This window comes from Botryllus schlosseri, chromosome 3 (genome assembly GCF_051294905.1).
Source record: "Botryllus schlosseri isolate E-star chromosome 3, Bs_hap1, whole genome shotgun sequence".
NCBI lineage: Eukaryota > Metazoa > Chordata > Ascidiacea > Stolidobranchia > Styelidae > Botryllus > Botryllus schlosseri.
The window spans coordinates 27,553,361-27,614,308 of NC_137238.1; the positions used below are offsets into that span (position 1 = coordinate 27,553,361).

Below are 60,948 nucleotides of genomic sequence, written 5' to 3' on the forward strand. Positions count from 1 at the left end.
ACGACCCAGACAGAGACAAACTGTTCAAAATTCGGCCGGTAATAGATCATCTGCTTCCGAAATTTCAATGTTTGCCGATGGACCAAAGGTTATGCGTCGGTGAGCAAGCGGTAACCTTCGAAGGGTTTTCGTGTCGGAACCGGTATCTCACGAAAATGCAGAGCAAATCGGGATACAAGTTTGTATTCCTGTGTGACACGAAAGGTATCGTCTACAATTTTGAAATCTATACTGGAAGGACTCGACCATTGGCTGGGTGCGAAGATTTGGGATCTAGTTCAAATGTAGCTGTCAATTTGTTGCAAGTTGTAGAAAAGCACACCAATCATTTGATGTGCTTGAACAGTCAGTTCTCTTCTCTCAATCTACTGATTCAGCTTGCGAAAGACGGAATTTTTGCGATAGGAAGTGTAATGCCAAACAGATTGCCGGGTTGTCAATTCAGCGACGATGCAGACTTGAGAAAAAAGGGAAGAGGTAGCTTTGAAGAAAAGGAAGCCACACAGGATGGCATTACTGTTCGTGCGGTGAAGTGGTGCGACAACCGTAGTGTTATATATGCAGGTACTTTTGCCAAAGCCAGTCCTGTAGGCACAATACGAAGATGGGACCGAAACACAAAGAAACACATTGAAATTGACTGTCCTTCCATCGTGCGGCAGTATGATTTATGTGCTGGTGGCGTTGACCGTCTCGGCGGGTACTTGGCTCGCTACAGGATATATGTTCGAACGAAGAAACACTACCAGAGATTATTCTTCTATTTGGTCGATCTCGCGCTAGTAAACAGTTGGTTATTGTACAGGCGAGACTGCGATTCTTTGAGGGTGCCGCAGCGTGAGCGCAAAGATCTACTCGCCTTTAAATTATCAATCGCGGAACACTTGAGCAAACATGGAAAACCAGTGACTGTACAGAAGAAGCCGTTACTTGACATTCAGCTGCAATATGAGAACAAAAAGAAAAGAGGGCCGACCAAGCCAATACCAGCGGTGGATGTTCGACGGGACCAAGTTGGTCACATGCCCGTGGTTGATGCTAGGCAGAGGTGCAAGCGGCCGCGATGCAAAGGGCAATCGGTGTTCAGATGCGCCAAGTGTGATGTGCATTTGTGCTTGAATAAAAATGCAAACTGTTTTGCTGCATTTCATGAGTAAATACGATGGTCGCGTTGTAGGGTTTTCTTTGTCGATCTGGCTTGGTTTGGTTTCGATTTTAATTGTGAAATGCTGTTGGGAATATGCGATGAACGTAATAAATGAATTACGAGTGAAAGTTTTGTTAGCGTATGTATAAGCTGAAGCACAAGTGCAGATATGTACTGAAATATTTTCTGACCCCGTCAAAGAGATTTTGTTGATGAAAGGTTGAGGATTACACAATGTTTTGATAGGCCTGAGAAAAAAACAGACTAGATAGCGTGACAGTGGAGCGTCCAGTTTTATTTGGTAGGTCGTGGGCTCAGTCACTATCCGCTCAGACCAAAGACTGCAGGAGAATTGAGGAAATGATGACTAAATGATGTCAGTCGGTTATTTTCTCTGTCGGCAAAGTTATTATCCTGCCTAGTAAGGACTGAATGAATCGTGCTGCCAGCAGAACAATTGAAATAGTAGAAACCTATTTCGATTTGGTAATTTGTTTAGATATGCACCCGGTGATGCTTCTGAACCAACTCAAAACCGGACTGCAGTACGATGTCCAACCAAGCGGAGCTGGTTTCGAGGCGAAGGTCGCAATAGACGATGCGAAATTCTCCGGCCAAGGCAAAAATAAGGTGTTGTAGGAGTGTGTGATGTGTTTTACTCGTAGCAAGGAACAATTTTTATAGACAATACAGCTCTATTCACTATATTGCCATCATTTGACACTGAAACCTTCTAAAGTTTAATCTTGCTTGTCTACCATTAGTGCTACAATTTCACACCAACTCGTTAATGGGAGCTTACAAGTAACGTATGAATTCCATTGCAATTTATTACTGAGGTCCTAATTTTAGTAATAATAGTGCTTGCTAGTGCAGCTACCAAGGAATAATTTATAGGGTCAATTGAAAGCACATATATAATAAGTTTATATATTGTTGTAGTTGTCCTCACAAAAGATGCAGCCTACCCCAAATCTAAATTTCCGGCATGTTATTTTCCGTATTTTGCAATCAACCCATTTTTGGACTCAATCAAGTTAGACAATTCATGAAGTCACTCAGTTTATCGTAGTCACATGCTACATATCAGTCCCAATCTGTTTAGAAACTAGCCAAGTTTGCTTGCGCCGTGAAAGCGTTGAAAGGACACTTTGGGATCATCAGCAACTTGGGCGAAAACCTCGCTCCAGTTCCAAGCTCGGACATGCACGAGGAATATGTGAAAGAGGATGCTGGGGTTGGTATTTGCAAAGTGTTTCACCTTTGGAATTAAAATCAATTCTAAAATATGATGCCAAACACTATAGCAACTTGGTTAACAGAGGCACATTGTTACAGTAGATTCGACACATGGAAAACCAAATATTTTTCAGCCCAACGTAATGCCTTGGTAACTAGTAGTAAGGCTTGGCAAAACTGAGTAACTGAGTGATTCGATCCGGAATCGAATATTAGGCTTCGAACACTCGCTTGTCACTAATTATGTCGTCGCTGCAGTATGAATGATGTTGAAGGGGTGCGTTTCATACAGTGGAACAAGTCCAACGCATGGAATCCAAAACATTTTTCAACCCGACATAATATCTCCGTTACTAGGCACCAGGTGCGTAGCCAGCCGAAAATAAGGGTGGGTTACGATTTTTTTCGGATTTACTAATATAGCATCAATTTACTAGGGTTAAGTAGGCTACATGCGTAAATTTCTCATCTTTTACAACTCAAGCCTTGGCACACATCTTCCGATGGTTATGTTTAAGTGTTAGCGGGAATCAATTACGCATGTACGCACTTACATGTTTGCGGACACTCGATGTCATTCAGTTTGGCGATGGCACTCTTTAATCACAATCGCTGATCAGTATACCTTTTATGGCATTGTCGCCAAGCCGTCGATAGATAGGAGCCAAAGCATGCTAGGCCCGAGACGCGATAGTTAGGCCAGCGATGATATCGTGCGCACCAGGCCAATGCATATACAATCGTGAAGGCCAGTGATGGTATAGTGCGCACCGGGCCTATTGCAGATGCGAATCTTCAAACCAGCGAAACTAGGATTGTTGAAGACGCGATAAATCAGGCCAGCACCAATTGTTGACCTAATTTTGTAATCATATTAGCAGGAGTCTGTGCCGCGTTATATTGTGCACAGATGAATCTCGCTAATTGGCCGCAGCCTACGCTGATAATACGACTTATTGAATTGCAACTGAATATTAGCGTCAGAATGTTCATTTCGAAAGAACGGGGTTTTGCGTTTCAAAGGGGCTACGCGCTTGCTAGGCACATACTAGCAGATCAGAATGCTCAGATCGGGTCCGTCAAAATCCAACGCATTTTCGCATCGCAACGCATGGTCTACATTTCATTGACACGACACTGATATCATTTCCGGCTTGTTGTTTCAGACCCTGCCCGATTTCGTGTACGACAAGGTGAAATCGAAATTCGCGGAGCTCACCGACGGCGAAGAGAGACACGGGGTCTTCAAAGTGCTTGCCGGAATCGTTATGACGCGGACGTTAGGTTTGCATTTTGCTCATTGGCATTGTAGCTTGCAACGCAACAATCGTTATCACGGTCGAGTGTAAATAAATTGGTTACCAGTGAATCGGCACTAGGTATTGGCATTGGAAATGTAAAAACTATTATTATGAGAGCGTAACATCAAAATTGTTTAAAAAATGTTGAAAATAAGTGTTTTAGTAAATACGAATATGAATTGTGATACACTTGAATTCAGCCTAATACTCATTCAGAGTCCAATTACTCAGGTAGGATACTCTATTTTGCGTAGCCTTAATCGATGCTCTCTTGTAACGTTAATCTTGCATTCGTATTGCCTTCCGTGACTGTGTCCACACAAATTCGATGGAGGTTGGGACTGAAAGCTCAAATCTGTTCTGGTTTCGTTGTAATTCGACACCTCCCTTGTGTCTTTTTATTAGCATGCTTTTGTTTTGTCCAGATTTGAACGTTGACAAGGGCGACGTCATCTGCGTTGCTACTGGGACCAAATGCATCAACGGAGAGTACATTTCCTCGTCGGTAAGATAGTACGTGCAGTGTACCTGTCTGCTTACTCGCTTGTTGTTGACACCTCCTACCTTAACGTGGAAACAAGTACAGACAATTTGTTTACCGATAGGCCATATGCTTCGAAATACGGACTTTTAGTTATAGATTACTATACTAACCTACTGATAGGTATGTAGCTCCAGCAAAACCTGTCGTTACGCCCGGGCAAGCAGTCTCTTATTGCTGAGCAATCTAAAAGCAGCATAATGGTAGTGCTATAGCAGGCAACCCTAGCCCTACAAATTAATAAAACTGGTCTTAATCGAAAGCTAGTGTTGCACTAATTCCGACAAAACGGTTTGGTTTGTCAGGGCAATGGACCCACCTCAAAACAGCCCGCAACGTCTGAAAATCTGCATTGTTCCGAACAATAGCTAAACAAAATTGATGATTGTTATGTCCGTTGTGTTGCGGCGGTGTTATCGTTGCAGCAATGCAGTTTGTTGTTCCCATGTTGGAATGAAGGAACTCTGATTAAACATGAGCTGAGCTCCACACACGGTCTTCGATCATTCTTGTAATTCCACCAAGGCCTTGTGCCGAAGTTTGATGTTATGCTTGAGAATGTTATGTAAATTCTCGCTAATATTCTATATCTCAACGTGTCCACAGGGGACAGCTTTGAACGACTGTCACGCCGAGATCGTTTGCCGACGAGGCTTGCGCAGATTCCTGTGCCGACAGCTGTTGGACTTGGAGAGGTGAGTTGTCCGGACTTTTTTTCCCGGATAGTTGCGACGCGGTTTGTTACTTTCATCGATGACTCGCAGGGGAGAAGATTCCGTTTTCGAACGGCGTGGAGAAAACGTTCCGGGCTACAAGCTGAAAGGCGACGTGTTCTTTCATTTGTACATCAGCACTTCGCCTTGCGGAGACGGACGAGTGTTTTCGCCGCATGAAGCCAAAAGTACGTATGCGACGGTTTTTGATGTTACGGCGACTTATCGGTTGAAATATTTACTGCTTGCTACCAACAAGATAATTGTAGGCGTGTAGTTAAGACTAATTAGAACGAAATCTCTATAATCTAATTCTACTTCAATGTCTGGTTTTCGTGAAAATGCGTGTATGCTGTATGGTGCGAGACTGGCTAAGCTTGCTGTACAGTAGGGCTGTTCAAAAATATCTTTTTTTCCTGAATCTTACTGATTACTTGATTAAATCGTTAAGTTGCCTTAAAAATCGACGCACACCAAATTTGAATTCATTCCAACCAATATTCGCGGATTTCGTAGAGTTTGAAAATTTTGAATTTGCCTAAAAATGCAAAAAAATTTTTTTTCATTTGAATTTTTCTGCCAACCCCATGAAATTGTTGCGCTGTCTTCAAAAACGATGCGAAACAAATTTGACTCAATTCGAAGCCGTAGAAGTGGAGTTATTTCAGTTTTTCTTTGATAATTCTGGGATTATCCTTGATTAATGGATCATCCCAGAATTATCATCATGCATTTTTAGGCAAATTCAAAATTTCCAAACTCTACGAAATCCGCGAATATTGGTTTGAATGAATTCAAATTTGGTGTGTGTCGTTTTTTAAGGCAAAATAACGATTTAATCAAGTAATCAGCAAGATTCAGGAAAAAAGGTTATTTTTGAACAGCCCTACTGTACAGACATTTGCCATTCTTATGCTTGTGAGAATGCTTTTGATGTGTTTATGAACTCGATTCAATTTCCAAATTTTCGCGGATTCAATAATTCCAACTCGATGCTAATTCAGAAATATCGAGTGCTAATTCTAATCTAATTTGGAAAAAAATGTGCAGCTATGATTCTAATTATAGTGTAATTAGGAGGAAACTGTATTTATAACCTTAATTCATGGGTTGTCACCAAGTCGCAAGTCAATATCACTTTTATAGTTTTGACTCGAGTCAAGTCGAGTCGTTTTCAGTTCACCACCGAGTCAAGTCCGAGTCCAAGTCAGCGAGCAGAGGGTCGAGTCCGAGTCATTGTGTTGACTGCTCAGTTTCCAGTTGAAGTCTTGTTAAACCCACTTTTCATAACTCAGTTTTGTGATATCGGATGGTTCGCATTTATAATATACTGATTTTCCTCACTTTTAGCAGTTTCTGATCGCATTTTCAAGTAGGCGTACCAGAACCAATAGATGAAATCCCAATAGTGTGGTCACTTCACTATTCGAAATTACCATGAAAGGTCGGTGTTGGCCGTCTGATTCTCGAGTCATATGACTTGGTTCGAGTCATGCGCAATGACTCGAATCCAAGTTGAGTCAATTCGAGGCGAGTCATTTCCGTATTTTGAGAAAATGACTCAAGTCGAGTCAACGAAAACTTGTGACTTGAGTCATTACAACCCTGGTTATTACCCTACCACCCTGTTTCAGAGTACGTGGACGTCCACCCGAATCGCTTGTCCCGCGGTCAGCTACGCACCAAAATTGAGGCCGGCGAAGGCACCATACCCGTACAGCAGCACCATTCTCTGGCACCTGACGGTTCGCAGCCCTGGGACTCGGTTATAAGTGGCGAGCGCCTCTTGACCATGTCGTGCAGCGACAAGCTAGCAAGGTTTGTGTGGGTTAACGAGTTGTACACACCGTAAATTTTAACAGAAAACAGTACAGATCTGCTGGAAAACCTCAACGTGTGTGCCCACTGATTCTTAGGAGTAGCCAGCCGTGGTCAAAGTATTGATCTTTGGACGTTGGTAGCTTTTACTTGAGTGATTTTATTTCGAAAATTGAAAAAAAAAAATTAAAGTTACTCTTAGGGATAGTTAAAGTAGTCAGCATTGCTACTCAGAAATAATAGTGACTTTACGAATTTTACTCAATGACTAAAGCTTCTTCTTTCCGTAGGTAGATTCTTCGAAAATATAGTCGGTTATAGGTTATTTCAGTGTTCCCAACCTTTTTTGTCTTATCGCCCCCTTATCAAGCTCGACATATATGCTTTTATACAGCAAATACAAATTTATACAGCTAACTCTGATCGCTGATAAATTGACTAAAAAGGGGTCAATCTTAAGTGGTACTCCCGGTATCTGAAGATAGTCGATGGCGAGTTGACCTTTTTTTTGTTTTCTTTAATAAACTTTAGTTGCAGTTCCAGAATAACCAGTTTTTCGTGTGTATTTTGTGGCGGTTGCCGGGTAATTAAATATGTCTGACTGGACGTTCTTGCTCTATAATCATCGCCCCCTTCGTATGTTTTTGTCCCCCAATTGCGCCTTTGTTATTTTCGCCCCCCCTCCCGTTTCTCAAAATCGTCCACGTTGGAAGTTATTCAGTCTCAATATACCGGATATCAATTTACCGGATGAGGGTGATGTAAGCTTATCCCGAAACCAACTTTTACCTTCCAAAATCCAAATCGCGATAAGTGAGCAGTTTTGTCGAAAAAGTGTTGAAGTGGTTGTACTCTAAAAACTAATGCTTCCGTAAGTAGGCAAAACTTCTTTGGTATTATCTCAAAAAGCAATTCACACCAGATTCGGACGAGCGCTACCTTCCTAAAGTAGTTCGAAAGACCCAAACACAATCAGGGAAAAAATCGCGTTGACCAGTGATACGTTATTGGTTCAGATGGAACCTGCTTGGAGTCCAAGGGTCGTTGCTTGCGGTGTACGTCGAACCAGTGTACTATTCGAGCATAATCTTGGGCGCGCTGTTCCACGGCACGCACTTGTCGAGAGGCCTCTACGGCAGAATACAGGACGCGGTTTCCGCGGTTAGTCAGGACTGCGAAGGCGTGGAGCCTCCGTTCAAGATACACAGGCCCTTGCTTGCTCCTATCTCGACGACAAGTACGTATTTTATTACGATGATTTTGGTGCCGAATCTTGGTAACTTGACTGTTAATCGAAATGATGCTATGAAGCGCTGTTTTTTTTTCGGGTGACATTTTCCATATTTTGAATGGTCAGATTTCGGTGTCAAAGCCTTGTTTAGACTTCAGACTTCATTAATTTCATTTCAAAGAGATATTTTCCTATTTTTGAAAGCAACTCTTTGGTGCCGAAATCTAATTACTCTTAAGGGGCTAGGCTACCCCAGAAATTGAAAAAAATCATTTTTTTTTTATTGCTGATATTTGTTGTATTAGATGTCATCTTTCATGTACCAAAATATTATATTGATTGAATTCACCCAAGTGCCACAAATTGACTTTTTCTTGAGCCTATGTAGTCACCACCACCCCCCTCCCCCCCCCACAATTTGAACTCAGCTACAACCAGCACGAATATCCGAGCCCTTGGTCCCTACGCACGTCGCTGTCCATTTTCTTTGTTTTTGCGGATATCAATGGTGTAATCAACGAAGCGTTACAACAGATCAAAAACGGTATGCCGGTCGTAGCATTTTAGACTGTTAACTGTGTGAAATTTTGGATTTTTAGAGTGATCATGTGACTTCTACATGTTACAAAATTAAAGTGGCTTTTTCTCGAAATTTTCATTTTTTCGTACCTTGAAAGTGGTGAATCATTTTTGAGACAGAAAAAATCGTCCAATCAACATGAAAATTTGCAGGTATAGGTATCTTGGGATGCTTCTCCGGATGAAACTGTTTATTTTATTTTATAAGTGAAGTGTCCCTCCCTTTAAGTTGAGCTAACTCCAAAATTTGCAAAATTTTATTTTTTTTTTAATTTCAAATTTTTTTCCCAGAGAATAACCCTTGTTGAAAAAAAAGAGTTTCATCCGGAAATTTGGGGTAATTTGAATCTATTATGAGCACCCAGAAAAAATTTCACTCAAAAATTTTGCCAGAAAAAATTTCACAAAAAAATAGTTTGAAAAATCATAAAATCTAATTAAAGTCAAAAAAACGTTGACCATTTTTGACCAAATTTTCACCAAAGTTAGGATGTCCAACAAAGCACCATGTGTCCAAGATTGCTTTATTAGTTTCAAAGATTGCTTTATTAGTTTCAAAGTTATGGTTGTATGACTGATTTCCCAATTCGAGGGGTAGCCTAGCGGAATGTTCCTATAACCCGATTTTGGCACCAAAACCTTGTTTATGCTTTAGACTTCGTTAATTTCATTTCTGTGAGATGTTTTACCTATTTGGAAAGCAACTCTTTGGTGCCGAAATCTGATTTACTAGAACATTAACTCATCCGCTCAAGATTGATGCGGAACAATCAAAAGCCATAAATTCTGCAATTGGCAAACACTTGTTGGATAATCCCGCGTGTGCGAAAAATTATCGAGACGACAGATTTCGCGTACTCGAAAAGGGTCGTTCACACTTTCATTTGTGTGCCTTGGAGTCGACTTTTATCAAAATACACCAGCCAAGGCTGTGTCAACAAAAAGAGTTTGTGTATCATCGAAAAATAGTACATTGAACGCTCTCGTATTCGACATTTCATGCTGGTGACGTTATATTTTGTGCTGCGATTGTTGATATACGATGTTCTTTCCAATTCTCTACTAGTTGCTGACGATTTCCCCTGACGAGTGTCAGCCGAAAATATTCGGGTTCATTTTAATATGAATATACTAATCAATTGTATATAGAACATTAATCGAATTATCCTATAATCGTATTTTGGTGTCGAAATTTTATATTACTCGAGCTTGAGCCGAAATACTCCTACCAACAAACCAAGAGTTATCGGGTCTCGGTGGCTGCGCCAAAACCCTATATTCAGATTGATTTACGGTTGCTTGCTGATCAGTTTGTTTCTTCTTCAGTTCAGAGAAAGCCCGTGAAGGCACCAAGCTTTTGTTTACACTGGACGATTGGCGACAACGCGCCGACCATCGTCAATACGGTCACAGGTGAGCTGAGCTTTATTCCATTTCCGTTGTATTTTTTGCACTTGCGACTGGCGTGTTAAAGGCTTGGAGAGGCTAATTGCAAGGTTGTAACCAAGTCACAAGGTTCCAAGTCCCAAGTCGAGTCATTATCAATTCATCACCAAGTTAAGTTCAAGTCAGTGAGTAGAGGGTTGATTCCGAGTCACAGTGTTTTGACTCGAACCCAAGCCGGAGTCATTATGTTCACTGTTCAGTTTTGAATGCAACCGGTTCACCCCACTTCTTTCAACGCGAGTGATATAGAATGACTCGCATTCGCAACATAGTAATTTTCCTCAGTCCTAACAGTTTCTGTCCCTATTTTCCAAGTATCAGGATAGGTAGGCGAAATATTAATAATGTGGCGACTTCACTATTCTTCCAAGTTACAATGAAATGTCTGTATTGGCCGTCCTGGTCCCCGAGTCATAGTACTTGGTTCGAGTCAATGCGGCAATCAATGACCTAATTTCGCAAACCGAAATTATACACTCCTGCGCCACTGACGGGTTAATTAATCAACGAGAATTATTGCTCCAATGCTGTTCACCATTTTGGAATACTGTAAGCTGCATCTGGTTGTAATGCAGCATACGAGATATGTATCATAAAGCTGAGCACTTAGTTGAAAATATCGTATCTGTGAAGTCGCGGTCAACCCGCAGCATCGTCACAAAGTGCAATGTAACAGACTTGGTTGAAAAAATACCAAATAACCTTGAACTGGCGTTTTGTTTTCGGTGGTCGCGTAAAAGCTACTTACATAAATTTTCGTGTCCGACACTCAGAACTTGTCAATACAATTTATTTTATTATCATTTTGTTGCGAATCCTGTCAAAGGCAAGCTTCAAGACGACGCGCAATCCAACTTGTGCAAAATGGAAATGTGCGGCCTCGCGAAAGAGATGTTGAAATCTACACTGAAGCCGAGAGTCGAAATCCCTCTGGTGGAAGGAAGCGAGTCTTACCGTGACATCAAACGGATGGCCAGCGATTATCAGGTAGGCGTCATAAATTGGTATCGTAACCCAATGTCCTTATCACTAATGATGGGATCAAGTCCAGTCAAGTCGCCACCTTCTGGTCATCGTGAGTTTTGACTAGAGTAGTCAAGTCATTTTGAAATTATGATCAATCTTCTTGTCTTCGAATCCAAAAACACTTTGACACTGTCACGTCTGTCCCACCAATTTAGGAACTGAAGAAGCGTCTCCATGAAGGTTTCGCCAAAGCGGGACTGGGAATTTGGGTGAAAAGACCGGAGGAAGTGGATTTGTTCCAGACTCCGTCAGAAATTTGAGATTTCTCAGCAAAATTTTACCCTATTCCAACTGGAAGGCTGCAAATGATATGCAGCAAGATATCTCTTTACCGGTAGCATCAATCCTGATGTCATCGTCAAGTGTAGTTTTCCGCAATCATGCGTTGTTGGAACACTCGTTTTATAGTAGTTTATGGTGATTTGGATACTATTTCTACATTCGCATGATAATTTGTATTATAAATGGATCTGTGATGTGTGTCGCCTTCCCTTTATTTCATGCTTTGTAATGGCATCTTGTTGCATTGAAAAAACGGCGGGAATTGAAAACAAGTATTCAGATCATAATCCCAGCACCATGTCTACTTTCTACAGGTGGGAGAGCCCGTTTGATTGGTCTTTCAAGTATATATATATAATTCTTGGGAGATTGTTCGCGGCACACTTCGGAAAGGGCTCACTTTAAAACTGCTTGTGCGATGGAGAGTCACTCACCAAATTGTCATCCGTTTTGTAACAATGACATGTAGAGACCAGAAGGCAGTTTCTGAAGGATTTGTCAAAATAGCGAGGAAAAATGCATACAAGACATGAAAAGCTCATGTGGAAATTAGAGCCTGATCAGTGCAAATTGATTCCAGTTAAAACTATCAAAATTTGACTTATTTCAATCAGGGCCTTGGTCCAGTATTAACATCATTAACAATCCAGCAGGCGCAAGGCTACTCGTCGTTCCGGAAAGGGCTTCTTTCTCCAACCAACTATCTCTGATCAATCTGTCCAATAGCAATGAAAAATTACAGGAGTGATGATGTCATGGTTAAGTATGGCAACCCAAGAAGTGGCACACGATAATATAATCATAGTGTCCTATATGGTGTCGACACAAGCAAATCTCACGGTTCAGTGAAATTGTATCACGTCACAACTTCCGTTTGGCTACAGGCAATTTGACGGTCATTTTTGACCGGCTTGCCGAGCATTAAATTTGGTGAAACGGGTATCAATCGAGAGCTGACTCTGCACTGATTACGAAAATGTAAATTTTATTCCGCTCGCGGCCCTGGGACCCCCACAATCAGCCTCGAATTTTCAATTGTTATGGAGATTGGCATTGAGACGCAACAATGCTGTCTGGCGAAACGAGAGAGTAAGTCTCTAGGTTCCAGGGCCGCGAGCGGAATAAAATATATATTTTTGTAATCAGTGCAGAGTCAGCTTTCGATTGATACCCGTTTCACCAAATTTAATGCTCGGCAAGCCTGTCAAAAATGACCGTCAAATTGCCTGTAGCCAAATGGAAATTGTGACGAGATACAATTTCACTGAGCCGTGAGATTTGCTTGTGTCGACACCATATAGGACACTATGATATAATCGTTGAGTTATATTTTCATCTGAACAAGACTCACACAATGCGATGTATCATCATCATTGGTTTATTAGCAATTTTATCAGTTCAATACACCACAAAAAAGCGATACAATGAAAAGAAAGGAAGATGTCGAAGCGACTAGGAGTTGTCTATGGAATGTAATGAACAGATAGGAGGGTGCTGAACGACGCGCAGTTGCGGTCTTTTAGACTGACATCCACCTCGGCCTACGGTGCCCGCTTTTTTCGATGTTGATCTTTTTGAAGCCGCAGTTCATTCCATTCCTTGTGAATGCTTTCTTTCGTTGGGTCTTTTTCTGGGGAAGAGGAGCCCAGATAAACCTCGGACGGGAATCGACCAGGACCGCCCGATCAGTAGACGTTTATCGTCACCACTACGCTATCTTCCCCACGTTTGTTGCAAGACGTTAAACAGAAGTTTTCAAAATGGAAAATCATGATGCCCCGTGGACGCGGCCGAATGTGGTCTCTATGGTTACATCTCATACCAATAATTATGTCTCATGTGCAACCTTGAGCGATACATATTTTCTTGAAGGTTAGTCCGAATGAAGTCAAAATGACGGTGTGAACGTGATGGGTTTGCGTTCTGTGCGTGAACCTCAGAAATTCAGAGGTTCACGTTCAAAAACGAACTTTGGTAGGTTCGGCACTGTGAACCTTTTCATGTATAACAATTTTTCACGTCGTTATATCTTTGCTTTAAATTCTTTGCCTTTCAACTTCGGATCACTCTATGCAAGACGCTAGCAGCATAAAAAAATCAACTCTAAACAAGCATGCACCTTGTCGATCTCAAAAGTTTCACTTGCTTTTGTTACAAAGGTTTGCTCGAGATATTCAGCTATCCTGTTGTGAAAATTTGTTGACTCTCTCCTGTGAGCTTGACCCGCAATCACGCAACATTAAGAACGAAATACAGTAGCCTACATGTAGGTATAGTCAGCGAATGATGCTTATTCAACCAATCATTGAAATTGTCAGCATGTATAGTTGTGTACTTCAGCATTGTGGCATAATGTGGTCTGAAGTCGCCGCGAGGTGTGTACTGTACATTAATGTTAAATATATAACTTTACTGAAATGTAGGGTTGGAAGTAGCGTGACGTCATAAGGTTCACGTTCGCGTTCACACATACCCTTTCAAAAAGGTTCGCGTTCACGCACGAGCCTGAACCTGAAACATGGGCTCACAACTTCCCTAATATGTTGTAATGAATAACGTTCGGAATGGTTCTAAAACTTTTTATATCAGAAGGTGCAGACATCCAGTAGTTGTACACTTCGCAATTCTATGAAACATGATTCATAACAAAAATCATTGATTCATTCAGGTTGATGTCATTGAAATTACTCCTTCATAGTATTATAATGCCCGACTTATTTTGTATTCTGCGCTATGCATACAACGGTGGTTTCCATCATTTCCTATGTATCACGAGCAGACATGGGGTAATCGCGATTAGTAATCGTAATCGATTACGACGATTACAGCATTTTCAAATAATCGTAAACGCAATCGATAACATTCGAAAGAATTCCGAAGTAATCGTAACCGTAATAATCGACCACTTCTCATATCTAATCGACTTTTTTGTGAAAGAAACGATTAGGGGAGACCGCGGACAGTTGTAACACTTTTTGTATATTCTAACATTACGTGTTTTTCTCATGGAAATTTCATTTCCAAGGTTATATTTAAAGAAGCCACGAACTCGATAGTTGATATAAAAACTAAAATCGCTGAAATGTTACAATCGCCCCACACCCAGGGGCAATTGTACCGCCCATGCGGGGAAATTATACCAATGTTATATATAACTAAAAACAAACGAAATAAACAACGAAAACGGGAGCACATATTGTAATAATGCATTAAACTAGAGAAAGAGAAATTTGGACGCTTCCAGGCTACGCCTTAACGCATTTTTAGCATCTGAATACAGTATCACACTTCGTGCCTCAATCTTCATTAGCTCAAAGTGTACAAGAAGAAACACATTCATTCCATGATCTCCCTACAGATTTTCGGCCTATTCTACCAAGGTTCTGTCGATTATCGTTCATAATGGGTTAGCCATTCGGTCACCGGCGACCTGGCAAAATATCTTGGTTGAATGGGCGATGATTATTTATCAAAACGATAACACAATATTGGAACACGATAATGATAAGTGCTGTACTTGAAGAAACCAATTCGCGAGTGCGTGTTAGATAGATTCGTTCAGTGTAGCCTATATGTAAAAGTATTTATATTTATAATAGTTATGTATTGTATAAGCAGAGGTGGTCAAAGTAGTCAAGAAAGCTACTCAAGTAGAAGTAGAAGTAGCGACGAAAAAATCTACTCAAGTACGAGTAGAAGTACTTCTTCCATAGGCAACCTAAAACTACTTGAAGTAGAAGTAGAATTTACTGACTTCAAAAGTACTCAAGTAAGTAAGTAGTTGTGAAAACGATCCTAATTCGTTCACATGGATTGTAAAAAAGGTGCAAATTCAGCTATGCGATATGTGACGAGCTTGATTCATATTGATGCATACCAGCAGGTATCCAATTTTCGACAGCATAAGCATTCGTCCACATCATAGGATGAAAATGATAGTATTATTATGGAAATGCGATACTTATCCTCTGTTTTCTCGAACAACACGTTTTAGAAAATAGCATGGTATGGCGCCATCCCCCGTATTATAAGGTCCTTAGTTAAGTCGAAGAGCAATACGGAGAAGTTGAATAGGATACGGTGTAAACACTTTGCGCGATTAGTAAACGTTAATTAAAATATGGGGGACCGTAATAATGCCATGTTGTGTAGCTTTATTTCCGGAAATTAAAGGCAATACTACACCTGCTTTTATACTTCAACATGTATTTTATCCAGACAAAAGAACTGATATTAATTATAACTCAAAGTATATGATACTGGGAATTGAAAATAAAACATTAATACTACTTCTAAAGGCGGAACACGTTTTTCATGCCTTCAGTCCAGAAAGTTTCAAGGGCAGTATGCTAAACAGCACTAAAACTAACAAAAAAGTCAGAATCCACTTTTGCAGGTTAGGACGTGCCACGGACATGGTAGATTACGACATGACAAGTAAATGATAGATTGCAAAACATCAGTTTCAAACGATATGATGAGCCATATATACTGTGATGAATTATTTCATATGGGTGAAGAGCGACAATGTGGTGTGAACGCAGAGATATCCAGTTATAGATATCCCTGTGTGAACGGAATCACGCCAGCCCGCTAGCGCTACCTAAATTATATTCATTGATACTTTCGTGAAATCATACTTGTAACTCCGTATCCACTGCGCGCGAAGCGCGACGAAAATTCTGGGCTTTACTCAACTTTTATGAAAATTAAATGTTGATGCTCCGAAAAAAAAAAAACGAAATTCCTCAGGCTATCTTCCTGATTGGGAGATTGAACTACTTCTACTTGACAAACTGAAAATAGCGAAAAGTAAGTAAGTAGATCACATATTATTACGAAGTAGAAGTAGAAGTAGCCAAAATCAGATCTACTTGAGTAAGTACCAGAAGTAGAGGAAAACTGCTTGAGTACTTCGAAAAAGTAGAAGTACTCCGTTACTGAGCACCTCTGTGTATAAGCGTATTTAAAGGTAACATGGTTATGATGCTGTCAGCATTGTGTGTCCTGGAGTTAAACCATAAGTACAATCAGCAAATCTATGAACAGATCACTGCTCACACTACTCAAATATACATGCAATTCCAAGCTAAGAATCGGGACAACCGACTTTCAACCCTCATTTTGACAATGACGACGACCAGCTTATATATTCTTGTCAATGTGTTCGACGCGTGTACGTTATCATCAAATCAATGTTCGGTTTATTTTAAATATAGGCCTACAAATACAAATGTAGGCTACTATGATTTTGGTCACTATATGATCAAATGCCAATATTGAATTTGGCCTTGGTGTCCAAATTTTGTATATAGTGCGACCCCGCCAATAAGTTCAAATGTTGAATGCGGCCCGTGACCTAAAACTTTTACCCACCCCTCAGCTAGGCCTAGTCACACAAATTTTTTAACACCCTTTGGATTCGGAGTGGAGGAAACACATATGCGCTGAAGCCAGAGTTGTGAAAATGCTCCGACTCCGACTCATATCTTACTAAAAAGTACTGTTGTAGGTATTACGTTTTTTTCGTTGCACCACCTTCACGAACTTAATGTCTTTCTGCCAGCGCAATAATCTTTTGATTCGTAAAAGTAGGTCGATTGTCTTGTTAGCAATAATGAATAAAATGAATAAAACCTGTGTTTTTCTGAGCAGATTTATGCTTTATGGCAGTGGTTCTCAACCGCCGGTACGCGAACCGGTGCCTGTCCGCGACGACCTTCCTGCCGGTCCGCCTGGTATATTACAATTTTATACCTTAATTTCAAGATGCAATGTTGAAGGCGACAAGTACAGAACAGATACGAGATGAGTAATCGCTAAACAGAGAAGTTTGCGCGATCATTCGTTTTCGATTCATGCATTTTGTGCGGGACCGTATCTTGGGGCACCCAAAACCGCCCAATTAGAGAGGGCCGAGCTTGAAATGGGCCCAAAATTATTTTGCAAATGAACCTAAATCATAGCGTTTTTTTTAAACTTCTTCCAACATTTTTAAATTTCTTTTCGCGCGCGATTTAGTGTCACTAAATGCCGTGCTTATAGGTGCCCTTCTCCGAGAAATACGCAGGGTTTAGGCATTTTGGCTTCAGCCATTACCGCGCCACGATGTACCAACACATAATGAAATTTAGGCTAACATGGGACTCCGAAAGTTGTGCCAAAAATTCGGCAGCGATAATGCCGATTCAGTTATGAATGATCGAAAATTTTCGCCATTGGCGCGATTAAGCTACATAAACTCTCTGCTTACACTGAGTAGAATGAATGTGCTCACAAGTATAGGTGAAACCATCCACCCAACTTTAGGGTTTGGGGGGGGGGGAAGCCCCGGAAGTTTGGCTTATCGACCTGTGGGGGCCCGAGACAAACGTTTTTTGGGGTAGGCTGACGAAGTAATTTTTCGGCCCGGATTTGATCATGGCCAGTATAGCTGCTGTAAGGTGTTTTCTAGCGGCACGCACTGTATTCGTATAGTTGCCAGAGTAGCCTGCGTCTGGTGGCAGTGGGCAATGAGCGAGGTAACACGACAAGGTGCTTGGTTCTACTCCGAAACGCTTCTTCTCTCGATATTGTCAAAGACAAGAATATTATTCGTGTTGGCGTGGTCGGTTAAACCCACGACCTTCGGCGCGAAAGAGTGTAGGCTAAACGACTCTGGGCGGTACCACGTTTACCTGGACAAGGCAATTTTACCTCGATTCAACAGACTCACTACCATAAAATCACTTGAATGGCATCATTAAGATAATTAATTACGATTAAAACGCTCTAAATGTCACTCTCCATGAGCACCATATAAATGCAAAAAACTGTTGCAAACGGTTGCATTTTGGCTTCATTTCAATTTTGAAAGTTCACCGGTCCGCCAGACGTTTTTTGAAATTTTACCGGTCCGCGAGGTGAAAAAGGTTGAGAACCACTGCTTTAGAGGAAATATTGTTGTTGGAGTTCTGTGAAGAAAATATTAAACTAAATAATAAAATTTGTACATACAGGTATTCGTTGCAAATCTTATCTACATTTGATTATATTATCGTTACTGCGTACCATTTGAAAGTCAGATATTGCCTTGTACACTCTGGCGTATACTGTGCCAAAACATTGACATATCATATATGGGAAGTAAGGAGGTAGCGCTTCATTTCTAAAACAGCTACAATTATAATTCTCTGACTTCACTCGAAGGAACACAATTGCCATATGTACGAAATCACTTCTAAGTGGTGTTGATAATATTTTTCTTTTTCACTGTATTTAAATGCATATATATATATAAAGTGTTGCTTCATCACAATGCCATGGTCGTTAATTGCTTAATCGCATTTTTAGGTAATTGAAAGCCTTGAGTGTATGTAGAAAGATGCTTCCGAGCTGGCTGTGTCTTCGTCTTTGATTACACTGTTATATCGAGTCTTCCGTCTAAACCTTGGCTATCTGCACATCACCTTTCATCAAATTTCATTTTTATAATGTAAGCTATTGCTGTAAAATTTTAAACCATAGTGTCATATATGGTGTGGACCAGAGGTGGTCAGTAACGAAGTACTTCTACTTTTTCGAAGTACTCAAGTAGTTTTCGTCTACTTCTGGTACTTACTCAAGTAGATCTGATTTTCGCTACTTCTACTTCTACTTCGTAATATTTTGTGATCTACTTACTTACTTTTCGCTATTTCCGGTTTGTCAGGTAGAAGTAGTTCAATCTTCCAATCAGGAACATAGCCTGAGGAATTTCGGGGCTGTTTGCATGGAGTATATCAACATTTAAATTTCATAAAAATTACTGAGCCCAGAATTTTCGTCGCGCTTCGCGCGCAGTGCTGGATGCGTAGTTACCAGTATGATTTCACGAAAATGTCGGTAAATATAATTTAGGTAGAGGATTTGCGTTGTTCCGTTCACACCGCATCGTCACCCTTCGTCCATATCAAACATTTCATCACAGTATATATGGCTCATCATAACGTTTGAAACTGATGTTTCGCAATCTAGCATTTACTTGTCATTTCGTAATCTAGCATGTCCATGGCGTGTCCAAATCTGGAATAGTGGACTCTGATTTTTTTTAGTTTTAGAGCTGTTTTAGCATACCACCTTTGAAACTTTCTGGACTAAAAACATGAAATACATGTTCTGCTTTGAGAAGTAGTATTTATATTTCACTTTCAATTCCCAGTATCATTTTCAATTATTATCAGTTCTTTTGTCTGGATAACATACATGTTGAAGTATAAAAGCAAGTGTAGTAATACCTTTAATTTCTGGAAATAAAGCTTCACAGTATGGCATTGTTACGGTCCACTATATTTTTTATTAACGTTTACTAATCGCGCAAAGTGTTTACACCGAATCCTATACAACTTCTTCGTATTGCTCATCGACTAAACTACGGGCCGTATCATATGGGGAATGGCGCCATACCATGCTATTTTCTAAAACGTGCTGTTCGAGAAAACAGAGGATTAGCATCGCATTTCCATATCAATACTATCATTTTCATCCCATGATGTGGACGAATACTTATGCTATCGAAAATTGGATACCTGCTGGTATGCATCAATATGAATCAAGCTCGTCGCCTATCGCAGAGCTCAATTTGCACCTTTTTACAATACATGCGTGAACGAATTAGGATCGTTTTCATACCTACTTACATATTTGAGTACTGTTGAAGTCAGTCAATTCTACTTCTACTTTAAGTAGTTTTAGGTTGCTTATGGAAGAAGTACTTCTACTCGAACTTGAGTAGATTTTTTCGTCGCTACTTCTACTTCTACTTGAGTAAATTTCTTGACTGCTTTGACCACCTCTGGTGTGGACACAAGGACATCTCACGGCCCAGTGAAATTGGTCAACGTCACACTTTCCATTTGGCTGGAGACAATTTGACGGCAATTTTTGACCGGCTTGCCGAGCGCGAAGTTTGAGAAAACATAGGTATCAATCGAAAGCTACCGCAGTACTAATTGCGAAAATATAAATTTTATGCTGCTTGTGGTACTGGAACCCCCCAAAATCAACCTCGAATGTTGCATTACACAGGAGTTTGGTATCATGACAGAACCACGTCGTCTGAGCAGTTCAGGAGCTCACGAGAGTGAGAGTGTGAACGCTCGCTCAATCCGTTGCGCAACAATGGCCTAAACGCTTGCGGTTCGCGCTGCTTCTCACCTGCTCCTAGCGGGGGAGATGGCGTAGCGGCAGAGATGGCGTAGTGATGACGATAAGCGCCTACGAATTGAGCGGCCCCGGTTCGACTACCGTCGGAGGTTCATCTGGGCTCTTCTTACCCCGACAAGATAGCGTAAAGGTGAAGCGTCCGGCTTCTTGATCGGAAGGCCGTGGGTTCGATCCCCGGCCGGGACAGACCAAAGACCTGATTAGTAACACTGGTATCCATGACTTCCCTGTTTGGCGCTCATGCATTACCGGGATAGCATGGAGGGTAGGGCTCTTCAAAAATGACTTTTTTTCTCAAATCGTACTGGCTATTTGATAAAATTGTTAGGTTACTTAATTTAAGCCTACACACAAAATTTGGTTCAATTACAGCCGGTAACCGCTTTGCTACAGGAGAAGAATGTTTCTATTTATTATATAAAAATAAACAATAAAAAATTTGAAAATTTTCTGTTTATCTCATGAAAGTGTTAGGCTGTCTATAGAAACGACGCTCACCAAATTTGGTTCAATTCCAACAAGTGGAAGCGGAGTTATTGCCGTCGAAAAATTTGGATTTGAATAAAATAGTATTTACGGTGACCGATTCTTTGTTTATTTATTATAGTTGTGCTCACCGTAAATACTATTTTATTCAAATCAAAATTTTTCGACGACAATAACTCCGCTTCCACTTGTTGGAATTGAACCAAAATTGGTGAGGATCGTTTCTATAGACAGCCTAACACTTTCATGGGGTGAACAGAAAATTTTCAAATTTTTCATTATTTATTTTTATAAAATAAATAAAAACTTTCTTCTCCTGTAGCAAAGCGGTCACTGGCTGGAATAGAACCAAATTTGGTGTGTAGGCTTAAATTAGGTAACCTGGCAGTTTTATCAAGTAGCCAGTACGATTTGAGAAAAAAAGTCATTTTTGAAGAGCCCTAATGGAGGGGTGGTGCAAGACTTAGAAAGCCTACAAGGCTATATCTGTACCTTCCTTGTCCAGCGGCATATGCACATCATGCACTTATGGTATGCATATGCACAGATCGTGTGTCCGTATATCGTTAGTCGGTGTATATGCCGCAAAAACATCAAGGACAAAAATAAACTACGACCTTTCCTTCCTTTCTCGCCTTCGCCGATCTTACGGCGACAAAAAAGCCCAGGCAAAGATCTGACGAAAGAAAGCACTCACAAGGAATGGAAAGAACTAAAAAGGGCCGTGGCTCCAAAAAAAAAACTCAACATCGAAATGAACTGTTACATTGAGACTCTAGGCCGAGGTGGATGTCGGTCTAAAAGGATCGCAACTGCGTGTCGTTCGACATCCTTTGTTCAATACATCGCATTGTGTCTTATTGCATTGTACAAGTGTGTGTGTCTCGCAACTCAATGGAACTAGAAAACAGATTATATCAGCTTTCTGAATAGGAAAGAGTTGCTTAGAGAATATCTGAGGTCGAGTAGTCAACCGTATCAGCCAGTGCTCCTGTTCAACTATTCGTCGGTTGGCGGTAGGCTACCTAATATGTTTTATAAGTTTAGGGTATGCGATACCTAGGGGCGGTCGCGCGACAGCAAAATATAGCAGAGAGTTTTATACATTTCGAGTTGAGCTCACGTTGTGAATCTTATATGTAGTGCGCTTAAGCCATCGTGAAGTACCATCGATGTAGTCCAGGGGGGACCAACCAGTGACCCACGGGCCGTATATGGCCCTCGAGATAATTTACGAAACCAGTATTAGTATCAAAAATATATGTTGCTGTGCTGATAGCAGCCGGTATATATAAACATGAGACCTTGATAGCTTCCACACCCTGTTTAACGTCCACTTGTATGAATATAACTTTATTATAGTTACACGAGCTTTCGGAGCTCTGCTCCTTCATCAGGTGATGAAGCGAAAGTAACGCGAAAGAGCAACGCAAAAAGATTTAAAATTTGAACATATACATATTATGACATCATAGTGGGTGAGAACTTTCCAGATTTCAGAATTGTGTACTTCATGACGTCATAGGCACAAAGATGTAGTATACATCAGAAACACATGAAGTAAGCTGTGCTCCTAAAAATTGGATGCGATATAAGGTGTTTGCAGTATAATACACGTACAGAAAAGTGACAATTCAAGTTTTACATGGTGTAGTGAGACATGCACCCACTATCTATATTCAGTCCTTGACGGAATGTATCAAGTTTGTCGATAAATCCAACCGGGATGCTGGCAACCCCCTTAGATTGTTTGATGGCATGGAAGGTTAGAGAGATGAGCATGAATTAGGATTAGGTTTTGAAAAAACAGGATTTGTGAAATTTTGTCTGATTTGGATTGGATTTGGATTAGACATTATTTCCAGAACAGATTAGGATTTGGATTGGATTGATCTGTTTTCTGGGAGATTAAAATGTCGTGTGGCGAATGGCGACAAACTTTAATCAGATCAGTTATTAATGTACTTATGGTTACTAAGTTATCTTGAATCAAGTGAATCGCTGGTTGTGAAAGAAAATTTTCGAATCCCTCCATTGCATAAATTAGTATTTTTTCTGAATTTCCAGTTGGAATCGGATTAGGATTGGACATGGACTTGAATATGAAAAAGTTATGAATTAGGATTTGGATTTGAAGGTTCGGATTTGGATTGGATTGGGACATAGAAATTTCAAATCCGCTCATCTCTGTCGAGGTTATGACTGTTGAGGAAAGAATTCAAAAATATGAAATCTGCTCTATATATAGAGAAAGACGCGTGAAATGGAGGTAAATCGCGCAAAGCACGAAAAAATATTCAGTTGACCGCTTCTTCGCGCCTCCCTTCAGATGCTTTCATGCCCCCCGAGGAGTGCGCCCCCCCCAGGTTGAGAACCACTGTCTTAGACAAATAAGAGACAAACGATACCAACGTTTAATGCACGAACATAAACAGTCCTCTCATGTAAGTTAAAGGGTACAAGGTCATTTACGTTGGCCGATAGAAATGCAGTCTGCTTCCTATTTCTAATTGCGAGCGTAAACCGATAGGAACCAATCTCGAAATGTGTGACTGATTGTTTAGGAGTGACGGGTTTCGATTTGTCGAAGGGCGAGCACAAACTTAACAAATTGCGCAGCTCCCGACCATGCAAAATCTCTACATGCGTTTTCCAGTCTATGCCCGGGTGCGGTACACATCGGTACGTAACGAGATGTGTTTGGAGCGCGAAGTTATTATCTCTTTTTCCCGTCTCAATTGTTTATCAATCCGGATTTTAGAGTCTGGACGAAAAGCTCCACTTCCACGTTCGAGGCAGGGTGAAAAGACGGTGATACGAAATGGCTGATTGCTAAATCCGAACAAAACGTATCGAATTCGTTCGACGTGAATTGCGATCCGCCATCCGTGACGATTGTTACGGGCAAGCCTGCGATAGAAAAGTCTTCTCTCAAAGCGTTGACTACACACACGGTTGTGGTAGATCCGAAATTCATTACATTAACCAAAGAATATATCGAATGCGCATCAACGATGACAAGAGACATTTTATTCATTATTGGACCTCCGAAGTCCAAGGGAATCCGTTCAAAGCTTTCCGAAGTTGTGGGCCATTCGCGATACTGACGATCAGGCGCTTTCATTACCCTACGGCAGTGTGTTGAAATACGTTTGTCTGGAATACGACTTGCAAAACCAGGTGTCATTAGCATGCATCTTACGAAGGGTTGCATTTAAAACGAATGCATTAAAAAAAAAACGTTTTTTTTTCAGTTGTACAATTATGCCATAATTGCGAAAATGCTTTCCAAAAACATGTATGAGCTTACGGACGATTACCACCCGATGTATCCGTCGTATACGATACCGGATGGCTGGAGCCCTCGAAATAGTCGGTTCAACAGCTGCAGTACGTAGATATTTCGTCAAAGGAGCTATATTTACTACCCTCTATTTTCAACTGTAAATCTCAATCCACTATGACGTCACAATTAAATATCCGTGACGTCATGGCTGAAAGAATGTTATAAACAAGGGCCTTGTTTTTACCGTGCTTATTTTAAATTGATTTTTGTTTTAAATGCAACTCTAATCTTGCATCTCCTCCGCCAGTCTCGATGAGGCCAGAAAGCTGTTTCATTTACGCGGACTGATTCCACCGTCTTAGGAACAATTTACGATTTAATGGCAATGTCACACAGCAATGTCACTGAAGTTCGTCATTTCATAACAGATCAGTCATGTCAACAAACATGATGTGAATAAACAGATCATCGGAACAGAAACCCAGGATATGCGAGTATAACCCTCATCTAGGTGAAACGAAGACGGGCGTGGAATGTCACAGTGTCCCATTCATTTCTTGTTCTCAACATACAACACAGGCTGTATCCATATGTTGTCAGTTGCTGAATTATAGAATTATTACTATCGACCGAAAGCTTTCAGTAACGAAAGCTCTGCACGATGATGCCATGCGTGGAATATCCTAAGAAAACAATCATTGTCGCAGGAGTTTTTACGATGATTGTTACACTTATCGCGACCATAGTTTACGAGTAAGTGAAATATTAGTATACGAAAAGTCTCCAACAGTTATTAAATAGTGGCCCAATAAAGATGGTCATGGTGTAACATAGTTACTGCTGATACTTTCGCTTACCCCGACCCGACGAACACTGTTATGCACTATACATTGTATTGTTCTCATATCGAGCCAGTGTTGGGATAGCCTGAGTCAACTATGTCGTATGACTTGCCTTGACTCAGCGTATCAGAAATTTATAGATAGATTTGTGACACGGAGATAAATTTCCGAGTAAATTTCAAGCCATCAAGTATTCGGTGTCGAGTAAATCGCCGTATCGTATGTTCGGATTGTTCGTGATACGCCTACACTACAAGTTGTTGACTTTGAATCAACCCGCATACTAGGGATGATGTGAACGTGAGGTTCACGTTCGCGTTCTGTGTGTGAACCTCAGAAAATTAGAGGTTCACGTTCACAAACGAACCTTGAAGGTTCTGCACTGTGAACCTTTTTAATGCATGCAACTTTTCACGTCATTATAACATGTTTGGTTGAAATTATTTGCAATTCAACTTCGGACACTCTAACAACACTCAGCGAGCATGCATTTGATGGCTCTAGTAGTTGATACATTTGGCAAAGTTTAAAAGGTCAGCATGTAGCCTACTTCAGCATTGTAGCATAGTGTGGCTTGAATCGTCACTACTCACTAGGTTTCGTGTGTACATTAATATATTACTTAACTAAAATGTAGGTTTGGAATTAGCAATATGACGTCCCGTGACGTCATAGGTTCACGCTCGAGTTCACACAGAACCTTTCAAAAAGGTCCGTGTTCACACGAACCTGAACCTTCCAGGGGTTCACACCATCCCTACCGCATACTTCGAAAATTCATTTTGACCTGAATTGTGACTTTACTCGTGATGTCAATTGACGTAGTAGTGCGTAGTGGTATAATCCACAGCTACAACACCAATGGGTGGTGGGTTCGAGTCAGACCGAGGTCGACTTTAGAATTCCGACCTAAGTTTTGGAGGTTTATCTGGGCTCCTCCTCGCCTTATCATCCGCGTAAACGGTGTCTTACAAGATGCCTAGAAGTGGGCCGTGCTACAATTCGGCAGATACGGAATCAAAAATAAGAAATATCGGCCTGGTGTAAATGACCATAGTATAGTCGACAAACACCATGATTACCACAAACAACAGCAACAACAACTCGAGATGACCTGTGACTCGAAGGTATAGTGACTTGATCCCAACACTGTATCGAGCCCCATTGCTTGATAATATTTATCCATTCTCTCTTTATATTGTACTTTTGTATATCCATTGTACCGCAACGCTAACTTAACCCCTCTCCAACTCTAGAGTTTGTTTATTTGTTTTGTGTATTCGTGGTGTTTGTCAACTACTATGGTCATTTACACCAGTCCGATTTTCTTTATTTTTTATTCCGTAGCTGCCGACTTGTAGCAAGGCCCACTTCCAGGCTTTTATAAGTCACCGCTTACATGGAGTTGCACTAGAGTTGCATACGTTCTTTCATGAAGTGTCACATTTTAAATATCACCAGCAAGTGTGATTTCCGTGGCAGAGTACGACACGCCTATCACGTCCTGATTGCTTTATTCGAATCACCTTTTACTTATTTCACGCAGACCAACAATGAATTCGTTTGTTTCGGTTTCGTTCAGTAACATCCCGTTTCTCACAGGTAAGCTATTCAATTTACAAAGCTGAAGATATATTAGTACTAGAGAAGCTTAATTTATTTTCCAACGATTAAAGTTGAACGTATAGTTCGAAATCTTGGCCAAGGAGAATGTTTCTCCAAATTTCGGTGTTTGCTCAATCTGACAAGGTTGGACATAAATCTGGTATTCAGGGACTATTGACGCACGCGCATCAATGAATACCAAAGAATGTTACAAATACTCCAATCATGCATTCACGATTCCACAATCCAAAAATTTTTAGTCAACTGTAGTTGTTACTTGGACCGAGAGAAATAAATTCATATTCACAAAATTTTCTATATTGACCATCAAATTGAAAAAATCATTCTTAACATATGCGATGATTCCCAGTGGCTGATACAAAGAGAGACAGGTATAATATCAAAGTCAAGTTTTACATGCCAAATAACTTGTTCAGGTTGTGACAATAAATGGTACCGTGTCAAAATAATATTGAATAATGACAATTATCTCAGTCATATGTCTGATTATTGTAAGAATGTCCGTCGTTTGGTTCACACCTAGCCAGTGTTCCCAAACAATTTTCAGGGGGTCCAAGAAAGACCACTCAAAATAATCGAAAATAAGCTGACAGAAATGAGTAATAAAATCATGGATTTATGGCAGAATTGTTCAATAATCAATCCATGAATTGGGAGGTAGCTGATACTACTGCCAAACAGTACGATTTCCGATAGTAATATGCAGATTTTGAAATCTCTAACTCTATGAAAGAAAGCCCTGATCTCTGGATTGGGCATAATTTGAGAAGCGATAATATTCTCCCTGGGTTACGAAATAAGAAGATGCCAACAAAGTAATTAATAACAATAGGCCCTCTCAAAGCTAACCTAGAGCTAAGACATGACCTCCATCAGCTATATTCATATATCCCATCACATGGGCTGAGAGAGAATGAAATTTATGTTATATTTTTTTATTTCAAACATTGATATTGTATATATTATTGTCCTTGATGCATATTCATAGCATGAGTGCATGGCTGGTTAAGTCTTGCACCACCCCTTCATGCTATCCCGGTAATGCTGAGCTCCAAGTGGGGAAGCTACAAATGTCAATTTTACCGAGCCGATCTTTGGTGTGACCCAGTCGGGGCTTGAATCCACGATCTTCCAATGAAGCTCCACCATAACGCTTTCTTGATAGAAATGTATGGAAGTACAAAATCATAACCTATTGCGGCTCGTTCGTGAATCGCGTAGTACACCGGATTTGTTTTGCTACGAGTTATTGTGTTTGTATGTTACTCGTATGTATAAGTGGCAGTGACCAAGTAAACGGCAGAAAAAAAGTAGGTCTGCGGCGATGTCTAAAGTTGATATTGCAGCAGCAATACTGCATTTTGGCTCGGCAAGTGCGCTCTCCAACTTGATAGGGAATTATTTACAAATTTATATACACACACACGTTTCTGCCGCGAGTGGAAGTTTTACTGTTCTGTGCACAACAGCGCGCCAAATCACCTTGGTTGCATGCCGACTGATTTTGCAGCATCCAATGAGCTACAGTTATAGTCAGATATCATAAGCTGTGCAATACCGTTACTTAAATCTTGAATAGTCTTGAATAATGATTTACTTGACTCAACGACCGCAAAAATGGCAATAGATATAGTGTGTTTCATGAATTACTTCCGATTAATTTTCTTCTAGCCCCCCCCCCCCAACCCCCGAAGGCTCAAAATACGGTTTATTGGAACCTGCACTAATCCCGGTCCTTCATGTTGTTTTAGGACGTGGAATCCCAGAAAAAATCATTGATTTTCGATATCCCCACCTTAATGTATCGCTGAAGAGAGAGTTGGGTAGTTCGGGCTTGAGTGACGATATCGCAGCATCACTGATGACATTTATGAGGAAAATACGAAGTCGATGGTTACATGGACGGACAACATCTAGCAAGGCTTATTTCGACGATGAATTCATGTAAGTTTATTCGTGAGAGACTACCGTACACATCAAATATTGTACAGCAAGGATCAAGCATTTAAAACAAACGTAAAGTGATTTCCATAGCACACCATACGTCGTGCATATAACGACGAACATGATATATTTGCAGCATATATATAATGTAGGCTTATACAGTGCAGCGGTTAAGCTGCCTCCTTGACCAACTTTATACTTAGTTATCATTTCGCTTATGTACCTACGGTGAATTTACTACAGGGATATTACAACACGGTTTCCAGTCTAGGGTTGCCATATTTCTTTGACTAAAATTCCGGACACTCTTTAGCGCCTATTAGTGAATTTTAAAATGAGGTATGACCACATTGTCGGTCAATATGACGTCACAGTAACAAAGCCTTGCTTATCGACCAGAGGTGGTCACGATCTGGTTCAGGACATAGGTATGTGGCTGTGTGTTGTATAACCAGTGCCGAAACCACATTTTTTCAGCCGAAACAATAATTTGGGCCCATCATAGGGTAATCGATGCAACTTCTGGGGGAGGGGGGAGGGGTTGGCTTGCTCTGGGCATCTGGTTTCTATACGCATTTGGTCGGTAAATTTTTGACTAAATTGCGTCAATAATATTGGTTCTTCCATGTATCCCTATAAACTTTAAATCCTCTCTCAGCCCACGTGATCAAAGTTAACGGGGGAGCTGATGCGGGATGATGACTTTAAAAATTCAGGGAACGTAGTTGTACATTTTCAAGTCATGTTTATGTCCCGCGGTCAGGTCTATTATTGGGCCCAAATGCCTGTCCGCACAAGCGGGTTGCACATCCGGTGGTTTCTAAACTTTGATAGTCGCGACTCCATTTCCAATTTTAAAATATTCCGTGGCCGACATCAAAATTTATTAAGCTGATTACTAAAATGATCAGCACCTATGCCCAGACTTACTCACGGCCTATTATGTTAAAAGCTAATGTAGTTCAACATCTTCGCGATCCCCAGAAAAGGGCAAACGACCCCAAGCTCGAGAATTACTATCTTTGACTAAGACATCCCAACGACCTTACCGACACCAAGAATTAAAATTGCGATTACAATTAGTCTTATTACAGTAAAAGATAGTTATTTTGGTTTATTTTTTATTGTAGTCATTGCGAGGACAGGGCCATACTAAAATCAACGTGAGACACTGAATCACGCGCAGTGCGCAGAAAAATTTCAAGTAATATAAACCTTCTCCAAAATACGCTATTGTTTGTGTTGAATAGTGAAAAAAACTTCAGTTCCATTAGCCTACAAAATTCCGGACATTTAGGCATATTTCAGCATTTCCTCCCGGACTCAGTTTACATTGTGAAATTCCGGACGTACGGCAACCCTATTCTAGTCTCAGGAATTAGATAACAGGGCTGCGGGATGTTATTTTTTTCTAGTTGCGATCACGATGACAGATATTTGGCAATCTGTCACCCATAAAATGTAACAAGTAACTATATAACTGAACAAAAGTGGGAGATCGCATTTCAAGACCTTGGAGAACAGAGCCTAATCGAGAAATCCGGAAATGGGCAAGTATGCGTCATCACTATCAAACCTGATCCTAATCTAAAGATAAATAGACATACAAATGCTATAAATATCAATCCGATTCCCACGTCAATGTGATTGGGTTGGGTGGATCGACTTTCCAATTTCGCATTGTAAAGCCCCTTCTATCTTCCGCAACATGTGCGACACAAATAGGCTACGCCTCCTCGATCGAAGAAGTTGAATTAATTTGCATCAATATATGGGTGAAACACACTACATTCCGCCAATGACAGAAAAAAGCAGCTATCTGGAAGTTGGTTGCCAAATAGAGGTATATGTAATGAGTATGGAAAGTTCTTGTTGCACTAAAATCGTGAAAAAGTTGCTCTTAGTTTCAACAAAAGTTACATTTATAATTTTTAGAATTGTTAGGGTATGAGATACTTAAAAGGTGCCGCTGTATGACCCATAAGATCAAGATTGTCAGGATATCTGCTCGTCTCGTTTCTTTCTTCGTTATTCAATCGTTCATGCATAGACTTATGTTATTTAGGTTTGAAGCCTACATGATAGCATTTCGCTGTCAGCTCCTGCAGACGCAGAGCTGCCAAATCCGGTACTTCTCCATTTCACGGATGGACTGGCGAGGCCGCCGAAAACTACATTTTCTTCTGGTACAAAGCAAGAAAATAACTCAATGCGGAAATATTTTTCCGCAAAAAGCTAAACAGAAAATCGATAGTCCACAAAACAAGTCAAATTACCACACCACGAACCCCATAGGTCTGCGAACTTGGTCCAAGGCATAGTAGCAGAACTCAATGTTTTCGACTTTAACAAAATCAATAGGTGGACCCTGAAAAGGTGTCCCAGTGAAAATGTAGATTTTTGGCGATCTTGCCTGGGCGTCCGTGAAATGGGAAGGACCGAAGCGACAGCGAATCAATCAAGCGATCTATTTACAAATAGTTAAGGTAATGTCGTGCTTGGCTTGGGTTGTTGAACTTCTAGCGTGCAAGACTTTGCGTCATACATAACATTGAGATGCAGCTAATCCAGGGGAGGGCAAACTACGGCCCGCGGGCCGCATGCGCCACTACCGGTCACTATTCATTACATTACCACTTGCGATTTCGACGCGTAGTAAGACGGTATGGAAAAGAGGATTAGTCCGGAGTTAACCGGAAATGGACATGGACAGTATAACCTTGGTATTTGGTGTTCTGTTAGCACATTGCGACTATGTCCCGGAACGCGGCCGTAGGCTACATAAGTGATCGAAATGCGGCCTTGAACAGCAAAAGGTTGCCCCCTCCTGGTCTATAGAAATATTTACATCTAAGGTTTACATGGTTATGATGCAGTCAGCATTGTCCTGGAGTTAAACCAAAAGTACAATCAGCAACTCTATGTACTGATCGCTACTCACAGACTCAAATTTACATCCCCTTCTAAGAATCGGGACCACCGATTTTCATCCTTAATTTTGACGATGAGGACGACAAGCTTATAAATTATCGTCAATGTCTCTGACGCGTGTACGCTCTCATCTAATCAATGTCTGGTTTGTTTTAAATATAAGATACATATACATTATTTCCATGTTGTCGGTCACTATATAATCAAATACCAATATTCAGTTTTGGCTCAGTATCCCAATTTTATACAGTGCGGCGCGCAAATCGACTCAAATGTTGAATGCGGCCCGCGAGCTAAAAAGTTTGCCCACCCCTGAGCTAATCCATCACATAGCTAGTTGTCCAGAAAATCGGAGAGAACTATACTAGAAATAGTTTTAAAGCATGTTTTTTTTTAATTACTCCTTTCACAGTTTGTGCAATACTTGATAAAGGTTGCACTAAAAAAGTCGTCATGAAATAATAGGAAAAGTTGCAAAAAGTTGCAGTATAAAATTCCTACATCATACCACAAATATTCAGAGTATTTAGGAAACTTCTGGAAGCTGTAAAAAGAGTTGCAAAAACTTGCCCAAGTAAAGAGATCCCACGTCAGCGTCATGATTCATGACTCGACTCGAGTCCGACTCGAGTCACGATTTTCTATTGACTCGACTTGACTCGAGTCATTTTCTCAAAATACGGAAATGACTCGACTCGACTCGAGTAAATTTGTGTATTGACTCGACATGGACTCGAGTCATCGTGCATGACTCGAACAAGTCATATGACTCGAGACTCAGACTGCCAAGAACGACCTTTCATTGTAATTTCGGACAATAGTAAAGTAACCACACTATTGGGATTTCGTCTATTGGTACTGGTATCTGAAAATGCGACCAGAAACTGCTAAAAGTGAGGAAAACAATAATATTATAAATGCGAATCATTCGATATCACCAAACAGACTTATAAAAATTGAGTTTAACAAGACTTTAGCTGGGGACTGAGCAGTTATCACAATGACTTGGACTCGGACTCGAGTCATATTACCATGACCGGACGCGACCCTCTGTTCGCTGACTTTGACTCGGACTTGAATCGGTAGTGAATTGAAATTGACCCGACTTGACTCGAGTCAAAACTATAAAAGTGAGATTGACTTGTGACTCGGAGCATTGTGACCTGATTACAACCCTGGTCTGTATAAGGGCAGTCCTTTTCGGCCAAGGTTTTCTCGCCGTTGATCGTTCTGGCACACTTCGTCGAGTCGGACGTTACACGGCCTAAAACTGTATAGGTCTTGGTGCGTCGTGGAGCGGTAATGGCCGACGCCGAAATGCCCATTTCTATACATCATGCGTTTTTTTCCCTTGGGGGCGGGGGGGGGGAAGAGTACCCAATAACCAAGATAATTAGTAACAATAATTTGTTTAAGTTGCATGAATTTAAAAAAAAAAACAACTATAGTATATGCTAATTCACGAAATCATTTTGGGCCCCTTCGAGCTCAGCACCCCCTCAATTGGGGACTTGGATTGCGGCAGTTACGGCCCTGAAGACATGTCAAACCTGCTTCAAGCCTAAGTAGATAATCAAGGTATCAAACATGTTCAAGTATGTATTTTGAAACTGTAGGCTTGGTCGGACGCTCACATACTCAACGCAGTTAATCGCCAACTTTCAAAATAGCAACACGCTTCTTCGCGACCAACGCAAAATGACCCCTACAGTGAGTAGTGCGAAAAGATGAACCCTGTACTCGAGTACTGCTTGACTGCTTTCTAGGTTTTTATTAACTGAAATTCGGCTACGGTCAACTACATAGAACTAATAAGGCATGTACTTTACAACACAGATCAGCAACTGATGTACGAACGGAATGAACAGCGCGAAGTGAACTAATTACAGTAATCAGTGTTTAGACAATGACAACAATCACCACAAGTGGCCTACTCGGTAAATTAATTTCTTTCCTGATAACATCTGCATCTGATCCGTAGATGAGATGTTAAATCTATTGGTCTACGATTCCTCGTGTGTCATTACCGTTGATTTACAATGAGAAGAATGGAAATTTGTTGCAGAGATGCCAGCAATCGGATACGAACAGTGTTGCTCATGTCCGAGAGACTCCGTTGCTCACGTCTGAAAGAACTCTCGAACGCAATACGTGAGCGAATAGTCGAAATACAGGTAAATTCCATATTGAGAATGGTACCATCAGCGATGGAAATACAGGTGACTTCCACGCAGGGCCGAAACAGCACTTTATCACCCCCCCCAAAGCGTTAGTCTTGGGGGCCCCCATAGCGAGGTAAACCAAACTTATTGACGACTTCGCCGTCCAGACCCCCATCACGATATACGTTTTCACCGATACGCGAAACGCGAACAAATTCGTTATTTCAAGATTGAATCGGTCAATAATATCGAAAACTGCTTATATATTGCTATAATTTTATCTCTCTCTGCCCACGTAATCTGATTAACCGGTAAAGCTTAGTGAGGTGCTGTTTTGGAAAAATGTAGGGCCCGTAAATAATAATTCAATATATTCAACAAAAAGATTAAAAGGATTTCAAATTGGTATTTCTTCACTGGCAAATAATTTTTCTCTGTGAAATGGCATTTGTCTTGTGGAGTTCAGATTGCCAGGACAGGAACATTCTGCGCCAGCTATTACTGCGCCTATGGACGAGTATAATTGTACATTAGGGTTGTTCAGATCTGGACATTTTTTTTGAAACTCGTTTTGCGTAGTTCCAAATGATAGCTTAGTACATAAAAACACCTTTACATGCGATTTTAGTCATCTTCATCGCGATCTTCCTTGCGCGCAAAGCCCCCAAAGACCCACGGGTCGATTCTCCTTACTACTGACGATTCACCACATTGTTGACGTCATATCTTTTTCTGTAGTGTTGACCGTGTCACTGGTTCGCAGCTTTTGTGAAGTTATCAGTTCAAAACGGCTGTGTAGGGATGGGAAATATGTCCATGTCTATAACTGTACTGAAATTCAGTCTTATAAATGCCAGATGTATCTTCGTTCTACCAAAAACAACCAGTCTATCGTGTTCATGGGAAACATGTATTGGTTGCGCGTTTGTTATGAATCGTATACCCAAGAAGCACAATCGTGTTGTGAGTCGAGAACAGATGCGAAGATATTTTGAGTTGGTGTTAAGCTAGTAAATGTTACTGAACTGAAAGGTATGTAATCTGTTATGTCAATAATATTTGCCTCAATTTTAGTGTTACTGTAAGATACCGAATTATCTAATTTGATGGTAGACTAGAACTTGGTTGAAGAAGAATGTTTGAAACGTTGTCTGAAAGGTTGTGCTGGACCCACCAATAACAAGATCGAAATCTGCTCATTATTTGGTCGGATATTCATCTGAGTGTATTATTCACTCCAAGTTACATACTTTACGCCAGGTTCTACAGTATTTGCTGTATCTGAAAGAGGAATGTCCTAAAACTACCAAAACACAGGATTGTCTTCTTCAAACCGTTGAGGAGGTTGTCAAAATATGGAATATGGCAAGAATAATACCTATTAAGCAAATGCACCACATGCCATATGCATGGGGACTATTCTATATTCTCAGAATATGTTCATGTGGGCTGATCAGATGCAATACTAGTCAAGTTTCGTTACTCAACTGGAGCGCATGAACTTGTTTCTAAGCTCATTCTATGTTCCTGCTTTGCTGGACTGCAGCATAGGCCGTGACGCGCCGGGAAACGACTTGCGGTTCATTCAGGAGATACGCGGTTACACAACTACCAATGAAGATGCTGCTGAATCTGCTCTCAATAAGTTGAAGAAGCATCCATGGTACATTGTGGAGGAAACTGTGCTTTATGCCCTATTCTCAGAAAAATAAAGTTACGATACCAGAAAAAGCATTGCAAGCCGCTTACTGAAAGTTGAAAAACCGCATTCTTATCAACACGGGCCACCCATTCTCTCATCAGAAAGGACTATAGACGGGAACACCACTTTGACTGATTTAGTGGGCCCTCAGTCATGGCATTTGTTCAACTAATTTGAGTGTTCTGGAGAATGGTTGAATCAGCCTATGAAGCAATGGCCTCAATATGAATCATACAATAAAATGAGCGATTTTGTAAGTAATGTCAAAGTCGTCAATGACGCTGCTGAACGAGGAGTTAAACTCACGCAGACTTTGCTTCGATCATCACAGATGATGAACTCCAAAAGGAAAGTCTGCTGCAAGTTGTTGAGCAACACCGTCAGAAGTATCACAACTTCAATAAATCCACACTGAAATCCTTATAAGCCCGCCTGAGACTAGAGCCTGTCGTTATCCATTTTTTGTTTTTATGCCGAACTAATTCCCAACCTGTTCTTCAATGATAATAACTTCCGTTTCATCTTTCACAATTGTCTCAAGTCATGTAAATGGTCGGCCTACTATGTACGGATTTGTGTTTTGCCTAATTCTGCTTTTCAAGTTTGATAATGCAAATTTCCTTACAATAAATTCATCAAGTTTCAGAAACATAGTCTGTGCCAGATATTTGTTTTTTTTTTATGTGAACTCAGTTGTAAGAACATGCTATAGTGGGTGACGACGATGACTAATATGTGTTGAGATTATTGTTTCTGTTTTCGTAGGAACACGTGGACGTTTTCTGACAGAATGACATTGGTAGTTGAGGATCAGGTCCCCCATTTTGGCGCCATGGCTTAACAGCAGAGTTGGATCAATTACATTATTTCAGTTCAATTACAATTACAATTACTTTCATGCATGTTTCAATTACATTACAATTACAATTACTCCATGCTAAAAATATCAAATTACAATTACAATTACAATTACTCCTTGCATGCTTCAATTACATTACAATTACAATTACAATTGCTGCTGTTGAACATGTAATTGAATAATGATAAATTCAACCGTGCTCCTTGACAACCGTAGCGTCGTAGTTAACAACAATTCAAGTATTCATGTTTCATTCATGATACGCAAATACCCGGTAATTAATAAAAGAAAAACGTTTTCGAACTATTCCAGTATGCAGTATGTCGTTAAAAAAAGTACTATAATCAGGCACTGGTTGGATTTGCGTATATAGCATAAAATTAGAAAAATAATATTATTTTTATCGAGGGACGTAGGAATTAGGATGAGGGGTGAAAACAAAACTGTGCTTTGTCAGATAAGACGTTATATAATATCCAGTGGTCTGGTTAGTTAGACAGACGAAGTAACGATGCAGCATCGTGATCTGAAATCATATTGTAGATTGCCAACCCACGGATAGATGCGCAAGATGTGAGTAACGGATGAATGCACCGACAAACGTACTGCAGAGCCAGCTAAAAGCAGCAAACTTTATAGTCCTAGAGCTGGCGATTCAGGCGTCCAAATTTGATGCATCTGGTCTTTATCGTAAGCTATTGATGCACTAATTCCGAAAATACAAATTAAAATCTCGTCAGGGCAATGTAACTGCTCCAAAATAGCCGTTTAAGGCCGACTGTTCTGAAAAGTGAGAGCGCCGCAGCAGCATGACCACAACAATGACCAATTACTCCCAGCGATTGTTCAGAACAATGCCGATTTCCAGACTTTCACGACTATTTTGGGATGGTACCATTGCCTGGAAATATACTTTTATTGCGGAATCAGTGCGACACTAGCTTTCGATTAGGACCATACATATCAAATTTCGACGCTTGGATCGTTAGCTATGGGACTATCAATTCTGCTGCCTTTAGCCGGCTCAGCAGTTCGCTTCTCGGCGTATTCAATCGTGAGTCACGTGTTGCGAATCCATCCGTTGGTTAGTAATCTAATAATTGTATACAATGGAAGCCGAGGCCAGCATAGCGGTAAAAAAATTATTTTATGTTGTGCTTGTCAGGTCTCAATAGCAATTTAATGTAATTAAAATTGTAATTGAGCAAAATTGTCAAATTACAATTACAATTAAAATTACACAAAATAAAAATGCTTCAATTACAATTACGGTACAATTACATTGAAATATGTAATTATTACATTCAATTACATTACAAATTACAATTGATCCAACTCTGCTTAACAGTCATGATCTTTTGAGAAGAAGCCTAGTATCATGAGCTTGTACCTAGGTATTCTGGCCGTACTCGCTATGACAACGTCTTGAACAGCGCAGCCCTGAGTTTTTGTGGTCATGGGGGGGGCATCTTTCTTGCAGACTATCAAATGCTGCAAAACCTGATGTAGAGTAGGTGAATTGGAGCTGCTATTAAGGTGACATTACATTTATATACAATATGTCTTTCATTAACATTTACGAAGTAAAAACCAGATGAAAATGCCGGTATTCGTTCATACATACAACCCGGCCACCTGTACCAAATACCTGAAGGTGGGACACATTTGGCATGTATTGGACTGTAGGTATGTTTAATCGTCAAAAAGCCAATTCAACCTGATATTTACAACCTCTACTCAGCCGTTTGCTACCGCAAACTTCACAAAAGCTACGAACCGGTAGTGGTGAATCGTCGGTAGTAAGGAGAATTGGCCCATGGATCTTTGGGGGCTTTGCGCGCAAGGAAGATCGCGATGAAAATGACCAAAATCTCTTATAGAGGTGTTTTTATGTACTAAACTATCATTTGGAACTACGCAAAACAAGTTTCCAAAAAAATGCCCAAATCTGAACAACCCTATTGTACATATATCGAAGTTTTCGGTCAGCATAAGGGCAGTCTTTTTCGGTCAAGGTTTTTTCGCTTCCGATCGTAGCTCGGAGTCACATGTTACATGATCTATAACTTCATGTCATTTGGTGCGTCGTGGCGTGGTCATGGCCGGCGCGGAAATACCCATTTCTATAAGTCATGAGTATTTTTGTTGGGGGTAGGGTATCAAATACTCAAAATATTTTGGAACGTTAAATCGCGCTTAGCCGTGAAAAAATTTGAATAATGTTGCATAAATTTTCAAAAAATTACTCTATCATTCATGTTTATTCGCGAAATAATTTTGGGCCGCGTCGATCTCACCGCCCCCCTTCCGGCGGCAGTTACGGTCCTGCTTCCACGTCATCCATACTAGGGGCGTCCCGTAGGCGATATAAATGGCGGAGTTGCGCGAGTTTGGAAAAGTCAAATTTCTTCAGCTCTTCTATTTCAACTGATTTCCATTGCTATAGAAACACCTGTTTGCTACCCTTTTGCGCGGGAAAACTCTTTTTGCATCGTCAAATTCACACGTAACACAAGAATGCACCATGTTCACGAGACCCCTGAAAAGTTCACGAAAAGAAAGATAGATACAGTTTGGTCAATACGATGCATGCACGCCTCTGTTCTGATATGCTCTAGGGTAGGGTTGGTGTGAACGAGAGGTTCACGTTCGCGTTCTGTGTGTCAACTTCAGACATTTAGAGGTACACGTTCCCAAACGAAGACTGTGAACCATTTCATTTATTACAATTTTCACGTCATTTTAACATCTTTGGTCGAAATTGATGCTGCATTTTAACTGCGGGCCACTTTATGCATGGAGCTGACAGCATACCAAATCAACACTGGACGAGCATGTACGTTGACAATCTCAAAAATTTTACCTGCTTCGTTACAACAATTTGCTCGAAATATCCAGCTTTCCGTATGTGAACATTTAGTGACTGTCTGCTGTGAGCTTGACCCGCAATCACACAACGTCAAGGGCGAAATACGTTGCATGCAGGTAGTCTGCGAATGATGCTTATTCAACCAATCAATGTAATCAATATCATTGTCTGATGTAAAAAAATCTAGCAAGCGTACTGGGTGCATCTCGATTTCATATGTTAATTGTATCATCAAAAACAAATCCGTGCGATTAGCGTTAGCTACTGCTGCATAACTTGTTAATGAGGTAATATCGGTAGCAAGTATAGAAGCTCGTTTTACACTCTGATCAATATCAACGTAGAAACACGCAGATGCCGAAGACATTGTCCGGTCTGGCCAGTGGTTCAGAGAGAACGAGAGAATTTTCGGGGGAACACCAGTAACGTCATGTTTCCTGGCAATGTGACAATTTTCTGTAACAGCCAAATTAGGAATTATGTGAAAATCGAGAAATAAGTTTAAGATCATCAAATGCAGCGATTATCAGGGCTTAGGGGCTAAGCTCCAGATTAGTAAAAAGTTTTGTTTTTTATCGTAATAAGGGTTAATTTCAGGAAAAAAGTTTTTGCTCCGAAAAATTGAAAAAAAATTGCAATTTTTGACTTCGATGAACCCAAACGAAGGGACCCCTTACCTAAACAAAAATATGAACCTTTTTAATGTCTTAAGCATCCCAAGACACTTCAGACTTCAAATTTCCAAGTGGATTGGACGATTTTGTCTGCCTCAAAAATGGTTTCAAACTTTCAATGTACGAAAAATAAAATTTCGAGAAAAGGCCACTTACTTTCTTCACATGTACAATTCCCAGTATTACTCTAAAAATTCAAAATTTCACACAGTTGACAGTCGACAGTTGATATTCTCGTCAATTCTCACACAGTTCTGAATGAGTAGATTTTCATTATTTGAAATCCCATTTCCTCCATGATTTCCCACGATTTGCAGTATTCGCTCAATAGTCGACCATATTACGGTGAATTGCCCGAACAAAAGCCGATGCCGTGCTTGGTTGCATGGGTTTGCAAATCCAATGACCCATGGAATGACACTGTGATAGATGTAAAACTCTAATCCGACATGTACCAGTCATCAATATCATCTTTCATCGACAAAAAAACAGTCACCAAACCGTGTCACTGAGAATATACCAACCACCAGCTGCAAAGTGCTAAACCGGCAGTACCAGGCACCAGCATACTGCTTATTTTGATCTTCTGTAACGCATCATTGATTACACCTGTACTTCTCAACCTGTGTGACGGTTCACACTTGTGTGAATGAAAAAAAATTGCAGTGCGAATAACGAAGGTGGTGCGAATGAAAAATCCGGATGAGTGCGAATGAAAATCGTGAATAATTGTTAATTTTTCTGGCGTGGAATTATTCAAATAAACTTAATAGGAAATTCAAGGGCAGTGTAACAGTTGTGATTGAGACGCAATTGTAAAAACTTGTTTAACATATGACGCAGCCACTAATCGTAGCTCTCACGAGCCGTAGTGAATTAATATTTTCGCACTATTATTATTACGTATCCAAAAGCCGGGTTTGGAAGCTGGTGTCGTAGCAGACATACAGTATATCAGCCCGTCTGAGCCTGCGACAGGCTGGAAAATGATGTCAAATTGATTTTCTGCTTTCTATAGGTAAACAAGTTCATCATATTTTCGTAATAGCTGTTCGATTAGCGCGAGGCACGAGGATAGTAGTAAATACCATCAATACAAACTCACAGTTGCAAGTTACTGTAACACAAAGTTTTACCCCTTCACGGTTTATTAAAGTATGGGCCGCAAAGGGTATAATTTTGGGTCGACACGGTGCCAGAGCTGTCTGGTAATATGTATGTAATATTTGTTGTATTAATTGCGAAAAAATCCTGCAATAGTTTTTACATATCCAAGGTCACTGTGTTGGGTAGTGTAGCCAATAAGCGAGACACGCAGAAAATATGGCTTTATCATGAGAATTCATGATACGAGTTGTCCGACTAGTTTTTTTGGAAAACATGGCTGGTCACCGTTGGGATGAACTAGTGTAGGGGTGAGCAACGAGCGAGCTCAGGCCTATGAGACTCATTCATTTCGAGGCTAACCCCTTCTGCGTCGTGGCACATGAAGACGTAAAGATTTGGACAGACCGCTGATACACTGCGGTCCCAAAAACATAAGTGGCGACAAAACCTTGGCCAAAAAATGACCGATGCTGGATGTCAAAACCTTTCGATATGGATATGCTCCGTTGTCGGCACAGATTTATAGAACCGTCCTTGCAATATGAGTAGACAGTAGCTACAGTAGTTCAACTGCCACACGAAGAGGAATTTAATTCACCATATTTTGAAATCGCCTGCGTCAGACATGTTTTGTAGAGCTGTGTTGGGTATAGAATTGTGATGTGCGCGTTCTGTATGTCATACATGTTCTAACGATTCGAGTCGAGTAGTAAAATACGATTTTTCTAGTACTGAAATTATACCCTTCTCACCACTGAAGGTTAATTTATCAACGACTAGTTGCGATACTAATTTTCACTGTTGAAGCCACAGTACCACAACCAAGATATAGCATACCGAATTTCGTCATCCATCTCGGTATGCAACACTTTCAAAATCCAAATATTCCAATATCAAATTTTGCGAAAATTCCTTCGTGCGGTTGGCTCAATGCCAACTCAGCGCACGCATGTCACAAGTCAATCTCACTTTTATAGTGTCGACTCGAGTCAAGTCCAGTCATTTTCAATTCGCCACCGAGTCAAGTCCGAGTCCAAGTCATCGAGCAGATGTTCGAGTCCGAGTCATGGGATAATGAGTCGAGTCCGAATCCAATTCATTGTGTTGACCGCTCAGCTTCCAGTCAAAGTCTCGTTAAACCCACTGTTATATCTCTGTTTGGTGATATCGAATGGTTCGCATTTATAATATAATATTTTTCTATACTTTTAATAGTTTCTGGTCGCATTTTCAAGTACCAGTACCAATAGACGAAATCTCAATAGGTTGGTTACTCTACTATTCGTCGGAATAATAATGAAATGTCGGTCTTGGCCGTTTGAGTCTCGAGTCATATGACTTGGCTCGAGTCATGAGTAATGACTCGAATCCAAGTCGAGTCAATACACATATTGACTTGAGTCGAGTCGTGTCATTTCCGTATTTTGATAAAAGGACTCGAGTCAAGTCGAGTCATCAGAAAATCGTGACTCGAGTCTGACTCGAGTCATTACAACCCTGCTACCTTTGTATATGATTGTTTCATGTTTCATTTAGTGGGTATCCCCCCTTTTAATGCATTAATGCATTCTTTACATCATTTTGTGTGTTTTTAATTGATATAATAGAGACTTTGCCAGATCGTTTCGACTTCTTTCTATCGTTTCATTGTATCGCTATTCTTCTGGTATTACGGGTAAAAATGCTAATAAACTGAGCCGAACTCTCGCTGTCTCCTAGTTCTATTGACTGATCGTCCATAATAGAACATAATTGATCGTACATTTCACCACGATTGGGTCACGGACAGCACTGATATTCAATATTAAGTTGGTATATCACGGCTGGCCATGAAATTTCGTTGTGATCGGCCATGAAATTCATTCGTGGCCGGCCACGGAATATTTGTGGCCGGCCACAAAAAAATCCGTGGCCAGTGAGTGGGCACGGGATGCTGAAAGTTCATCTCATAAAACATATAGTACAAAAGCTACCGAGATTGCTTGACGTAGAACTCTTCCGAAGTCATGATTATGCCACAACATTGCCACCAAGTGGAATGAAATTGGTGTGGTCGAAAAAATACCAAAGTATCTTTTATGTGATGGACAACAGGCAATATATTCTTTGTGGTCGCATAAACGGTACATATTTGAACTTTGACGTATTACATTCTGTTATTACATCATAATGAGTGATACTCGATTACTCGACTCGACTCGAAGCATATTACGTGACCATCAGAATCGAATCACTCAGGTATTCGATTTTGCCCAGCCCAGTCGCGATATGCCACAAAAACTCAGATTTTGGGGGTAGTCTGAAAAGCTGCACTACCGTTATTAAACTGTTATAAATTCTCAAGTCAGATTGAGCTAAAGAGTAGAACACACTGACTGTATCATGAGATTATTTGCTGTTCTCATTTACTCGCGAGACATAAAATGTGAAATCGAATAAATAACAGTACACAACTCGGAGCAACGTATCATAAGGTAGCGAGCTCTAATGTGCCTACTCTCCTTGATCGTTTTGGACCTTAATTTGCAAGACATAATAAGGCAAAAGCCTCAACACAAACATGTGAGTTTTTCACCCTTTCGACAAACTGGAGCCTCCAGGCAGGGTTATAACCTAGTCACAAGGCTCCGAGTCACAAGTCAATGTCACTTTTATAGTTTTGACTCGAGTCAAGTCTAGTCATTTTCAATTCACCACCGAGTCAAGTTCGAGTCCAAGTCAGCGATCAGAGCTTCGAGTCCGAGTCATGGTATTATGACTCGAGTCCGAGTTCAAGTCATTGTGTTGACTGGTCAGTTCCCAGTTATACTATTTGTTAAGTCACTTTTTTTAACTTGATCTGGTTTATCGAATGGTGTGCATTTATTATATACTAATTATTCTCACTTCCATTCAGTTTCTGGTCACATTTTAAAATATCAATAGCAATAGACGAAATCCCAATAGTGTGGTTACTTTACCATTCTTCGAAATTACAATGAAATGTCGGTAGTGGTCGTTTGAGTCACGAGTCATATGACTTGGTTCGAGTCATGCGCAATGACTCGAGTCCAAGTCGAGTCAATACACAGATTGACTCGAGTCGAATCGGGTCATTTCTCAATTTTGCGAAAATGACTCGAGTCAAGTCGAGTCATCAGAAAATCGTGACTCGAGTCATTACAACTCTGTCTCCAGGACCTTTGTGTCAGCTGTGAAAACCGATTTCTGTCAGCAAGCATTATTCACTCGCGAAAAATACGCTGTATTTTGGATAGGAGTGCAGAACAGATTTAAGACCTGGCCATCCAAGCACTATTAGACGTTTTTGTAAAAAATCCAAAAACTTGTTTGGCCGAGAAGGGTTTTAGTGAAATAGTTGAAATCAAAACCAGCGAAAAAAGGTGCCTTTTTATTGAGACACGTGATAGCTCAAGCCACATAGTAGCCAATTTGTTGTACATCTGAACAAAATGTAATTAAGTATCTTCATCTTCTTTTTGTGTAACAATTTTCGGTTAGTTGGTGCGAATGAAATTTATTTTACAAAAATAGTACGAACGGAGCTCAAAAAGGATGAAATGAAGTGGATTAGACTATAGATATCCTCAATAACATGCAGATAGGGAGCATTGCAACTCTCAAAGAGCCATACATGTCTATCAATGGTCACGTCACAATTGAAAATCCGTGGCGTCATGGTAGCACTAATTCGAACCCACTACATGGGATTCGTCCTGTGCACGACATTTTCGCCGTAAAACTGGTCCTAATCCGGCTGGTTGCCTTATTTAAGCATGCGAAAGTTGAGTTATGAGAACGTAGGATAGTCGTGATGCTCCTTTTAAATGCGAGAACCCACGATAAGCTGTGATACATCAGTGGCGTCTGGTCAGGGGAGGAAAATGGGGCAGCACCTCACCTGTCGTCTGGATGAGTGAACAAAAATTGTCAAACCTTCAATTGGTATTTTCCATCGATGTTCATGAATGACGAGATTTTGAACATTTTTCTCCTTAGATCACACAATTTGCATATTTATTGTTCGAAAATAGAGCGCGAAAGGAGAGGTGAGGCACAGACGGGCCAAGCTTCGCCATTGATAACGCAATTCATCGTAAATAGCCGAACTGATATTAATCGAATATAACTTTGGCATTGATTCCGAAAATCTAAATACTGATCGAATTCTCGATTCTCAGAGTATTCGTCGGTAACACATAACGCTGCGCTACATGCCTACATTTTATTGTCGGCACTACAGAGTTTTTTACCAATCAAGAACGTAGGTAGCTATGACATTGTTCGTAATTCGAGTTTGTAATTGTGAATGCAACGTCCTCGGCAGTTCATTTCGCGCCGTAGATCAGGAATATAATGCGTATTTGAAAACTGCGTTCTCATATGGGCGTCGCCATGTCTGTTATTCTCTTTGATCAATCAACGTATTGTGCCATCCAAGATTTTAATTCGGGTACATCGAATTCGCGACTGATATTGGTCGCAGGCGCGACAGTAATTTGATGATTTTGAAAAGAGGGGGTCCGAGCCCCTAAACCTGAATACGACATCGTGTTTACCTCTAAAAGACACGTTTATGCTGTCACCAGAATATTTTTCCGGGCCGTGATGAAAATTTACTAACAAGTTGCGGCAATATTGATGAATTCAGTACAAAAATAAATATTTGGCAAAGAGCCATATCTTATACTGTACCCAAAAGAGCCACATGTGGCTCGTGAGCCATAGGTTTCCGGCCACTGTCATATACCATACCACCATTGTGGCATAATGTAGCCCAAGTCGCTGCTATGTATCGTGTACAACTGTACATTATATCACTTTACTTGAATGTAGGGTTCAAATTAGCAATGTGGCGTCACGTGACGTCATGGCATTCACGTTCACGTTCACTTTCACACAGAACCGTTCAAAAAGGTTCGCGTTCACACGAACCGGAACGTTTGAGAGGTTCACACCATCCCGACTCAAGGGCCAGAATAGCAAACAGACAATCGTAAAGTTTTTATCGGAAATATTTCTTTTCATATTTTTCATCACAACGTTTATGTCAGTCACCAATGCGAAACACGGAGAAACATATATGTCAGTCGATCTAGAAGCAAGTAAGTCATATTGGTACTATTGACCGTACCAAGAAGCCATTACCCGAAACGTTCCAAAGTTAGTTCTGAATGTCACACTCTTACCGTGCTATCGTAGTGTGCGTGTCACGGCTTTTGTCGTATTTCTTCAAGTAGGCTAATTGCAAGGTAAATATAACAGTTATCGTAACATAGAATTACCGATTGATATTTAGTTTCTCAATCCTTACTTTGGTGTTCGGGTAGCGCGTAGACCAGGTCCACAATTACTGATATACTTCTCAAATGCGTGAAAGCGTGAATTCCCAGCGCCATCATACCTTGACATGGCTATAATATTCAGAATCCAACTGATTGCGATACAGCCAAGCTGCTGGTGTTCGATGTGTCGGGTGAGCCGTCCGGATTCGGAAGCAAGATGCACATTATGATCAGGCATTTCATACGCTCCATATACGCAAATCGAACATTTGTGTTCAAGACCAAGGGTTGGGGATACGTGGAAAAAGAGTGGGAATACTACTTGCAGCCACTTGGGAAGTGCAAATACGAAAATAACTGGAACACTCTACCGCTATTATCAGGTGAATTTGCGTTTGGATGTTCAACTAAAATGGGTCGGATATCCAATCAAAAATCAGTAGGCCTATATGTCCCGGTTCGGACCAACTTCTATGTGTCGGACGTTTATCTGGGCTCCTCATCGCTAACCTCGCTGCGATCGCAGTGTGTGAAAAAGCCCAGAATGAAGGTAAACCGAGTCAAAAGTCGGCAGCTAAGACTCAAGATACGGACGCACGAAAACCGAGAGTGACCGATGGTGTGGGCGTGGAGAGGGCGTGCTTGCAAGTCGTCCGCAATCTGAACAAAACACCTCAAAAGACAACACAACTTATGAAATTACTGCGCGGGCGCAAATGAGCCAAGTGTCGATACGCGTCAATTATGTGAATAAAACAAATATGCAGTACAGTTTATATATCCGTACTATAGTCATTGTTGGTTAACGCTGTAAATATCTACTAAATTACAAGAAGAAGCGAGATTTCGAAGACATGTCAAACTTAATTCAGCTGAAAGTATAGAAAATGACGGTATGTCGCGTACTTGTTATACTTTTAAAGTATAACAAAAGCCTTAAAAAAAAACAAAATAGTGTTTTTTTCAGTTGCAAAATTATGCCATAATTGTGTAAATACTCTCCCAAAACATGTTGTATGAGCCTACGGACAATTACTAGGGATGGTGGGGACCTCTGAAAGGTTCAGGCTCGTGTGAACGCAAACCTTTTTGAAAGGTTCTATTCAGTGGTTCTCAACCTTTTTGACCTCGCGGCACACTTTAAAAATGAAGAATAGTATGCGGCACACTATAGCACAGTGATTCTGAACTCTTTTGGCTTACGGCACAGGCAAACTATCAGAATGCGTATAGCAGCAACCACAGTCTCACAGAGGTGGTCACTGACGAAGTACTTCCACCTTTTCGTAGCACTCATGTAGGCTTTTCTCTGCTTCAAATAAGGTATTAAGTTTTCTTCTGTCTCTGCGGACATGTCACAAATACGTCTACGAATGGTAGCCTATTATTTGTCATGGAAATCGTTTTCCTCTCTTCCCAAACATGTTTTTACAATTTTATTGCACGCCGGAAGAAGAACTTTCTCCGCTTCCGCGTGAGATTTTGAATTATCAGCTATTACCTCTCCCCTGTTCCCACTCAACTGGCCTGCTGAGATCTCGTTTAAACTTCAGACTGAGCCTAATTTCCTAAGATTGGCTTGACAATAAAGTCTGCCCACTAACGCATGATCTATGTAATTAACCGTCACATCGAGGAGTCCAATCACGATCGCCACTAACAAATACGGATACGTAGGGGTGTGTTATACATGAATGCCAAACGCATTCCCTCGCAGATCGTGTAATAGCGCTGGTGAGGATAGCAATACCTCAATAGTGTTACTGACAGTCACCCGCAGTTCAATTGTAGTCTCAACAAACCGAGATAAAAACCTCAGCGGCGGGGAAATTTGTTACCTGATGTAATTTGATCATTTTTACATTTCAATTCTCAATTCTCAAATTTGTCGCCTGCAACAAAACGTTGCACCCTGAGCCTACATTTTATCCACAGTGCTGACACGCTACCTAACAATCGCAATGTGAATGGTTATGTTGGCAATTCTAATTTGCAAACACGAACATCACTTTCAAATGAGTTCATTTCTCGATGGTGTGAATGCCTTCCTTGGTGTTGGAGTTTTATATAGGCTCCTACTCGTCTTGCGATCTGCAAAAGCAATGTCTTACAAAACGTGGGCCGTGCTATTAGTTGGTATCTCAGGAATCAAAATAAGTAATATCGGTATGGTGTAAAATGATCAATTGATCATCGATGACGAAGACATGGCAAGAATACTACTACAAATAGAAACAGAAAAAGGTCATCAACCTGCGTCATGCCCTGTTCTGTCTCCAGTTCTGATGGGGGTGACACGTAAAAGCTGAACACCTTCGGCCACACCTCAATATCATTGTGCAATTGCCCGAATTTAGTTATCACCGTACTAAATGCTACTATATGTGGGCAAATGGGCGTATCACACCCATTGACGGTGGAGGCCCCAGCTTGATTCATGGCACTACAGTAGCAAGTTACGAAGCGTCGCAGATTTATAAGATTCTCCGCCCCTGAACGTTGCTGTGCTCAGAGCGTCTTTACAATAAAAAGCCCAGAGAAAGACTCAATCCATGACCTAATGGGGCGCTAGATTGAGATACTAGATTGAGATACCGTAACTATATGGTCGTCTCGACATCCTTATATCTGTTCACTACATCGGATTGTACATCGAGTGTCTTGATCGGGTAAATTCAATAGAAAAACCATGTGGAAAACATGGGCGAAGACCGTTGGGATGAACTAGTGTAGAGGTGTGCATTGCGCAACAAGCGAGTTCGGGCATATGATATTCATTCATTTCGAGGCCAACACCTTCTGCGTCGGATCACATGATCGCGTGAAGTTGTGGCCAACATACCGCTGATTAAATGCGGAGCTGCTGTTAAAATACGGTGCCAAAAACATCAGAGGCGACAAAACCTTGGCCAACAATCACCATCGCTGGATGGCCAAGCCTTTGATATGGATATGATCCGTTGTCGGCACGGAATAGTCCCGTTCTTGCAATATGAGTATAAATGCGACACACAGAGGAATTTACTTCACCCTAATTTGAAATCGCGTGCGTCCGACATATGTTATAGAGCTGTGTCGGGTAGAATTGTGGTGTGCGCGTTCTGTATGTGATACATGCTCGTAAAATCGTAGCATACTACTCTAATACTTAAAAATTCATTCCTTTTCATGGGTGAGACTCGGGTTGCGAGATGCCACAAAAATTCAGATTTTGGTGGTAGTCAAAAAATCTGCTTTAAGGTTATTAAACTGTTATAAATATTCAAGTTAAATTGAACTAAAGAGTCGATCAAACAGTATCGTGACTCTGTTTGATCTTCTCATATACTCACGAGACAGAAAATGGGATATCGAAAAAAAGAACTCAAGTTTAAGCAACGTATCATAAGGTAACGAACTCTAATATTCCTACTCTCCTTGACGGTATTGGAGCTTATTTTCCAAGACATCAGGCACAAGCCTCAACACAAGCATGTGAATTTTTCACCCTTTCGACAAACTGGAGCCTCCGTGACCTTTGTGTCACCTCTCAAAAACGATTTCTGCCAGCAAGCATTTTTCACTCGCGGAAAATACGCTGTATTTTGGATAGGAGTGCAGAACAGTTAAGACCTGGCCATCCAAGGGCGTTATTGTACAAAATCTGCCGAGAAGCGTTTTAGTGAAATAGTTGAAATCAAAACGAGGGAAAAGAGTTGCCTTTCTAATGAGACACTTCATGGCCTAACAGCTATGGTAGCCAACTTGTAGCACATCGGAACAGAATATTCTTATGAATCTTCATATTCTCTTTGTATAACAATTTTCGGTAGGCTTGTGCGAATGAAATTTATTTTCCAAAAAAAGTGCGAATGAAGCTCAAAAAGGTTGAAAAGCACTGAACTAAACCATTACTGTGATAAATTCGTCCCTCCGCCATTACTACATACGCTGATCAAATTGAATTACGCGCGCATGCGTGATGCTCACCAAATAGAAGAAGGCAGGCTTCTGGTTTTATGCTTGAATGAGTTTGCAGCAACAGGCGTGTTCGACTCCATTATCGAAATAGCCGGGAGGATTGCGTACTGCGTTGTTCCGTGACTGGAATAGTCATCACAATCCCATCATGACGATTATCAAGTTCTGATGTCGGAAGATTTCACATGCATTACGAGTATCTGTAAGAACATATTTGCCCCTGATATGGACATTTTCGACCGAGTGATGTCACAATAAAATAAGCTGCTGTGTCTCTGTATCGCATATTATATCAGGTCTCTTTAACACTGTGCGACCGCAATGATCGATAGCCGGGCTTGTGAAGTTCCGCGCGATGGGAAAGTCATCGCCATATCAACATTCACGATTTCACTCCACTAGATTTCACATGTATCATGAGTGTATTCAGACAACTTATTTTGAATTGATTGCACGATAATGCACATTTGAGTTCATAGAAACTATTTCCCAGTAAGGACATCCAAATCAACTCCTGTGAAGGTGGCATCCAGGCATCACACCATTATGATATCCAGTGGAATGGTCATTGGTGACTGGTATGGGAGCATTCTAAAAGTTACTTCCTCTGGGAGTCACTTGGAGTTACATAATTGGACGTCAATTTGTGACTTACTGAGCAAGTCCTCAGTCACTAAATGTGGGACGTGGGACGATTGAGAACAATTGTGGACGTACCCGTAAGTCCGTGGGAGATCGGGTGTTTGCTGGGAAGCTACAATGAGATATTCTGTGCTTCACGCAAAATTATATATGGCTAATAATAACAGTCGTCCATTCAGCGCTGGTGGCGTTCGAATACTCAAGTAACCAGACCCCCGTGGTTCGTAGAACGCAGTTCCTTCATAATGTTGACTGACAAGTGACAACTATATAAAAGTCTATTCTTAGGTAGACTGCATAATCTGCTCGCCAACGTGCAGCAGTGACGAAATGTGTGTCAGGTATTTCGCAAAAAGGGAAGAGGCCATGACTAGGGCTGGGCACAATGATTCGACTACTCGAATCTGAATCGAATATATATTTTAGAGATTCGAGTCGAATAGCATAAGATGATTTTTTCGAGTACCGAAATTATACGCTCCTCCCAACTGAAAGGTTATTTTACTAACGATAATTATAATTCTGATACTATTTTCCACTGAGGAAGCCTTGAAACCTTGATTAGCCGTGATGTAGCATACGAGACATAGTACGAAGCTGCGAACGTTAGTGGAAATAACACAATTCGGAAGTCATGATCATCCCACAACATTGTCAATTGAATATCTTTTAGCTGGAGTACGGTGACCTCAAAGAAGAAATGGCTGCTGGCTAAATATTTTTCATACTTTCGATTTCAGTCCATATATTTCGTGCCGCATCAAAATTTATTGGGGATGGTAAACCTCAACATGGAACGCTTACGTATCATTCTTATCCAGACAAAACACAAAACGAAAGAATCGTCCGGACAAGTCGCAATATCGCCGACATCGACTGGTCAGTTCCCGAGAACATATTGACAGTCCTGGATAAAATACATGATGATCCCTACGCTTGGTGGGTTTCGCAGTTCGTCAGTTACGCCTTTCGATTCCAACCTTCGTTCGAAACACGCATTCAATCTATCTGTAATCGAACTGGTTTCACTGGCAGAGTGATTGGGTGAGTTACGTATACGTATTTTCAAGGTGGGGGAAGAGGTAATGATCTCAAGTCTATGAAGTATAGATATTTGTAACATTATAGCATTGGGCGCTTGACTATTGACCAAAGAAATTCCACCTGTACTGTGGAAATTCCCAAAATAACCGAACAAAATGTAGCTCGCAACCAGGGTTCATGAGTGCAGTGTAAATCTACTGAATTACATATTTTATTTATTCATTTTCTATTTTTATTATTCATTCTATTATTCAATCAATATCTATGATCGCATTTCTTTCGTATTTATGGAACGAACCCGATTATTTGCCACTCAATAATAAGGAATTTAGCATAATTCCACTGCGAAGTATTCAATTCTCCATCCATTTCGAGCCTTATGGAAACGGGCCGGGTATAGTGAGCTTGCAACTGGCCCGAATTGGCTATGTAGATTTAGTCGGGACCCGATCTGAATGTTGGTTTTATATATTTACACCGCAAAATATGAGCGTGAAAAACTACATTTGCCAATGGGAGACCCACGGAAATGTCCGTTCGCATAAGAAATGTGCTTCATAAAAGTTCAGATCTCGAATGCAACCTACTTTTCCCATCATGAACATATGCCTCATATTTAGGCTTTTGTTACGAATAGACAATGGAATAGCAAGATATGTGTCTATCTGAAATGCCATAATTATCCAGGAATTCCAATTGCAAAAAATGCTTACATCAGGCGACACAATGTGGCAATTGATAGAAGTTCTCGCATTCTCTATCATTTTTATATTTACGGTTTGAAAATGGTTCAACTATTCAGTCATGTTCTATATACTGGGGTTCGGCAACCCGTGGCTAACGACCCGCTTGCTGCACAGTAGCGAGATAGCTCAGTGGTATAATCCACAGCTGCAACACCAATTGATTGTGGTCTTGTGGGTTCGAGTCAGACCGAGGTCGACTCCAAAATTCCTACCTAAGTGTTGGAGGTTTATCTAGGCTCCACCTCGTCATCTCATCCGCGTAAGCCTTTGTCTAAAAAAGCCTAGAAGTGGGGAAGTGGGCAGTGCTACGATTTGGCAGTAACGGAATCAAATTTAAGGAATATCGGCCTGGTGTAAATGACCATTGTAGTCGACAAACACCATGAATAATACAAACAACAACCCGCTTGCTGCAATTTCACACATCTGCTGCGGCATTTCGTACCTTAAAACAAACTGAATGTATTTCCAATGATGAATTTGCAATTTGCATGAAATAATTTTCCTTCCTCGAGAGTTATGCGCGCGACCCGTATGTGAATAATTACAGTGTTTTCAATCAATAGTACACCTACTAATATGGCTTGCAATGCTTCGGAAATAGATTGCTGGGATTCTGGGATCATCTAAAATTACTTTGAGTTTACCTCCACGTACTCGTATCGTACATAAGTCCGCTTCGTTGCGATGAATGCTTTGGAAGTCAGATTTTTTTTGAAAGGAGACTCGTTGCTGGTAATACAGGACATATAAGCAGATGTCTATCAAGAGTAATTGCTCGAGTTTCGTTTTGAATATTGTGCTCGTGACTCACCATTGGTACGCAGAATAAAGCCAGAGAACGACTCAAACAGTTCTGTGATATCTTGGTAGTTAGTATAGTAGGTAGTTGTTTCCTGCGTTGGCGTCAACAACCAACATTAGACACGGTGTCAGCTGTGATCTAGAAAGTTTCAAAATTGCTTCGTTATTATACCAGAGTTTCCGCGGGTTCCACTAATAAGATGTCAGTTGCGGATCATCGCCGGTTTAGTCTGTGATTTCATATGTATTGTATACTTAGGCATTAGTACAGAGGTCTCAAACTCAAATGTGCTCGCGGGCCAGTTTTCCAGTTTTGACGACGCCGCGGGCCGCAGCATCTATAGGGGTATTCTATGTCGTTCCAAGTAGGCCTTATTTGGCGGGAATGAATTGTCCTATTGAAAGTGAGCCGATCCAGCAGACTGACAGTAAACACATATCGTCAAAGGTGATTTACTCTGGTATAAATTCAGGCCTGGCACGAAAAAAAATCATCACATTTATAACTATTTGAATAGAATTGTTGTTGTACTTGATATATACTAATCATAAGATATAGACACCATGTGGGCGGACAAATGTATGATGCCATCATAAAAGCTATCGGGTTATAATTTTACAGCTACTATGAATGTTTTGAATTCAACAGATTGATAATAGAGACTGATCTGGTATCAAAACATTTTTAGGTTGAGCATTGTAATTCCAATCCAGGATTCGGGTATACTTCTGATAAGTAGGCTATTAATCTCATGGCCAAATATCTTCAAATACAGGAGCAGAAACAAATATAAATATAATATAAATATATTGATGAATGCGTCTTAGTGATTGAAATGTCGGGACGCCGAACGGGCCATTGTTGTTACGTCGTTGGAGCGTACCACTACGGTACTCGCTACTTGTAAGTGCCCTTAATAACATGGTTTAGCGACCAAAGATGTAACTGACAGATCGCCAATGGTTGCCATAACTACTTGCTTAGTTCGCGAAATACCAAGCTGCGACCTTCTGATCTATTACTTTTCCCCTGATACGCGATTAGTTTGTTGCGTCCATGGTTCTAACAAATTCACGGCATTCCGAGTCACTCCGAGTCCACTCGAGTCATTTTCATTTTGCCATCGAGTTAGCCCGAGTCTGAGTAATTCTAAGAAAGGTCCCGTCCAAGTCCAACTCACAAATTTCAGTCACAAATCGTCTAAGGGTCAGGTTTTATCATCATGAACTGGAAATGTGGCGAAATAGTGAATCTTCCACTACATGGTAGCATTTGCAATTGATGTGATAGTGAAGTTTGATGAATAGTTTCAGTCTTTCGGGGCAATTTAAGAGGGAATTTTGACTTTATAACCTGAAAAGATAGGGTGACACTTAAACATTGTCAAAGTATTAAAAATCTAAAATGTCGTCGCGGGCCGCGTGTTTGAGACCTCTGCATTAGTATATTGATACTGTGAGGTGATCGTAATGTATGTATCAAACAGAGCATGCGGTTCATGGTTGGTTTTGTGTGATGCGAAATAGGATGGCTTTTTGTATGTCAACGGTCCCCGATCCCTGATATACAATACAGTTTATTATAAAGAATGAATTCGCATTTCGAACGAGTTCCTGTCTCCCGTCTCCGATATCGCTTAGTAAAGCAACTTTGAATGCTCGAATTGATTTCAGTTTAAACATATTGTTGTTGTTGTTCAAAGTAAGCTATTCTCTTGCGCTCAATATCACTATTCCTCACTAGCTGATACGGCTTCGGTGATGGTAATATCATTCCATGGAGCATGAATTTGGTGATATGAATGGGTATATTGCCTTGACGTGCAATGGCCCACCACTGCCAAGACCGAGACGCTTGAAAAACTACTCGGGGCTCCCCAAAAGACCAAGCCTTACGAGGAGATAATTTTTCAGCAAGTACCGACTCTAGCTAACCCCAATGTCGATTCTTTAGTCTAGGGGTGGCATATCTGCGGCAGTAGAAGGAAAATGATGCGGCTGTCGACGCTTAAGTCAATCAGGATTTTTGGCTACCGTCAATATGCAAATTTAATTTACGAATTGACTCCCTAGTTGATTATTAGAGGCTTGAATTTTTCTCGAAATTTGCCTCGCGCTACGCGCGGTTCAATGCGAGTTGATTTGAGATTTTAATATAGTAGTGTCATTTGTAATCTGAGACCTACAGTACAGATGCGAACAGCAGAGGGAATTCATGCGCCCCGTAAAGAAATACCAATGTGTGCCGGTGAATCTGTTCACATGGGCTGAGAAAGGATAAATATTTGATTGTAATATGTGAAGCTATACTAATATTTATTGACGAAATTCACCCTTGAATACCCAAAATTTTCGCGCTTTGGGCGACTACAGATCGAATCCCTGTGTCTGTTCATAACATGGCTACTCACGATTTCAGTGCGCACTGTAAGCCGGTATGAGTAAATACATTAGTCCGGAGTTCAGCGGCAATGGACATGGACAGGTAAACGTGGGTATATCGCCTCCAGTTAGTTCATTACGACCATGCACTGGAATGGGGCCGTAGGCTACAAGTAATCGAAATGCGGCCATGAATAGCAAAAAGTTTGCCCACCCCTGTTTTAGTTGCTGAAGAGGGTTGTCAGGTATCGTGCGCGGCTCACAGTTCAAAATAGAATGAGATTGATGATCATGATCTATTTTTGTATTTGTATTTCTTCAATAAAATATTATTTCTTTTGTGATAACTATGCCCATCCCCCATGTTAGAGAGCACAGCGTTATATACTGACGAAGAGTCATCGAAACGGCGTTGTTAAACTGCATAGCTCATTTTTATCTAGATATTGAAGTCATGCAGCCCGCGACCTCCACGAATTTCGAAAAGTGGCGCGCGACCCATTTTGAGTTGGCGACCCCTGATCTATATGGTCATTTGCGCCTCGCACAGCAATTTCATAAATCATCAAATGTATTTGTCATATTACAAGCAACTTCCGTGCTCACGCTCTTCCCCTATCAGTCTCCCTCGTTTTCTATGCGCCAATGACTAGATCTATACTAATGACTTTTTTGACTCGGCTCGCCATCACTATGGGATTTTCAAAACACTGCAATGGCTCGGGTTGCATTTAAAACAAAAATCAATTTAAAACAAGGCCCTTGTCTATAAAATGTTTTTTTATTTATTTCTATTAATAACCCATGACGTCACAAATGTTCAATTGTGACGCCATAATGGATTGGCATTGACAATTGAAAATATTTTGGTAAATATAGCTCCTTTGACGAAATATCTACGTACTATAGCTGTTGAACTGACTATTTTGAGGGTTCCAACCATCAAATATCTTATATGTCTGCTATATCGGGTGGCAATCGTCCGTAGGATCATATAACATATGTTTGGAAAGTCTTTACACAACTTAAAAAAACACAATTTTTTTAAAGGCCTTTGTTTAAAATACTGTTAAAAACATGTTTTCAACAAAGTGTTTTAAACAACCGTTTGTTATAAATGCAACCCTAGCTAAGTAGCTATGGCAGTGAAGTTAGCGAAAAGGAGCCCAGATAAAACTTCGATACATGCCGTGACGGTGGCGCTGTCGTGACGGTGACGCTTAGCACACTACGCTATACTCGCTTCCCCATGTGACTCGGTAATCATTTATTACGGCACACATTTTGATAAAGTTAACATTGTAGAATTCAAGTTCGATGGGGCGACAAAGTAGGCAGAGAAGCAGCCAAGCACGACGTAAGCGAATACATGGACTTGGTGGAGACGTTTTTTCGCAGAGAGGGAATTGTTGGGAATGAAACCCGACGAGTGGTTTATGTTGCAACTGAGAGCTCACAAGCATGGAAGGACTTGAAGTCCAGGTATTTCTATATCTACGTGTATTTAGTCGACATACACTGCCGCAATCGAATATCCGCGAATCTCAAGCTGCCTTTATATTAAGCACTTATCCAGAGCTATTATTTTTAGATATCCGTATTATCACTTCATAGGGAGCGGCTTTGTGGATGAGAATAAAAACATGGCTTCATCCCATTTCGTACCATATCAAAAAATAAAATCAGCTCTTCCGTCGATATTGGCCGACATGTATTTCCTGTCCAAAAGCGACTACGTCGTTTGCACGTCATCGTCAAACGTAAGTTTCCCGAGATATTATTTGTAGATGGATAAAATGGCCCTGCACAAGCCTTGCGATAATAAGCTTCAGGTCATGGGAAGTAGCCTAAGCGTCATGCGTAAGGTTGCATTCAAAACAAAAATCAATTTGAAACAAACATGCTTAAAACATGGCCCTCGTTTAAAACATGTTTTTTCAAGGCATGACGTCACGGATATTCAATTGTGACGTAATCGTGGATTCACATTGACAATTGAAAATAGAGGGTAAATATAGCTCCTTTAACGAAATACCTACGTACTATAGCTGTTGAACTTACTATTGGCTTCCAACCATCACATATCGTATACGTATTTACACAATTATGGCATAACTACCTTAAAAAACACCACTTTGTTTTTTAAAAGGCCTTTGTTTATAACACTGTTTAAAACATGTTTTAAGCAAAGTGTTTTAAACAACCAATTGTTTTGAATGCAACCCCAATCATGCAGAAGGTAGAATAATATTGCGAAGGCCGTCTACGTTTCCGTTCAGCAGTTTCCTTAAAGCCTTGCAGCTTCGTATTTAACTGCTATGTTAGATGTCATGTGGGCTGCATTATTCACACTAATCGGTCACACCCACGGTCTCTCTTCTCATACTATGGGTTACATGTTAATTCAGTGGTTATTAAACTTTTTAGGGGCCGTGACCCAAATCTCAGTTTACTGGCATCTCGCAACCCAAGTCTCACACATCAAAACGAACGCATTTTTTTCATATTAGCATGCTCTACGTTTCTGCGGGAATGTGTGATATTGAGAACGCGCAGACAACAGTGGTATGCAACGCAGCTCTATGAAATATATCCGTCGCACTCGCTTTAAAAGTTGGGGTGCATTATTTTTCTCTCTGGGTCATATTTGTACTACAGTGTCTTCAGATTGCAACGACGGAGCTTTGCCGGTCCCGACCATTTCGACGACCGGCCGTATCAATATCCAAGGTTTTGGCCAATCAGCCACGGTCATTCCGGCCAAGTTTTATCACCACTGATCTTTATGGGAACGCACTTATCCCAGTCGTATGGTGGCCAAAATTTCATGTCTTCATGTGTTCCGGCGCAAAAGGGCTTCGTCTCGACGTGACCCAGAATTACACCCTTCGCGATACATACTTCAAAAACCCCTCTGCAGAGAGCTATTATAGATAACGGCGGACGTGCTGATAACATCAATAATTTAGGACAGTGATTTTCAAACGTCTTTAGACACGTCACCTTTATGATAGTGGACAATTTCGCGCCGCCGTTATCGTCAACCTCATTTTGTCGCTTGTGTCTTATATTCTCTGCATTACTTTTCATTCAGTGTGCATGCCTCTTCTTTACTTCGCCTAGGCCAGTGGTTCCCAACCTTTTTCGACCCATCGCCCCCTTTTCAAGTTCAACACCGATCATCGCCCCCCAAATTTAGTGAACCGGAAAAAGGGCATACAAACTGTAACTACCGGTGGGTTGGCTAAAAAAAAGGTCAACTTTTCGGCTCTATGTCGAATTTTACACTTTTACAACCAATTTTTTCGTGGGTTGACTAAAAAAAATGCCATTTCTCTGACTTGACTCTAATATAACCGTTTTAACATGTCATCGCCCCCTTATCGCCCATTTCGCTATTTTCGCCCACTGTCGCCCCCCTATCGCCTCCTTTGTCCTTTTCGCCCCCCTAGACCGCCAAATCGCTAAGGTCGGTGTCTGATCTTAAAGGCTACTCCAAGTTGTTTCGACACCTTCCTATCTTTTCATTGTATCACAGTCTTGTGATGTTTTGAAGCAATGAAAATATTAATAAACCGGATTGATTGATATCACAAAGTGCAACCACAATGCTAGCTATCCCAAAGGAGAATTTGATGGTATGGAAGGTTATAACTGTTGATGAGAGAATTCTCAAATATCAAAATCGGACTACACACATAGCTATAGCTATGAATTGGAGGGCGAGCGAAGCACGACAAAACTTCACAGTTGACCGCAGCTTCGCACCCTCTTCAGGTGCTTTCACGCCCCCCCCCCCTCCCAGTTTGAGAATCACTGATTTAGAAATAAGCATATATTGCTGGTATATGCGTTCTGTAGGAATCAAATGAAAAATGAATTTGTGCCTTTAGACCGTTATAATTTACCTCAGTGAAAGCATAAGGAACAGCGAAACAAGACGAGATTTTATCATGCTCGTATTGATTGCTTCAAGTCAGAGGTTCTACCGGCCTGTCCATTTGAGAGGTTTGCCCCTTTCCACAGCCATAGTTTTGTCTATTGTACGTTTCAAATTGTTCTTTTTTTACTTTGTGACCATATGAAATAATATATCTGTCTATCTGCTCGACACCAGAATGGAGTTATTAGTCAGTTTGAAAAGGATGCATGTTGTCACGTTCCGTTTATTTTAGTTGTGGCTTTTCTCGCGATTGTGGAACAATACTTTGTAATGTGCTTTGTATATTTTGGTGAACTGAGAACCCACGGACGGGCGAGGGCTACTGCACAAATTCTTCGAAGAAACAGCACTGTTCCAATGTGTTTCAGATCTGTCGCGCTATATACGAACTCATGATGCCTGAGAAAGTAATGCCGTCGGACAGACTGCAAAGTCTTGATACATTTTACCATTTGGCTGCGGGACCTCGATACAGAGTGATTCAAGATCACAAGAAACTCAATGACAACGAGCTTGATATAGAAGTGGGAGATGAGCTGACGGCACAATATGAAATTTCACACCGATTCCTTGACGGATTCCTCAGAGGAGTCAATTTGCGAACGGGACAGAAAGGGAATTTCCCTTCGTACAAGACAAAGGTTATAGTGAGAGCTCTCAACAGTACCGTGTTTGAAGACTTATAGCTAGCAAATCTTGATAGAATACAACATTTTAGCCGACAGCGATATTTACCATTTGGAGTCATTCACTGGTGGCCGGCGATGTATTATTCGAAATTACAGTCATATTATCAATACTGAATTTGACATGGTAATTTATTGTTAACTTGAAAGACCAATCAAAACGTTGATTAGCTTCACCGCGAAATTTAGGATGTCGATGACTACAATATCAGTTCCGGCACATTGGCGTAGCCAGGGAGCAGTCGCATCTTTAGTTGATCATTCTATACGAATATACCGTAAAGTAGAATATTTCGCGGCATAATTTATTCAACTTGAAAGTTTTCTTCGCGCTTTGAGAGATTCGACGACAGCAGTAGTATTTTATACATGTATCAATTATTTGGCGATCGTACTTCAGCGATTCAAGTTTTTCTAAATTTGGATTCTTAAAGTGATAGTCCCGGATGGCAATAAACACTG

The 60,948-nt window shown here is 40.7% G+C and overlaps 1 protein-coding gene across 1 annotated transcript; it reads left to right on the top strand.

Annotated features, from left to right (window-relative positions):
* Positions 1 to 24,825: 24,825 nt before the first annotated feature.
* Positions 24,826 to 60,522, top strand: LOC145436290 (alpha-(1,6)-fucosyltransferase-like). Its single transcript, XM_080313653.1, has 9 exons — positions 24,826 to 25,031; positions 26,667 to 26,722; positions 28,498 to 28,690; positions 33,687 to 33,795; positions 46,422 to 46,662; positions 51,703 to 51,925; positions 57,163 to 57,339; positions 57,449 to 57,617; positions 60,169 to 60,522. Exons 1-9 carry the CDS (start codon positions 24,940 to 24,942, stop codon positions 60,484 to 60,486), a joined length of 1,578 nt encoding a protein of 525 aa, XP_080169779.1. The 5' UTR covers positions 24,826 to 24,939; the 3' UTR covers positions 60,487 to 60,522.
* Positions 60,523 to 60,948: the final 426 nt, after the last annotated feature.

Bases quoted from the DNA above. Each gene is read 5' to 3' on its own strand.
- LOC145436290 (XM_080313653.1), top strand. From the start codon at position 24,940: ATGATGCCATGCGTGGAATATCCTAAGAAAACAATCATTGTCGCAGGA. The intron at 28,691-33,686 runs GTAAGTTTATTC...AATTTGTTGCAG, and splicing joins TATTTCGACGATGAATTCAT to AGATGCCAGCAATCGGATAC. The intron at 57,340-57,448 runs GTATTTCTATAT...TATTATTTTTAG, and splicing joins TGGAAGGACTTGAAGTCCAG to ATATCCGTATTATCACTTCA.